This window comes from Melitaea cinxia, chromosome 27, assembly GCF_905220565.1.
Source record: "Melitaea cinxia chromosome 27, ilMelCinx1.1, whole genome shotgun sequence".
Taxonomy (NCBI): domain Eukaryota; kingdom Metazoa; phylum Arthropoda; class Insecta; order Lepidoptera; family Nymphalidae; genus Melitaea; species Melitaea cinxia.
The window spans coordinates 474063-538700 of record NC_059420.1 but is presented as its reverse complement, the minus strand read 5'-3'; the positions used below and the strand labels follow the sequence as shown (position 1 = coordinate 538700).

At 37.6% G+C, this 64638-nt stretch overlaps 2 protein-coding genes and 2 long non-coding RNA genes across 4 annotated transcripts; 2 read left to right on the top strand and 2 right to left on the bottom strand.

Moving 5' to 3' along the window:
* Nucleotides 1-16013: 16013 nt before the first annotated feature.
* LOC123667078 (zinc finger protein 91-like) lies at nucleotides 16014-23058 on the bottom strand. The gene is made up of 4 exons (XM_045601071.1): nucleotides 22735-23058; nucleotides 20761-22184; nucleotides 17894-18982; nucleotides 16014-17357 (listed from the first exon to the last, which is right to left on the bottom strand). Exons 1-4 carry the CDS (start codon nucleotides 22918-22920, stop codon nucleotides 16094-16096), a joined length of 3963 nt encoding a protein of 1320 aa, XP_045457027.1. The 5' UTR covers nucleotides 22921-23058; the 3' UTR covers nucleotides 16014-16093.
* A 309-nt stretch (nucleotides 23059-23367) lies between these two features.
* Nucleotides 23368-57289, top strand: LOC123667105 (T-complex protein 1 subunit eta). The gene is made up of 14 exons (XM_045601088.1): nucleotides 23368-23420; nucleotides 24496-24594; nucleotides 42906-43001; nucleotides 45094-45159; nucleotides 46025-46100; nucleotides 46677-46788; nucleotides 47642-47775; nucleotides 49312-49487; nucleotides 49911-50065; nucleotides 51346-51515; nucleotides 55183-55317; nucleotides 55741-55929; nucleotides 56426-56550; nucleotides 57197-57289. Exons 1-14 carry the CDS (start codon nucleotides 23415-23417, stop codon nucleotides 57287-57289), a joined length of 1632 nt encoding a protein of 543 aa, XP_045457044.1. The 5' UTR covers nucleotides 23368-23414.
* On the bottom strand, nucleotides 39770-40692 carry LOC123667106. Its single transcript, XR_006745390.1, has 3 exons — nucleotides 40328-40692; nucleotides 39988-40076; nucleotides 39770-39864 (listed from the first exon to the last, which is right to left on the bottom strand). It is a non-coding gene; the product is annotated as an uncharacterized LOC123667106 (long non-coding RNA).
* On the top strand, nucleotides 51907-53863 carry LOC123667108. The gene is made up of 2 exons (XR_006745391.1): nucleotides 51907-52001; nucleotides 53734-53863. It is a non-coding gene; the product is annotated as an uncharacterized LOC123667108 (long non-coding RNA).
* Nucleotides 57290-64638: the final 7349 nt, after the last annotated feature.

The following is a 64638-nucleotide window of genomic DNA, read 5'->3' as shown; positions in this document are numbered from 1 at the left end:
TCAAATTTCACCCTCTTCCTGTCAACCGATTAATCTGAAATTTTGTATACACTTTGTTGTTGTTGTTTTAAAATTTATCCCCAATAGGGAAAGGCAAAGGACTATAATCCATACAGCCTAGTCTGAATTTGTAAGTTTCGTTCTGATATATCAAAAGGCCGGAGCCAAGTCTGAAGTAACTTTATTGTTCTTCTGATTCGATGACTGGTAGAGTAAGGCCGAAACCAAGTCTGAAATTTCATATTTTCGTCTACTCTTCTTTGTCTATAAGTGATAGGCGAGGTCGAAACCAAGTCTGTAATAGGCCGAAGCCTGAAATATCAAAATAAAATTTCACATCCGATGAATGAAGGTCCTGATCCTGTTTCAAATATCATTGATAGTATTGCAAATAAATTCAAATATACTAGTATAGTTATCCAAATTAGTCAATAAATCTTGTGTATTGCGCGGGACATTTTTTGGTCCAGAAGTTGATAACAAGTTGGCTATAAATAAGAGGCGTTCCAGATTATAAGCGGAGCATTCAAAAAATATGTGATCTAAAGACTGTGTAGAGTTGTTGGTGCAATGTGGGCAAACGGGCGATGAGATGATACGCATACGATTCAAATGTGCATTAAATCTGCAATGTCCAAATCTCAAGCGGCATAGTATTGTATAATATTTTCTGCTTCTATGTTGATGCGATTTAGTAAACCAAGGACTTTTTCCAATATCTTGATTTATCTGAGCATACCAAGATCCTTTTCTTAACAAGGTTTGTCGCCAAAGATCACGCCAATCAGATAGGATTTTTGATTTAATAGCAACTAATAGATCAGTGTATGGTACGGCAACATTCTCATCAACAGGGCTGCCGCTGTCACTGTCAACAATTGAACGTGCCAGAAAGTCCACATGTTCATTTCCCCTTACTCCTATATGTGAAGGTGTCCACAATAATTTGATGTTGTAGTTTCTTCTGGATAGTTGATGAAGGAGATGTCTTATTTCTAAAATGATGAAGTTTGTATTAGCACTGAATTGATAATTATCTAAAGCCTTTAGAACGCTCATACTGTCAGTAATGATCAGCCAATATTGATTAGTTTGTTTTTTAATGAATTCTAGGGCAGCAGTAATTGCTAGAGCTTCAGCTGTAAATATTGATATCTCCTTTTTCAATCTGACGCCTTGGCCAAACTTCAGATGAGGTACATAATAGGCCATGGAGACATTTATATCATTTTTTGATCCATCTGTGTAAACTTGTTTGAACTTATCAGAGTATTGTGCTATGAGGTTGTAAACTTCCTGGCGCTCTTTTAGCTTATGGTCAATAATAATATCGATTTGATTAATAAGACAGTCAAACTCCTTTTCGTAACACATCCAATTGCTAGAACTGTGTATTTTGTGTTGGTTATTTAGATTTAACATGAATGAATATTCGAAGAGAATAAATGGGTTATTAGAAGTTAATGGAGCATTTACAGGATATTTACTATGTAAGTAATTAAGCTTTTTAATTAGAGGATGATTACTAATGGAAAACAGTTTTAGCAAAAAACAGTATTTCAAATATTTAAATCTAAGGTGTAAAGGGGAAATGTTGCACTCGACCTGTAACGAATTAATTGGGGTTGTTTTCATGGCGCCAGTGATAAGTCTCAGGCTGTGATTTTGAATAATATTTAATTTGTTAACCAACTTGTCATTAGCAGAAAAACATAGAAATCCATATTCAAAATGACTGCGTACAAGAGATTTATATAGGGTAAGAAGGATTTTTGGATCAGAACCCCAATATGTTTTTGCAAGAGACTTTAAAATATTAAGAGCCTTAAGAGCTCTATCAACTATGTGGTCTACATATTTGTTCCATGATAAGTTATTCATGAATATAACACCTAAAAATTTAACTTCATTTGTGGTAAGAAGAGATATATTATTATAGTTTATTTTAATTCTTTCAGACCCTACTTTATTAAAAACTATGACTTTAGACTTTTCAAAGCTAATGTCCAATGCAAGATAATTAAAATAAGAATTTAATTTAACTAAAGCTTCGTTTAACTTAAGATTTAGGGTAGTTATATTATTACTAGAACAATAGACTACCAAATCATCAGCAAACTGTAAATTGTATATATGAGAGCCTAGAATTAAGTTTAATCTATGTATATAAAGTGTGAAAATCAATGGACTCAAAATGCTACCTTGACATGTACCTTTATGAGAAAGCCTTGGACCAATAAGTCTATTATTATACTTAACAAATACCTTCCTACTGTGCAAAAAATTAAAAATCCATTGTATAACTTTTACAGGTAAACCAATCGCAGCTAATTCCGTGGATAGAATATGATGGTTAACATTATTAAAGGCTCCAACTACATCGAAGAAAACTCCAGCGAGAGCTTGCTTTGATTGTATAGCATTATAAATATCAAGATGTAAGTGAGCAATGCTCTCCCTTGAAGACCTGCCTCTTCTAAAACCAAACTGATTAGAAGGTAAAATATGATTAGACTCTATGAAATGTTCCAATCTTTGTTTTAAAAGTTGTTCAAATATTTTTCCCATGCAAGAAGTCAATGCTATAGGTCTATATGAATCAAAGTTAAACTTGTCCTTGTTGGGTTTTAAGATAGGTACTAAACAATCAACCTTCCAATCCATAGGAATAAGATTATGCTCCCAAAGAAGATTCAGGATATTTAATAAAATTAGTTTAGATTGAGAAGACAGGTGTTTAAGCATTTTATATGAAATGTAGTCAAGGCCAGGTGTAGAGTCTTTTCTGGATGAAATAGCAGAATTTAATTCGACAATGGTAAAAGATTTTATAATAAAATTTTGATTAGGAAGAATATGGCAGAAAGAATTAAGATTAAAGGCTGGCTCTACAGTATCTGGAGTATATTTTTTGAGAAAATCAAAGATCCAAGAATAGTCAGAGTTGTTATGGGAAGGTGGAGAATAGCTTTTGTTAAATTTTCGCATATACGTCCAAATGACTGATATAGGAGTCGATCTGTTAAATTGTTCACAAAGTTTTATCCAACTGTTTCTTCTCTCATTTCTGATAATATATTTTTTGGTGGCTTGTAGTCTTTTAAAATTAATGTAATTAGCCTCAGTGGGATCAGATTTAAAAGTCAAATAAGCGTTTTTGCTATTTAATACGGCTTTGGTGCAATTGAAATTCCACCAAGGAAGAAGTTTTTTTTTTTATTTAAGTTAGAAGGAGAGCATGAAGATAAAGCTGTATTAACCAAAGAGTGCTTAGAAATAGAAGATGATTTCCACAGTGCTGAGTGTAAAATATCTGTAAATTTTGTGTAGTTATGAAGGGGGTCTTGTGTATCAAGAGAAAATTCAGTGAGCAATAGTTGGACATTTAAATTATAAATGTTCCAATCAATGTTGTTCAGGTTAGGGAGGCAGGGTAGTGAGCTACTATTGGGAATAGGAGTGGCATTGTAATGATTGTTATTAAGTAAAATTTTTGTGATTACAGGAAAGTGGTAGCTGCCTAAGGGATCGTCATGTACTGACCAGTCACACTCTAGAGCCAATGAAGGTGATACTATGGTTAAGTCAAGAGCATTCTGTCTCCATATGTGCGAACCAACAGTGGTCATACTTCCGTCATTAAGTATAACCAAATTATTGTTATTGATAGACTCTAAAATGTCTTTGCCTCGACAATTAGAAGTAGAACAGCCCCAGGCTGAGTTTAGGCCATTAAAATCTCCTGCTAGGAAGATTGGTTCTGGTAAACTTTTAATTAACCTGTCTAGTTTAGATTTAGAAAAAGCAGGATTGCAATTAGTTGGACTGTAAAAGCTTATGATAGTAAGTTCTTTGTTGCTAGAGTATTTTATACGAACAACAACATTTTGAATGGAGTCATCATAAAAAGTATCAATTTTAGAATAAGAAATAGAGCTATGTATTAATATGGCTACGCCATTGTGGGTGTTTCCTGAATCAAGACGAATTACATTGTAATGACGTATCTTAAATTTTTGACAAGGCTTTAACCAAGTCTCACAAATTAACGCAATGTGAATATTTTTGTCCAAAAGGAAATAATTAAAAATATGTTGATTGTGTAGAATACTCTGAGCATTCCATTGCACAATATTTAAAGTATCCATAAAGTACAAATTATTTATTAGTAACCTTTTTTAATGTATCTTGCAGGACATTTTTAATATTTTGGGAAGAGATAGGTATTTCATTATTTTTGTTTAGTGTTATAAGTTTTACTAAAGCTTCTGTAATAGATTTGAGTATTATTTCGGAATTTAAAAGAGATAAGAACTGATCAGTTTTGTTTAATGATGGAAAGTGAGAGCTGTTTAAAACATCAACAAAGCTTTTTTTCTGAAATTTATCTCTGTTAAGCTGGATTTTTTCTTTTTTAACAGGGCATGCAGGGGATATGGCAATGTGATTGCCAGAGCAGTGACAGCAACTGGCTGCAGTATAAGGAGTCTGACAATCTTTAAAATTGTGACCTTCGCCACAAATGCTGCATCTTTGTGAATTTTTACAGAATTTTGCAATATGACCATATCTTAAACACTTTAGACACTGCTTTACTGGCGGGATGTACTGCCGTACTTCGAACCGCCAGCTGTTGAGGTCCACACTATCTGGTAAATTGGGACAGGAAAAGGTTATAGAAATTGTTTTTGTGGGGATTAATTTTATTTCTCCATTTTCTCTTACACGTCGCATAAATCTACGTATAGATATAATATTTTTCGTGCTAGTTAGAGCTGAATATATTTCTTTATTGGATAATTCTATAGGCACATGAGAAATTACCCCAGTGACCTCTGTAGCGGCAGCCGGAAGGGAAGCTTTAAGTTTGTACCCATCAAGATATTTTTTGTTGCCTAAGACCGCGTTAGCAAAAGCAGGTCTATCAAAGATAACTCCAACTTTACTTTTATTAATGCGTTTTAGTTGTTTCACGCCTTTATTATATTTTTTTATGCTATTAGCGAGTGTCATCATGTCTCTTGTTCCGATTGGCTTGTCAGCCTCTGTACTCTCCAGGAATACAATATAGTCAAAATTACCCCCGTTCTCAGGGTAGTGCCGCACGTAATCGGCTACCCGAAACGGGGCATACCTTTCGGCGTCTGTTAGCTCAACAGATTTTATGGACTCGGAGTCGGAGCTCAACGAGTCGTCCTCAGCGTTACCTTCCTCCTTCTTTTTCCTTTTCTTACTTCTCCCCATCTCTTGATTAATTTATAAGTATTTATTTATAAAAAACTCCAGTGAATGAATTATAAAATTAATAAAATATTTTTGAAAAAAAAAAGACCGCCTTTTCACTTCAAAGTTCCCGCGCTTTTTTTTTTGTATACACTTTGGATTTTGGTGACAATACAATTAATAAATTCAAGATGGCCGCCGCTACAAAATGGCGGATAATTTATGTTTTATTAATCCCATCAATATGGGTATCAAATGAAAGGGCTCAACAAGCAGAATACAATATACTATAAAAAATTGAAATCCAAGATGGCGGCCGCTACAAAATGGCGGATAACGTAGGTTTTATCAATCCCATCAATATGGGTATCAAATGAAAGGGCTCAGCAAGCAGAATACAATATACTATAAAAAATTGAAATACAAGATGGCGGCCGCTACAAAATGGCGGATAACGTAGGTTTTATCAATCCCATCAACATGGGTATCAAATGAAAGGTCTCAACAAGTAGAATACAATTTACTATGCAAAATTGAAATCTAAGCTGGCCGCCGCTACCAAATGTCTGATAACAATTTTTTATCAATCCCACCAATATGGGTATCAAATAAAAGGGCTTGACAAGAAGAATACAGTGCACTATACAACCTCAATATTTAAGATGGGCCTTGCAATAATGAAGCACTAAATGAATTAAACAGAATGCGAAATAAAAACTAAAAACTAGAAAATAAAAATAGGTAAAAAAACTTTTTAAGTTAAACGGTTTTATGTTAAACATACATTGCAATGTTTAAGATAAATGTACTAAAAACCAAAAAATAATAAAATAGATACAGTCGTGCGAATTATAAACATATGCATAGACTAGACTAAAATAAAACCGTGGGGCACGTCAATTGTCTACAAATTATCGACTTAATGTGCGATAGAAGAATCGTTTAATTCGTCGTTAAAATAGGCAGTTGGCCCGCAGACGGTGAGGAAATTACTTACTATTTTCTTGCTCATGGAAATTCCAATAGTTATACACTCCATGTAAATAAAAGAGATGTTTCAACTAGTTTATCGTTGGACATTCACACTGCTGGCTGGCGAGGAATCGTTTCACTGCTCGTAGTTTGTCTTTAATCGACAAAACATATGATAAAAGTACTACTCGCTCACCACTATGAAACCCTAAAACTCGCTTATAATCGAGCTTGCTAGCTTGTTTCCACATTCTAGCCCTACTTATCACACGTCCATCGTTGTCGGTTGAACAACTGCCTAATTATAGTGTAACATTACAAAACAAACATTTTAATCAACGATTGTAGACAATTGACGTGCCCCACGGTTTTATTTTAGTCTAGTCTATGCATATGTTTATAATTCCCACGACTGTATCTATTTTATTATTTTTTGGTTTTTAGTACATTTATCTTAAACATTGCAATGTATGTTTAACATAAAACCGTTTAACTTAAAAAGTTTTTTTACCTATTTTTATTATTAACAGCTACAATAAATGCCTACCATCAATCGCGGATTATCGAGTTGGTTTCAAGGGTTTCTTGCGACCATTAAATAGTTTCTAATAAGTTCTGATAGACTGTTCGGGTGGACTGTGACAAATTTTTTGGTTTCTCCAAGTAAATATTTTAGACAAGATGGTAATTCAGTGCACACTCACTTAAGCAGCTGTATATAGGTATATCTGCTTCTAAAAAATGTGAAACGAGAGTGTGATGTTTGTCACAAATATTACTATATAGCTCCATCAGTTTATATGGCGATGATACTCTAAAGATCAGCCTATTTCAGATAAAAAGCCTTTAAAAGATTATATACGGGGCAGTGGCTGTTACTTCTTGGTTCGTTCGTGGTAGTTGGAACTTTATAGCCTTATATGTTATTATAATCATAATAGAGCAATGAACATCCCTCCATGGCCACCATACATCCTCACAAACTTTCACATTTGCATAATATTACTCGTACATAACAAAAAAAGATCGTATAGGTAATTCAGTACTTACTTTTAAATTCCGGAAGTTTTACCCCTTCATCGCGATAATGCTTCACATATTTTGCGTGCTTTCCCATTTATTGATGCAAGTACACGCTACGATGATTTTAAATCAGACGACGAACTAAGATTGAATGACTAATTAAAGATGCACACTTTCACAGTAGAAGTTTTCCAAGTAACAATAATAACTGGAATTTTACCAAACTATTTAGTCGTTAAGTATAATACATATAATTAGAATAGTTATGGACAGCGAAGCGAATACTGTGTCTTGATTGCATCATAAATTTGGTTACGTTATAGCTAAGAGGTTATTCCCCGAAACTAACAAAGGTGTGGCCATCTTTTTCTCTTGATTTTTCCACACTTCATAGATTTTGCGTATGGGCAAAATTTTTTTGTTATGTTTATGGTTTAACAAACTGATATGCATCCAAAACTCAATGGTAATAAATTGAACTTAGTTAAACTCAACCGTTTTTCTAGGAATCACTATTGATTCAAAGTTGCAGTGGAGACCCCATATCTGTTAATTGACGGATATACTGAGTTCTGCAATGTACGTGGTTAAAAGAATAAGGTAAAGGTAAGAATAAGATTAGTTTACTTCAGCTACTTTCATAGTATAATGTCTTATGGCATTTTGCTGTGGGGCAATGCGGCTGATATTAATGTCATTTTTATTCTGCAGAAAAGGGCTATCCGTTATATTTATGAAATAGGATGTAAAGAATCTCTGAAAGAGAAATTTAAAGAGATCAACATCCTGACCTTTGCATCGCACTATATTTATGAAAATATAATGTACATACGGAAAAATAGGCATCTATTTGTTGGTCGTAGTGATCGACATGCCTTACATGATGTAAGTAAGTGTAACACTCAGGAACGACCACAAATTAATATTTCCTAAATGCCGGCTCAGGAAAAAAAGTAGTTCCTTTATAGGAATGTCTATCTTATTATACATTAAAATTCCGGCTGCGCTTTAATCTCTGCCTTTACTGAAGTTTAAAAAAATTATCAAGCGAACTTTATGTAGTAAAGCCTATCATAACATCAATGAATATCTTAATGGTGAAAAGGTATGGGATTGAATAAAGCTCGACCAGACTGTGTCTAGGATCTCAATGTGAGCAGGCGACATGTGGTGGTTTCGACACACACGATTGGCTGTCTCGTGTTTGTCCTGATCATTTCATGGTCATACTGCTACTTTTTGTCTCGTATATGACTTTAAATTTTTAAAAGAGTACCGAGAGTTTTTTTCCTCTAGCTTTTTTTCCTCTCAGCCTACACTAGGGACATTAGTTTATCTTATTTATTGTAATATTTAATGAAGCCGAGGACATAATAAGAATGTGATGTCTACCGAGACATTAGAAATTTAAAGTAACTTAATATTTTGATTATTTTGACTGTTAAGGTTGCATATAACACTGGGTATATTACCTAAGTTTGTAATGTACCCAATGTTAAGATATAAATTTTAATTTTATTGTTTGATTTTTTTTGCTACCTTAACATTCTTTTATTAATGGAGTTTTTTTTATTTATTTGTATTATTATTTTTGTAAATGACATTATTTGACTTTCATAAAGTGTGTATATCACCTTATGACGAAATAAATGTTTTCATTTCATTTGTGTTGTGATTTTTTCATGCAACTAAAAGAACTAATTTTTTTTTTTTTTTTGAAGTTGTAAAATATTTCCAGTCACCTTAAAAGGTGCCCAGACACTTTTTAGCTTTTACAGTAGTTAGTATGTGAATCAGAGCTCCTGAGTAGGTTGGAAGAAGAGTCGGTGACGTTGTAAATGCTCTTTTTGTTTCAGACATCTACCGAGTACCGTTTTTTGACTGACGGAGTTATATCAATTGAGTGAGGGCACAGCAGGAAATATCTTGCTTTAAATCTAGACTCTGGAGTAGCCTGACTAAAGAAATTTTTCAACTTTACAGACTATGACTTCTAAAATAGTATCAAGTAGTGTTGAGTTCACGTTGCGAGTTAGATATATTGGTAGAAGATCCGAACTTAAGTTGATCTTCATCGATCTGATGATAGAAGACAATATATTAAAAATGGGTTGCCTAAAAAATCCTGGACTGACTATTGTCAATTATTAAAAAAAAAATTAAAGGAAAATTGCAACATCAAGAAATTTTTAATCTGTCTTTATAGATTGGGTGCGTTCCACTAGAGGAACGCACCGATCACCATGCCCTTTGTATCGTTCCACATAGAAAAAAAGGGCCGTCAGGCTTTTTTAAGGCTCGTGGCCGTCGCGAGCGATCACCCGACGTCATAGATGACGTTACTGTTCACATGTCGTCCGCTTCGTCCACAAAATATAGGTGGGTCAGAGTTGGCTTTCATCAAACATTTAAAAAAATCAACTGTCAATGTCAAATTGTGAATTTTACTTCTCATTTGATCGGCAAAAACGCAACGATAAATTTCCGGGAATCCATGTTAAATTAAGTTTTACTCCAATCCATGCGAAGTATTTTCTCACAAACCCTAAAGCTGGATGTTTTCACTATGTTGCCATATTGCGAGCACACAGCATTCCACTTATAAAATTCACTTACAACGCCCGCGACGTTATTTATGTTAGTGGAGCGGCAATTTCATCGGTCGTGGTCGAAGACGTTGCGGGCCTTACTGGAAAGCACCTATTCTTTATATACGTCATACCTGGAGCGTCGTACTATCAAGACAAATTAAAAATTTCTTATTATTTTGATATTGCAATTTTCAATTAAAATAAAAAAAAATTTAAAATAGTCAGTCCAGGATTTTATTAGGCAATCCATTTTAATATATTATCTAATAAACTAAATTTATTACAAAGTATGTTTCATTCTATTATCAGCTTCAACTTCAACTTGAGCAATTATAAATGCAACTTGAGCAGTTCTTTAACACTTTGAGCAGTTTAAAATATTGTATACATCGAAAGATATAGGAGTTTGAAAATATTTGATTTTTTTTTTAAATTTTGATTTTTAATTATATAATTTGAGGTGAGCAATTTAAAAGGACAACGTAGTTGAATTGAGCTATTCAAAATCTATCAATTAGTATTTTTTTTATTACAAATAGCATTATTTTGCAGGCTGGGGTGGGGTAGGTTTAATAATTTGTATAAATGACGGATTTAGACTATAACTAGCGACCCGCTCCGGCTTCGCACGGGTATAAAATATAATTATAGCCTATGTCATTTACTGAAAAAATGATTAAAATCGATCCAGTAGTTTTGATTTATTCATTACTGCCCGTGGCCCGCACGCGTTAACTTAGAGTAAAAGCCGGCCGGAACCGCCGCAAACGCTACGTACCGCGATTTTTAAATCTGTAATATCTTCGAAAATATTCATTTAAATCATATGCTGTAAAGGGCCGTATAGATCTATATTAAATAAAAAATACATTTAAGGTATTTAACTGGATAAGGATTAATGATGTATTGGTTAAAATCGCTTCGAAAATTAGCCATTATTTGTCGTAAAAAGTAAATGACAAAAAAATGTTATTGTGGGATATCCATAAGAGATAGGTATATACCATCGCGGAGTTTTCTGTAGACCTTTTCAATGTGTACAATACTTAGTACATTATTTTGATAAATCTCGTAGGGTTCAGCCTGCGTTTGCAATTTAAGCGAAAAAAAAAAAAAATTATTTACGACATAACATTAGAAAACTCAAAAATAACAGTATTTCTCCACTATTTAATGGATGTTATTATACATATAAACCTTCCTCTTGAATCAATCTATCTATTAAAAAGAACCGCATCAAAATCTGTTTCGTAGTTTTAAAGATTTAAGCGTACATACATGTGCAGGGACAGAGAAAGCGACTTTGTTTTATACTATGTAGTGATTATGTCAATGGCGTTGTAAGCATCCATAGAGCAACATATTGCTCTTTGTAAGCATCCATAGATTACAATAACCACTGGAACGCGGAATAAAAAAAAGTATATAAATTAATGAATATAACGAAAAATAATTATATTTTGGATTTATTGATTCACTAGCTGCTGCCCGCGACGTCGTCTGCGTGAACGCTATACAGCACCAAAAATACCTACGATTATACCTTTTAAAATAACATTAATCTACCCATTTCTTCTTTACATTTCATATCTACAGAACAATCTCATAGATGGCGCTGCTTTATAATTGTCTTGTCTACATAAATTCATTTAATTGTTTATCGGCTTAGTTACTTATATTGCGTGATTTTTATAGTATGAAGCTAGCTTATAGCATGGTTATTAACATAATAACAACAACATTCAAATATGCGTCGTTAGATTACACGTTGTTACAGAATGCGTTGAGGAAATAAAGGTTCACTGCTCGTACCCGGTAGTTGATAGCATGATAATATGTAGCCTGTATGTTGACCAGACTTCATTAATAATATTCGTGCCAAATTTACATACATACAGACAAACAAACAAAAATTCTAAAAACTATATTTTTGGCTTCGGTATCGACTGTAGATCACACCCCGAGTATTCTTTTAAAATAATTTCCAATGTACAGTTTTGACTTTCCTACCAATTTATTATATGTATAGATTAAATATTCGTTCAGTCTTTTTTTTTTTTTTTTTTTTTTTTTTGTAATTTACAATCAGTCGCCAGACTATAAGTAAATTTGTTATAAGGAGAATGGCGATTAGAGTGGCTACAGGATTGGGCTGCAGCCCTCTTTTAGGTAGGAAGCACATGAGCTCTCTTCAGTCTTTTTACAGGCCTTGAGGTCGTCAGCTGGTAGGCTAGTGGGTTAGGATGTGCAGAAAGACGCTCCATGTAGTTTTTCCTGTAACGTTCAATTTCCGCCGTTACAGTGGGAATCCCAAGATAATCATGGATTTCTGAGTTTCGAGCAAACCACGGGGCGCCAGCAATGACACGCAGAATGTTGTTCTGTACTCTTTGGAGACACATTATATTAGATTTGCTGGCTGTAGACCAAATCTGGATTCCATATATCCAGATCGGTTTTAGGACAGTAGTGTAAACGAGCAGTTTGTTGTCAGTGGATAGAGTTGATTGTCTACCGAGTAACCAAAGCAAATTTCTGAATCGTTGGTTAGTTTCGTCTCTTTTGGCTTTAATGTGGTCTTTCCAGGTTAGGCGTCTATCCAGAAGGAAACCGAGATATTTGACGCAGTTTGTTTGTGGCAGAGTTGTGTTGTCAAGCCTGACCGGTGGGCAATCACCCTGCCGTAGTGAGAAAGTGATGTGAAAAGATTTGGGGGCACTAGCCTTCATTCGCCATTTGTTAAGCCAAGAGTGATGCTACGTGTTAGAAAATTGTTTGCTGGGTTAGAGAGTCACCCACAACTCCTAACACGAGACACAAAAGAGAGAGTAAAAAAAATCCTACCGAATCTTAATCTTCTTTTTTTTTTTTTTCAAAACACACAAAATCACCTTACACTAAAGCAAAGCTTATACCATAAGAAACTACGATGACTCACCCACAATAAATTGCACTCAGATCTTAAGACGGCGAGAGAATCCAATCCAAAAAAGAGGGCCGCAAACACTTGCCCTGAGGCTTATATACCCGAGTAAACCCCGCGCGTCGCGACACAACTACCCCCTAAGGTGAACCGCGACGTAATACAATACGAGGGTATTCCAAAATTAAATCAGTCGCCTAGAGAAAGTAAATAGCAACGCTAATGCATAACTGTGCTATTATACATCAGCAGGAACGAAACCAGGCGCTATTAAAAATATATGCTACAGTGAGTGTCATTTAGTTGCCTTTGCAGTTTTGCGGTTGCTCTTATTGGGTCCACAGAAGATGAAAGGAAGGCAGCATCATCGGCGTAAGTAGCAATAGTGACGTCCCCTGACTGTGGTAGATCGTGGGTGAAGATGTTATACAAGACCGGTCCGAGGACTGACCCCTGGGGCACTCCAGCAAGACACTTGAATAAGCCAGATCTAGCTTCGCCCTGCTTAACAAAGAAAACTCTATCTTCCAAGTAAGACCTTATAATGGAATATATAGGATGTGGTAGAAGCTTCTTGATTTTATAGAGCAATCCTTTGTGCCAAACCTTGTCGAAGGCTTGCTGAATGTCCAAAAATGCTGCAGAGCAATACTGTTTGGTTTCCAGGCAGTGGCGAATGGAATCATAGACTCTGTGAACCTGTTCCACGGTTGAATGATGTTTTCGGAAACCAAATTGATGTTGCGGTATGATATCACGTTCGTTAATACATTTGGAAAGTCTAGTGAGAAATATTTTCTCCCAAAGCTTTGACAGGACGGGAGTCAGACTGATGGGCCGGTATGAAGATGGTTCATGAGTTGGTTTTCCGGGCTTGTGGATCATAATTATTTGCGAGACCTTCCAGACGTTGGGAAAGTGAGAAAGTCTCAATGTGGCGTTGAAGAGATTAGTTAAAAACACCACGCATTTTTTTGGTAATTCCTTCAAGAGCCTTGGCGTTATGAGATCGAAGCCAGGCGCTTTTTTGGCATTCATGTTTTTTATTTCTCTCAATACTTCACTGGGTGATGTTGGTGAGGGTGGAACACTGAGTTGAAAATCTTGATTCAGAATTAAATCTATATGCGGATCATCATCGCCAAGTGCTTCATTGGGTTTAAATATTGCGGCTAAATGAGTGCCAAAAGCATCAGCTTTCTCTGCGTCTGTACGTGCCCAGGTTTTTCCGTTTCGGATGGGGGGAGTCGGAATTTGCATTTTGTTTAAATTTTTTGTTGCTTTCCACAGGGAACGTTCGCCCCGGCCCAAAGGTGACATAAGCTCTAATGTTTGTCGCACTGTCTCATTAGCAGAAGCTCTCAACAGACCCCTCAACTCCTTAATTGCTCGATTGAGAGCCGATTTGTCAGAGGGGTGACGCGAGTGTTGCCAGACTCTGCGCAATCTGCGTTTCTGTTCGATTTTGTGTCTTATATCCATTGGTAATGTTGGAGAAAAGTTCCCCGTACAAAGCTCTGGTGTGTTTTTCCACGCAGCCACCTGGACCAAGTTTGTGAAATAGAGGCTGGCGTCTTCCAATTCATCAACCGATGACATGGGAAAGTGAAGGTTGATTTCCTCATTCAAGAGGTCACGAAAGCCGTACCAATCGGTTTTGAAATTGTGGAGAGATTCACATCCACGATCAGAGGTTGGAATTATTGAGCTAATCGTCAGAATAATAGGCGAGTGGTCAGACGAACCATCAAGGCTTGACTCCACTGATGTGTATTGTGGACAGATGTTTTTGGTAATGAAAAAGTCTAGTAAGTCAGGCGTCTTCTCCGGATCACTAGGCCAGTAAGTAGGACTACCTGTCGATAGTGTAAGAAGATGGTTGGAATCCAGACATTCTTTAAGACTGCGGCCTCGAGATGTAGTCAATCTCGATCCCCAATAAATGTGCTTGGCGTTCCAATCACCGCCCGCAATGAAGCGATTGCCAAGCGTTTTGAAGAAGTCTGTGAAGTTGGCTTCGCTTATTTTGTGCTTTGGCGGACAGTAAACTGCTGAGAGGGTAATGAATCCAGTGCGAGTGTTCACCATGACGGACGCAGCCTGTAGGTATTCTTTATCGTAAGGAGCTAGCAGATTGTGTTTTAAACTTTTCCTAACAACGATAGCTGATCCGGAGTCATTTAAAAGAATAACTGTGTTTGCTGGCAAACGAAGAAAAACTGACTTCAATTATATCGACAAGTAATACAACGTAGGTAGACGAAAAAATAGTCAAGAAAATACGCATTATCAAAGATTACTCCAAAAGTTGTAATCAGATCTCGATGAAATTTAAATGTGACTACATGATAAACATCGGCTTTCGATTAAATTAAAAATCATCAAAATCGGTACACCCATAAAAGTTATGCGGATTTTCGAGTTTCCCTCGATTTCTCTGGGATCCCATCATCAGATACTGGTTTCCTTATTATGGTACCAAACTAGGGATAACTCGTTTCCGGAAGTCGGTTTTTTTTTCATTTTTCAGCAAACAAAATTATTACATAAATAAATTTTTAAAATTTAAAATAAATTTATATTTTGATAATTACTGGTTAAAAAGTATTAAATCTTTTATAATTATGTTATCTAAACGAAGAAGTAGTTATTCTTGAACGTATATTTATTTATTCTATGTATCGCTTCAGGACACAATGAAATAAAAATAAGAAACTGCAAAATCAAAGTTGTTTGTTACGTCGTCGCTACGAGTAAATGATCAGCATTGTTTACGTCTGGTATCTTCTTTCGTTGAACGTACTACAGCATTGCATCGAAGAAATCGCTTAAAAACTTAGATGTCTCTGGAGAAGTCCTGATATGAGAATACAGAACTTTGCCACAAACTGGTGAATAGTTTTATATTTGGAAAATATCACATGAAAATATGAATTATTATCTATTTAATACTTTATATACATACTTATCTGCACTCTGCGCGCGTTGCTACGCTTTTTTTTTTGGTCATACCAATTCAGGAACCTTTGTGGGCTCATTCACAACACATAGAGCAACACGGATGCTCTTTGTCATGACATGATCAACACACAGACCAAACATTCATTTTCTTATAAATATAGATTACATTACATAAGTTTCAAATTTTATATTCACATGTAAGCAACTGTTTTACAACGAATAAATAAGCAGACACATTAGGCAAGGATCGTAGATTTCGTATGCTTAAGATATTAAAATATAAAATGCCCTAAAATATTCTACATAATTAAAAAAAAAAATAAGCAAATAAATAATGTTTTTTTAATTATACAATAATCATGTCAACAAATTAAAAAAAAAACATCTACTTCATATAATGTCAAAGAATCGTCGTTTCAGCTATAGAATAACTTTTTTCTTTTTTTATTTTCACCATCAACTGATTATCAGGATTATGTACTTTGTCCACGTGCTTTTTTAGCTCATGCTTTCTTACAAAAGTGGCGTGACATTCTGGACATTGAAGACGGGAGCCTCTATTGTGTCTACGTTTTGCGTGTTCTGATCTCCTTGACGAGGAGATGAACTTTTCACCACAATCTTGGCACTCATACGGCCGCTCGCCCGTGTGCCTTCGTCTATGGTACACGGCGGCCATTTTAGATACCAATTTCGCGCCACAAATATCGCACTCGAAATTCCGTACACGCGTATGTACCACTGTGTGTTCGGCCAATCGAGCTGGTGTGTAAAAACGCTTACCGCACCACTGACACTGATGCGGCCGGATATCCATGTGTATCCAGAGGATATGGTTCTTCAATTGCGGACGGGAATGATAAGTCTTATTGCAGTAATCACATATAAACGTTGCTGGGTCGCGTACATTCGATCTCCTATTCCTTGGAATTGTCTTCAAATCTGGCTTAGCGTTGGGTTCACATTTTGACCTGTGTTCTCTGTAACAACCTCGATTTGAGAACTGCGAGCCACAAGCTCTACACGTTCTCACTGCGTGCATTTGCGAATGTACTTCAAACGAGCCCTTTCTCTGGAATGTTCTACCACAATCATTACACGTCAACGCGCCAGGACCGTGGCATTTCTTGACATGCCATTTCCTGTCCAGCTCGCTTTTAAACAGTAACGGGCATTCCGTGCATCGAAACATAGTAATCTTATGGATATTTGATAAATGCTCTTTTATCTCATCTCCTCTCGTGAACATAGCGCCACACAGCCAGCAAGACTCCCTCTGGCCACTGTTCCTCAAGTGCATATTCAAATAGTACGGGCTGATGAATTTTTTCCCACAATCCGTGCAACTGCACGCCGGTCCCGCCCTCGGGTGTCTCGGCTTCCTTTCTGTGATTATCTTCCTCTTCACGAACCTGTTTGTTAGGTGATCGAATAGATCTTTAGCATCTCCCTCAAAGTTATTAACAGTTTGAATTAATAAATTATCTTTTAGAATCACGTATAGTGACTTGTGCGTTAAGGTCACTGTTGGAAGAGTTTGTAGGGAGTTGATACAGTTCGACCATAGCTTCTGCGATTTACGAACTAACACTGCGAACTCGTACGACGCGACCGCCACACTCGTGCAGGATATGCACAACCCATTTGGGAACAAATTCTCGTCTGGTAGCTGGAACAATAGAAAAGATATTTTAATTACTTTATTCGGCGCACAACTATATATCTTTATGTCTTAAAATAGTATAAAATAAATCAATATAATCTATACTAATATTATAAAGCTGAAGAGTTTTTTTGTTTGTTTGAACGCGCTAATCTCAGGAGCTACCGGGCCGATTGGAAAAATTCTTTCAGTGTTAGATAGTCTACTTATCGAGAAAGGCTATAGGCTATATATCATTACGCTGAAACCAAAATCGGTTTTTTTTTTCCTTTTGAAAGCTGCCGCTGCGTAAACTGTTAAACTTTCGTAAAAATCATGTAAGTATGACAGAATTGTTACCCTTTAAAAGTTCCACGCGGACGAAGTCACGCACAGAAGCTAATGTGAAATAAGGGGCAAGAGAATAACATAATCAATTGAAAACTACACAATCACGTAATTTCTATAATTATATACCCACCAATCTTGTATTTGTCCATTTTTAACTAACTAGACATCATATGAACTGATTTAAAATGCTTTTTTAATTCGAACGGCCTTATGAATCTAGCATCACAGTGACTACAGCCGTGAGCGAATTCTTTACTTCTATGTTTCCTCTTGATATGATCTAACCTTCTCGAAGCTGACAAAAACCTGTCGCCGCACACATCACACTCGTACGGTTTCTCGCCAGAGTGTATCCTTTGATGCATGTTAAATCCTAATTCTGTCAACATTTTCGCCCCGCAAAAACATTGATAAACTTTCCTCTTAGCTTTATGGATTTGCTCGTGGGCCTTATGATGGTTTTTGGTCGAACTACGTTTGCCACAAACCTGGCAAACGTATGGCAAAACGTTCAAATGTTTCTGCACAATGTGAATCTTCAACGATGGCTTTTTCGTGTAGACGTTGCCGCAATCGTGACACTCGTAATGACCTTCCGCTGCCTGCTTCGAACCGTCACAACGCTGTGTATGGTACGTGTAGCACTTGCGATTCTCGAAGCTGGCGTTACATGACGTACAATTAAACAAAGTATGCGTATACATATGCGCACGGACAGATCTCTCGTTTTTAAAACCATTCTTACATATATTACACGAAAATGAATTCTTCCCGTGAAGCATCGCTTTATGGCGTTCCAACTGGAACTGTTCGTCGTACAGCTTATCACAAATATCACAATTGACGACCAGTTTGCCGTGACTCTTATACAAATGCTTAGCGAGGCGTTGCTTCGGTATAATTTTCCCGCACAGATTACAGACGCGCTTATTCGTACTCAGCAAATGGCGATTCAAAAAATAAGGGATAGAAAAGTCCTTCCCGCAGTCCTTACACTTATAAACATCACACTTTCGACTTCCTTGGTATTTCGTTCTTTTCGCTTTCTTTTGTCCCAGCAGTAAATTCAGCCTATCCAGAGCATCGCTTAGATGTTTATTCTCAATATTATCCCTTATCAATGTATTACAGCCTATGAAGAGAGTTTTGTCTGTACTAGTCGGCTGAAACTGTAATTTAGTCAGTAATAAGACAGTTTTCCTCCAGTGTTTGTCTGATTCGAGGCATAAGTTTTTGAACTGCCAGGCCGCTGTGGCGCTGTTCGTGCAGAGGATGCAAACTCCGGCCGGTAGCTCGGTTTCCAGCCCGACCTGAAATTATGGCACCAATCAGTCTTCCTTTCTTCTCTTTTCGACAAAATCTTCGTCTTGTTAAATTAATTATTGGAACTTGTTTATTAAGACTCTTACTATACTTTCGGAAAATGAATAGATCAAGTTTTCTTCTTAAATTTACAATAAACTAGAGAGTCAATCAAGAAAACGAGTAGCTATTGAATTCTTCTTTGAATTGTACCCAAATTTTAAATAAATGCGTCGACTTTTCTTTTATACTATTGATTATTACTTATTTATTGTATTATATGATGCAAACGTAATTTGTGTAAGTATAAGCTTACAAGTTGTTGAATTTAGTTTTTTTTTTTTTTTTGGTTCTGATGTACAACATTTATATGACAGGACGTGACATAACATAACATTTATATGCATTATTTAATTTGATTTAATATATATATTTTTTTACATCACTAGTTCGGCAACAAGCGTACGGCTCATCTGATGGTAAGAGATTACCGTAGCTTATAGACGCCTGCAACACCAGAAGCATCGCAAGCGCGTTGCCGACCCAATCCCCAATCACCCCAGGAGCTCTGGTCACCTTACTCACCAACAGGAACACAATACTGCTTGAAAACAGTATTATTTAGCTGTGGTCTTCTGTAAGGTCGAGGTACTACCCCAGTCGGGCTGCTCCATATTTTGAGCAGGAATTTCCTGCTGTGCCCTACCTCAGTTAATGTATTTTTTGTTAAAGTTTTAATTTACTTTATGCTTTTACTAAGGGCGACTGTGATTTTTGCATGCGGTGTTAGCCCATTAGTGGTTCTTGCATTTATGTGTGATGTATTATTTCTCAATGCTAAATATTTATGTATCGGCGTAAACAACTGTTAGCTAACCTAATAAATAAATATACATGTAATATAATAAGCGAGTAAGCTTACGCTTGCCTGTAATATCCCACTACTGGGCATAGGCCTCTTTCCCCATGTAGGGGAAGGATTAGAGCTTAATCCACCACGCTGCTCCAATGCGGGTTGGCGGATATATTTCCTACTATCTACTATACTACTATATACCACTATAGTAACGATCGCTATCAGATGTACATGATAACAACTGGGACCGACGGCTTAACGTGCTCTCCGAGGCACGGTGGGGAGACCCACAAGGACTGCACAAACACCCAGACCACGGCAATCACCTGTATGGCCAATACAAATGTTCGTCATGTGCGGGGATCGAACCCGCAACCGCCAGCGCAACAGGCACTATCCATAGCTGTGACCGTTGCGCCAACGCGGCGTCTATATAAGCGAGTATAGAGTGACTGTGAATTTCATTTCATACGAACTTAATTCAATGAAATTACTTATTTCAGACATAAGAGTGATCGCTTGAAAGATCGGATGAAAAGCGTATAATTAACGATTATATCTTTACGAATATTTAATATTTATTAAATACTAGTTCAACCTATACATTGTTATATCTATGTTGATCAATTTACAAGTTTAAAATAGTGAAAATACTTTTCTCTCCTCTGCTGGCTACAGACCTTATCTCTTCAACACTCTACTTCAGTATTGGTTAGAAGTTAAAGTAAGTAGGAGGTACGATGGGGAGACCTTTATGAGTAATGGGAATAAAATTAAAAACTACAGCCAGATTATACAGTACTTACAAACATAATATGTATTATAATTGTATTACTAAATTAATATTTCGTACACGTTAACATATTACAAAAACTCCAAATACCATTTTATAGTTTACACATTATTTCAAACAAATTACAATTCCTCCAAATCTTTGTTAGGTTTACTGTACACTTTGAACATAATTGACTGCTCTGTTTTCGATGCTAGCGTAATATTTTGATGTTTCCGGCTGTGATGCAGGAGTCCTCGACAGGAACCGAATCTCTCGTGACATACTTTACACTCAAACTGCGGAACAGACCCATCCCCATCATTATTGTGAACGGATTTTAAGTGCTTCTTCAATCTGTATGGCAAACGGAACCTAGCTGGGCACAAGTGACAAGCTTGCTTCAGAACTATGTCTGTGCTTTTATGCATTTTACGTATATGTTCTGATTTTCTTGATGAAGCCGAAAATGTTTCTCCACATATATCACATGCGTACGGTCTCTCGCCCGTGTGGAGTCGTAGATGTTGAATATAGCCTAACTTAGTCTTCAGAACAACATTGCAATGTTCACAAGTGAACGACAGGTCCAATTGGTGTTGTTTGACATGTTGAGTCATGTGTGCCGTTGCTAAAAACTTGCCGCAGTACACGCAGGGGCGATGAGTATTCTTCATGTGGACTATCTGTATATGAGCTGCTACAGACTTTTTACCAGCAAATTTTTTCCCGCAGTAATCACATATACATTCCTTATCAGCACTGCCTCGGAGACCTACCTTTATAGGTCTCTTACTGCTTTCATTTCTAACTTCCACCGTTACTTTGTTCTTCGTACGGTGGGTATCTTCTCTATTCTTGTCGAGATTACAACAATTTTTCACATGATGCACGTAGCACATTTGATTTTTAAATAGCTTGTCACAACTCGGACAGTTTTTCGGTCTGTGTATAGAGACATGAGCGTGATAACCATTCCAGGACTGGAAGCTCCGTCCACACTCAATACACGTGCACGCTCCCCGAGTATGCGCCTTCGTTAAGTGCCTTACATACTGACTATGAGAAGATAGCAACGCTGGACACTTTTTGCAATCATAAGGATTTCTTTTATGGACCTTTTTCATATGTCTAGCCAGATCATCACGGTACATTATCTTGGCACATATATGACAGGCTCGTTTATGATCCGTCGATTCTTTCAAATGATGACTTAGCTGCTGTGCATACTGAAACTCTTTCCCACAATTGGGACATTCGCACAACACATTACTCTCCTTTTTAATTTGGTCAGGATTTAAATGTTCTGTCAATCTCTGTGCAGCAGTATTGATACTAAATGAGTCAGATGTATTGTCATTTATAATTGTTATTTGACTTTTATCGATAATAGCAAACATGGTCTTATTTGAGTTGTTCCGTTGCAATGGTAGGTTCTGTAACAGCTGTATTGTTATCTCCCATTGGCTGACGGCATGGTGGCATAGCATTCTAAACTCCGCTGCATTCATGGCACATTTGGAGCATTCCGGGCATACTCCGGATGGCAGGTCTCCGTCTACCGGCATCTGTAACCACCATTCTAGTCAAAAAGCCACAATAGAATTTTGTTTATCTCTTGAGATTGTGTTTGGTACTCACATTTTTTTTTTCATGAGTATTTAATTTGTTTTGACTTGTGGATTTTTCTTTTTACGATTATCTGTTAATTTTTATATTTCCGTATTACTTTTTCAGTACTGTCCCGCAGTAAGACATGTTGATATTTTTTTTTTCGTAATTTACAACAATATTTTAAAAAATTATAAAATAACTCATTTTTAATGAGTTTTCTGTCTAGCGAAAATTAATCTAATTTTCACTAGATGGCGCTATTCATTCATACTACTTATTTGTCCTTATGATAATCGTAAGTTAGGTACATAAAAACTGATGGTATTTCAATAATATACTTATTTTAGTACAAAGGTTATTAATTTACAACGATTATTACATCGAGGATAAATAATAATAATGTGATTTTATAAAAATTAAGGCCGCCATTTTGTCGAAACGAAATAGCGTTCCGTTAACCGCAGAAATCAAAATTGTAAACATTACGATTTTATGTAAACATACCTTAATTCCTGTAACGGTTTCAAGAAGTTCAGAGAGAGGTACAGGTCTCTCGCCATCCATTACAACTGTATCACCTAAGTGCACTTGTCCTTCTGATGTATCTCCCATACATATTCGGCATCTATTTACACCGTCACCGCGTATTACATGCGATACAAGAGCCTTTACATCCACTTGCCGTGTCATTGTGGCTAGAACACGGTGTAAATTTTTTCTTTGATTTTCAGCGTTTCTATACACAATTTAAACATGCGGTAATCAATTCAGGATAACTGATCCAAAAATCCCTAACTTCCAATTGTCAAATTGTCAATTGTCAAACATTAGACCATAGACACAGAAAACTTTTTATTGATGTGTCAATGTGAAATTGACTTAGTAAATCGATTTTTAGTAATTTTTGTCATTAAATAAAAAGTTTTGATATGAATAAAAGTAAACTTATTTATGACGATAACATATTTATAATATGATTTTCGTATGAAATAGAAATATTTGTGCTAATTTGCTAATTTTAAATTTATTTGGAATCGATTGTGATTCGTCTAAGCCAATAAGGTATTATTTATTCGATAAGATTAGTCGAAAATATCAGAAACAGAAGTGATTTGACTTTAACAGTTCACAAATAATACTTTTAGTCTGTGGATTTGTTTTGGTTTAAAAGTAAAGAAATATTCATGATGGTAAATAAATTCATATTTTCTAATTTAATCCAATTATTTATTAATACCAAAATGTATTTGTCAGCTTTTAGCGTTTATAAACTTGCTTTTTATAATTATATTTTGTTTACTAGTTGTGTATTTATCGGTAAAATTTCAATAAAAAATAGGTTATTTCTCTAGAAGTTTCAAAATAAATTTTAAAATTAATATTCAATTCAATTGCTTTCTTATTAATAAATTAGCGACTAATAATTAGTACATTCTGACTTTTATTTATATTTATCATTTATCTTGACTTATATGTATAGTTCAATATACGATGACTAATTCGCACATAAAAGGTTCGTTTCTCAATAGTTATTTACGTTAAATGAATAAAAAATCACTTTAAAATATAGTTTTTCCTATTAAAAACTGTATATAAACTTATTTATTGATTGTAATTCAAAAATCTAACAGTAAAATAAAGTTCTAAAATCAGATGGTTTCAAGACTGGTGATTTAACTTTATATATAAAATACGCCGGAAATGAAACAAATTAAAATATAAAGTTATCCTAAAAAAACTGTAAATATGTTTTATTTGTTTTCATTTAGTGACGAAATACTAACAAACAATAAATCTAACATAACCTCAGTTTTGGATACATTGGTGTAACCGAGGAACCACTTTTGCTTTTCTTTATTCAGTTTTATAACTTACTAGCTGTACCCTGCGCCAATTGCTACGCTTTTTATTTTATTTTTTTGTCGTACCAACTTAGATACCTTTGTGGGCTCATGCATAACATTTTGCTGAAGATTATGACATGATCAAATGAATAGTTTACCATTCTATAAAAGACATACAGAAAAACATTTATATATATATCTATTCTTATTTAAATCGAAACCCTATATATATATATATCTATTTGATCTTACAAGACTTCAATTATCAATAAATTTATTATTAGTTACAAGTATATTTCACTGTCTCCCGAAAAAGTTTATCTAGCAAATAAGATTCTAATTTTGGCGGTACAGTAACCACAAATACCGTGGCATGATATTTTTATATATTAGATAAATATATAGATCTTTATGTTTCCAGCAACCACAGATCCTAGTGCTCAGAGAGGGGACAGATCAGTCTCAGGGCAAGCCCCAGCTGATCTCCAACATCAATGCCTGTCAGCTGGTGGTCGATGCTGTGAGTACTGTTATACATACATTGTCGTGATGCCAGATGTCAATCTAACCTTAAGGAGTTTGCTTTGTGTTGTGAATTGAGATTATAGCCATTCAAGTATAGTTGATCGCTTATTACACAATTATAGTGGAGAAAAAAGACACTCTCTAAATCAGTAAAGAACTCTTCCTATTTAGGTGGGTTATTAAGCTAAATTTCTGATGTGTTTTTGAATATTCATAGTCACTTAATCTATGTAAAACAGATATTTACCATTTATTTTGACGAACATAGTAATTATCTTATTAAAACTATTAAATATAAATTGGTTTAGCCTATAATAGGCATAGGCCTCTTTCCCACGTAGGAGAAGGATCAGAGCTTCATTCACTACGATGCTCCGATGAGTATTGTATTGTATTGTATTGTAGTGGGCTCGATTTTCCGCATTTAGACACAGAGGTGGTCCATTATGCGTGAAAAGTGGGATGACTAGTTCAGCCAGCCCAGCTCCTTCCAGAAGCTCAGAAGCCTCCTGGGGCGTTCACAGGCTTCTCGGAGCGTCCTTATTCCCTTAAGGATGGTAGCCCGGTGTGTGGCCACTCCCTCGCATTCCAGGATTACGTGGGCGGCTGTTTCTTCAGCAGCCAGACAGCCCCTGCAAAGAGGGCTGTCTGTTGCATTCATGATGAATAGTTGGTGATTAAGTGCCATATGGCCGGTAATCGTGCCAACAACTATTCGGATGTCTAAACGGTTAAGACTGAGCAGTCGGCACGCTAGTTGCGGTGATACCTCTGTGAGTATCAATTTAGACTGCCTACAGCCGGTTTGGTTTGCCCAAAGGGCATTGTGATTTGCACGTGTACGTTGCATTACCCACGAGCGCAGTTGTCCAAAAGGTAGCGGCATTAGGATAGTTGGGCCGGCAACCTTTGTATTGGACCCCTGTCTAGCAAGCTCATCGGCAGCGTCGTTACCGTGTGATCCACTATGTCCTTTTATCCACTGTAGTATTACCTCATTATGTGAGGCTAATACTTCCAGGGTTTGATGACATTCGTATATAAGACTAGAGTTAATCAAGTTGCTCTCTAGTGCTTTAAGTACAGCCATGCTGTCCGACAGAATACGGATTTTGTAATCCCTAATGCCTTTTGACAGGACGGCGGTGGCTGCATGGGTTATAGCAACACATTCACATTGAAAGATGGAACTGTGTTGGCCCAGCGTTAGTGATAAATTGATATTAAGGTCTTGTGAGTACACTCCAGCACCGGTACCAGACCCCATTTTGGAGCCGTCCGTGTAGATGCGGACCTCACGTATGCCGGACTGGTCTCTTACAGCCTCAAATGGTTGTATGTGGTATTTCCTTTCAAAAATATGTTGCTTGGGAATCCTATCACATGGAGCAGCAAGTAGTGGCTCATAGCTCACAAGGTTGCTCCAAAGTTTGTTGTGTGGACCCTCCTGGTTGCACCACAGGCCCAAGTGTTTCAGCCTGATAGCTGACATAGCCGCCTCCTGTTGTATAAACAGATCAAGCGGTGCCAGGTCAAGCATAACCTCAAGAGCTGCTGTGGGAGCGGTACGCATGCAGCCAGTGATTGCAGAGCACGCTATTCTCTGAAACCGCTGGAGCTTATTTTTAACGGTTATAAGTTCTGTTCTCTGCCACCAGATAACCGCACCGTAGGTAATAATAGGCCTGACAATGGTTTTGTAAAGCCATAGAGTAATTTTAGGTGATATGCCCCAGCTTTTGCCGAGGAGCCGTTTGCATTGGCAGAGGATTATGCTGGCTTTGTTGATTTTTGAGTCTAAATGCCTGTTCCAAAGAAGTTTACTATCCAGGATTACTCCAAGATATTTGACCTCCTTGGTTAGGGCAAGACTGGTGCCAAATAATTTAGGGAGTTTGAGGTTCCCTAAATTCCGTTTATTAGTGAACATCACAAGTTCCGTCTTTGCGGGGTTCACTGTTAGTTCGTGGTCTACACACCACTGTTCAACGACTTTTAGTGCGGCCCTCATTTGGTCGCAGACTGTCCTCTCAGATGGTCCACTGACGAGTACAGTTAAGTCGTCTACATAGCCAACTGTGAGAAATCTGCGGTCATTGAGCAAGGTGATCAGTTCGTCGATCACTATGTTCCACAGAAGTGGGGAAAGGACCCCCCCCTGCGGACACCCCCTCGCTACAATGCCTCTGGTTGTTTCATTCACAGTGAATTGAATGGCCCTGTACCTGAGCATGCTGTCAATCCACCCGGCAATTGTGTTATTGACCCCACGCTTAGTCAGGGCCCGGCTTATGCTGGTGAACTTAGTTTTATCAAAGGCCCCTTCAATATCGATAAAGGCGCCTAGGGTTGATATTTTGTGGTGGAGATTGCCCTCTATATAGGATATAACCTTATGTAGGGCAGAGTCCGTTGATTTGCCCATTGAATAGGCGTGCTGGTTGGGATTCAGAGGTTGCTCAACCAGAGTTGTGCTCCTCAGCTCCCGATCTATTAGCCTTTCCAGAACTTTCAATAGAAAGGAGGTAAGGCTAATAGGTCTGAATGATTTTGGTTGCGAGTAGTCTCCTTTGCCGGGTTTGGGTATGAAGACTACCTTAACCTCCCTCCATAACTTTGGAGTGTAGCAGTATGCTAAGCAACTCCTATATATAGAGACGAGGTGGTCGATTAGCTTCCTATCACTCCATCTTAGCAGACCTGGAAACACCTTATCCAGCCCTGCCGACTTATATGGAAGGAAACTGTTGATGGCCCAGATTACTTTGTCATGTGTGACAATTTTCTTGGCGGTGATCCAGTCCACCATTACAGGTGTCTTCTTTGGCTCTTCCTCCCATGCCACATTACTTTCGATTTGGCATCCTGGGAAGTGTGTAGTTATTAACAGTTCTGAGGTTTCCAGATCCGTTTTGGTATATGTTCCATCCGGTTTCTTCAGGCATCCCAGGCTGTGCACCAGCTCGCTGCACACTATATTCTTAACTCTGTTCGCCTGATTGTTCGTTTCAATATTGGTACAAAAGCGCCTCCAGCACTCCTTCTTCCTCATTCTGATGCGCCTTTTGTAGTGATATTGGGCTTGCTTGTAGGCGTCCCAATGGTGTTCGAGACGAGTATTCTTTGCTCTGTTGAACAACTTCCTCACCCTGCGTCGTAGCTTCTCGAGCTCCGGTCCCCACCAGTGCCCCCTACGAAACTGTCGCGCGCTGGGCGATGAAAGTGGGCATGTTTGTTCGAAGCTGGTGATTAGGCAGTCGGTTAGCTGGTTGATATGGTTATCTATGTCTTCCGTGCCTTCATGGTTATCGGGTAGTACGACGCCTTTGAGTTTCTCCGCTGTCAGAAGCTCATACCTGCCGCGGTCCATCTTCCGAGGGTTACGGCGGGGTTTAGGTGCCGTCATCGTGATTTCTAGGTTGTATTTGATCCACCGGTGATCGGAGCACGACACGTCATCAGACACATGCCAATCTGAAATATATTCGGACACATGCTCTGTCGCCAGAGTTAGATCAATGATGGTTTGGGATCTCGAAGTTACAAAAGTTGGTTCAGATCCTTTATTTATAATGTTAAGGTTAGTTGCGATTAAAAAAGAAACAAAGTCCTCACCTCGCTGGTTGTTGTCCTTGCTGCCCCATAGCGCATGGTGCGCATTGGAGTCAGCGGATACAATGAGCTCCAGACCCTGGCGCTCGCAGTGCTCAGCAAGCGCGGCTAGCTCTGGGGTGGGGATGTCAGCATCACCCGGCAGGTAGGCAGATGCTATCACCACATCAGGTAAGCCTGAAGAGGGTTCTTTTTGGAGCCTGACGGTTGTAAGATCTCTGCTACAGAACTCGGTTATTAAGGTGATGTTCACGTCCTTGTGTGCATAGATACAAGTGCGTGGGTGGTGTACGTTATTATTTAGAAGTAACTTACCTCCAATGTTGCTTAGACCGCAGATCCTCCCCTTCCTAATCCACGGCTCTTGGATCAGGGCCACGGTCTTCGTTTTGCCCTCCAGCAATCTGCGTAAGTTGGCCGTCGCAGTCTGGCTATGCTGGAGGTTAGCTTGGGTGATTGTTAGTAGGCATTTAGGAGGAGCTGGCACCGCCATCATCGCTGGATTCCAGGATGGCGTCGTCAGGATCCCCTGGCTCGTCCTTGGAGAGATCACCCAGATCTATTTGGGGACCCTCCTCAGACGAGCCGGTGTCGACGACAGGCTCCTTACTGGAGCCCGGCTGTCCCTCCACCATTTTGTTGTCTGCACTGCCTGGGTCACTAAGGACCTTCTCGTCCGCTCCGAGATTCGGCAGTGCGGTAGTGCGGTCATCGTGGAAGCGAGCGTAGATGTTACCAAACTTGTAGTAAACTCTACGCTCGCTTCCCCTCAGCTTTTCCGCGTCATCCTCTGGGATGCCAAGGAGGAGATACATGGATTTCTTCTCCTCCGTTGGCACCGCATTATATAGCGCCCAGTTGGAGACGCGGAACTGCGGGTTCTGGCACATGATCCGCAGGCGGATCTTATCCAGAGTATCCTCCGGGTCCACCTGCGGGATCAAGAGCCCCACTTTGACACGCCGCGGGATTTCAGACTGCCTTTTGACAACCAGCCTGGTTCCCGCGCGTGGTGATGTGATCCTCCCTATGGAGCGACGAAGCCACTGAAGGGCAAAATCGTCCCTGCACCACATCTTAAGGGTGCCCTCACTATGGAAGGCTTTCCCCCTAAACTGCGGTGCAGCAACGGGTGTTGCGGAAGTGCTGGGCGAGAATATTTCTTCGTCCATCACCCCCTGCAACCGCCTCTCAATGGCCTCAGCCTGCTCCTTCGAGAGGTCATGGTACGGCTCCATCATGATCGCGACGCAGTAGTCATTAGACTTTAACGCGTCCGCGTATCTGATGGAGTCGGTGGTGTGGGTAGGTTTACGACGTTTGCCACTACCCTGAGGTGTAAGGGAGTCATCCGGTCGGTCCCGCTTCGCGGGTTTTGGCCGACTCGGATGCTCCCCGTGGCTAACCTTCGTCGTATTCTTGTTGCGGCGTCTGGCTCGCTTGGTTCTGGAGGCGCTGGCAGCAGCAGTTGCCACAACTTCAGAGGGTGCCCCCACAGGTGCAGCTGGCCCGGCTACGCCAGGGACCTGCGCAACACTGACAGGGGCAGCGTGGGTCCTTTCGGTCCCTTCGGCAGCTTCAAGCGGCCTACTCCCGTCGTCAGTCGGGCGTCGCGTTCGCCGCGCCTCCGCACGGACTACAGCCCGCTTCCCCTTGCGAGCCGACACCTGGTCATGTTTTTTGACCTCTCTCCTCTTAACGGCCACCAGGTTCCAACAAGATTCTTCCTGCCAGGGTTGGGTGGCTGTCTGCATTGCTGCCTTCAGAGAAGTGAGGTCCATGGTACTAGTACCCGCTTCACTACTCAGGTGCTGCACCTGAGGTGCAGCCGGTAATTGGGTTGGCGCAACACTCAGGTTGTGAGCCCGAGGTGCAGCCGGTTTATCAGTTGGCGCAACACTCAGGTTAGAAACCTGAGGTGCAGCCGGTTGGTTGGTGGTAGGCGCTCCAGCAGGGTTGTTCGCCCCCGGTGCGGCCTTGGTGTTAGATTTTTTGAATTTATTTTTGTTTGCCATAATAGTGTTAGAAAAATTCATCCTGAGAGTGCTTCCACCCTCCTTCGAGCCCTCAAGTGGGGACGCTGTCAGCGCCAGAAGTCACCTCAGGATAAAGAGCCCCACCCCGCCAGGAAGCAGGCCGAGCTGGGCGAGATGATTTTCACCGTCCCACCCGTCGTCCACCCCCAACGGGACAGAGCTCCGATGAGTGTTGGCAGATATAAATATAAGGAATAGATAAGATTAGGTCATTGTTGGTGCGGTGTGCAGTGACTGTTCTTTCTGCTGTAGGTGTTGTAAGTTCGATTCCCGCCACGAATCTGGGTGTAACATATTATGTATTATTTTTATGTATTTTTCGAAAACAAAAAATATCAAATTATAACTTGACTCAAATTTCAATTTTGGCTTCAAAAGCACTTTCGGAATTGTAATTTTACAAATAAAATTTTTTAAAGTGATAATTATTTTTTAAAAGTAAAGCTATGTATACCAATTCGTAATGTAGATTCTGCAGAGAAGAATCGGCAACAAACTCCGCAGTTACTATTTTGAAAATAACATATAAAATTTGTTTTAATAATAGTAATCAACTCAAAATTAGTAATATATTGCATGAAATACAGCGGAGTTTAGTCCACACATCTTTAATAAAGTTTTAACTGAGGTAGGGCACAGCAGGAGTTTCCTGCTCAAAATATGGAGCAGAGCTTGGTGAGTAAGGTGACCAGAGCTCCTGGGGGGGATTGGGGATTGGGTCGGCAACGTGCTTTCGATGCTTCTGGTATTGTAGGTGTCTATAAGCTACGGTAATCTCTTACCACCAGATGAGCCGTACGCTTGTTTGCCGCCTAGTGATATAAAAAAAAAGAAAAAAGTAATCCTGCACTAAATAATATGCTTTATCTATTAATTTCTCTTTAATAAACACTTTTAATTTATATTGAGCCCATTGCAAAAAGGTTATTTGTCGATAGAATCTACTATTATCAATCTTCTTCTTCTTCTTTTACAAATGGACTCCCATAGGAATTGTCAAAGATAGAGTGCTTTCCCTCAATGACTTCTGAAGAGGACTGTGCTCTTTGGTCGAGTGACAATTACAAGTGTTTTTTGTTGTTGCATAAAGTTTTGCTTTTTTTTTCTAGTTTTTGTGTATAGTTTTTTTGAGTGTATAGTCTTATTTCGACGGTGAAGTGCGAATATCTTCTATCCAACAAAAACAAAATTTTACAGGAGGCGAAAAAAATGATTCATTATTTTAATATAGTTTATCAATAAATGTTAAATATTGGTATTGGTATAAAATTATATGACAATTTCAATGAAGTTAGTCACATTAGCCTATGATAGGTTATTTTTGAAATAATGTCAGTTAGAAGTTATTGGTATCAATATTATAAATACAACAGTTAGTGATTCGTACTTCGAAGATATTTATAAATAAAAGACATACAATAAGTAACGAAAAAAATGTTTATTAATGTCATCATCTAGTTATTCTTTTCTTTATTAATAATTAGTAATCACAATAAAAGTAACTGTTTTTTTAAGATCAACATAATATGCTAAACTAATCAATAATTTTTTTAAAATCTAACAGATAGACTCAATATAAAAACAATTTTAATTATTTAATTCAGCAGTACCTGGCTGCAGTTATTTCGTACTCCTATGTTATACCGGGTGATTTTGAAAGCGTTTTGGAAACGAAAATTTTGAATTATTTATCAATAACAGAACCTATATATAACGTTAATTTAATAATATATGTATTTGTTTTTTCATCAAAGTCGATATTCATATCGTTTACAGATAAAAAGTGAGAACCAGTAGTAGCGCTACACGGTAGGTACATTCTAAAAATAGAAATACTATACGTTTTAATAGCGAGTCACAAAATCGTATTAGCCAATAAAAACAAAGCTACCGAGTTGCGCAGGAGTAGGGATGTCGAAAGTGAAAAAAAATATCGATATTTCGATACATCGATATTTAAAAAAATATCAATATTGGCATTGATATATCGCGGAAAAATTATCGATATATCGATATATCGGTGTGATAGGAAAAAAAAATATGTGGCCTAATCTACTTCAATCATCTTACATTACTAGATAAATACTAATCAATAGACATCATTTTTAATTTTTTTAAATCAAGGACAACAATAAAAAATATTAATTATTTATTAATCAAACCAATATTTATCTGATACAGACATAAGAAAAACTCTTTGATTTACACGCTCGGCTGTAAGCCGACTTCTGTTATTGGGTACTGCGAGATTTACAGCAGATGCCACTCTCTCTGAGGAAACCGAGGACGCAGGCGATATCAAATACTTTAGAGCTATGTCGGAAAGGACTGGAGTAAAATGACGACAATCAAACCAGAATTTTGTAGGATTCTCTTTTATGGGTATTATAGGCTGATCTAGATATTGCTTTAGTTCGCTAGGCATACCATCACTGGTTGAAAGTAAACTGGAGGTTACTGCAGCTATATCTATCATAATTTTTTCATGTCCGGACCACAACGACGGCGCAGAATTTTCTGAATTTGGAATTCTGGTAGTGGTTGTGGGTCTGAGTTCAGGCGAAAGTTGTCCTCTACGTCTATGTTCTAAACGTATTTTGACAATACGGTTATTGCAGTGGAAACAGCTAGTGCTGAATTAAAATGAATACGCTTAAAGCGAGGGTCTAAAATTGTTGCTATAGCAAGATGTAAATGTCGCTCTAGTGGTTCTAGTTTGGCAATAACTAAGTTTAGCAAACTCTTCTGAACAGCAACACCAAATTCGGTGAAAGGTTTTACTTCTTCAAGTCCTTTCTGAAGTAAGTTTGCAATGGGAATCGCCAAACTAGAAGTCACGTACTGATCGCCGCTAATTTCTTCAGTAGCTTGCTTAAATGGGGTAAGCTATATTATCAGATCTCGTATGACACTTAACTCTGAAGAAGTTATCATATCAGGTGCATTCCGCCTAGTTGCTAAAATCTTAGCCACAATAGCTGATAATGTATTGAATCTTTCCAGCATATCAAGACAAGAATTCCACCTTGTGCTTACTGATTGTATAAGTGTTAACACTTCTCCCTCTTTCTTTTGTCCCTCTTGTTCTGCTCGCAAATCGTCCATTGCGTTCACAGATTGTTTAAAATATGTAACAATGGCTTTGACACGATTGGCAATTTGAAGAACTGGTGCATTATCTCTTGTTGCGCCATCCACTATTAAATTCAGCAAATGCGCCATGCAAGGAATTCTTTTTCCATCTTCCAAAAATTTCTTCACTGCAGCAACCATGTTAGCACCACCATCAGTGGTAATTGATAAGATGCAATCCTTTTCTATTGTAAACTCGTCGGTAATATTTTCAAAGCATTCTTTTATATAATCAGCTGTGTGCGCCTGCAGGAAAGAAGACCAATATTAGTCCACTTTATTAAATTTATTATAATTATTTATTTTATTTTTTATAATTTGATGCATTTATTTTATACTTTACTTACCTGATACATTCTTCGTGCTGTCAATGTCACCATCTCATGCTCAGGAGTGCAGTTATTAGCTGTGTTAAGAAAATGTGCTGTCACTACGAGGAAACTTCGTGTCGAGTTAGTAAGAGTTAATATATCACTTGTTAAAGCAATATTATTTATCTCACTTAATTTTTGTTTTAAAATGGCTTTGGTAGTGGCGTATCGTTGTTCCATGAGACCAGTTATCTGGAATGAGAAATGAATAATAAAATAACATTTAAAAATAAAAAGGATAGATAATAATTTAATATTATAGTTCGCTTACAGTAGTTCGTGATGGAATTTTATAGCGTGGACAAATGACGCTCATAAATCTTTTCAATCCTGATTTTTCTACACAAGATAGAGGCATGTTGTCTTTGCAAATCATGTAGATCAAAGCTTGATTTATTTGGCTAGTTTTATGACCCCCTGCTAAATTGAGAAAAATAATAAAATTAGTACATCCTCATAGAACTAAAATGTAAACAATACAGTAATCTGATATCAAAAAAAAAATACCTTCATAGCTTGAACTTCTTTCAAACATATCTATGAGTGTAGTCTGTTTCCACAAGTCTTTACTCTGACCATCTTTGGAGGATTCAATCTGAAAAAAATTATTGAATATTTTGTATATATTTCATTACACTTGTCGTCATAAATAGTATTAAGGTTAAGTGAAAACACCAAAATTTAAATTTATCGATATCGATACTTTTAGTAATTACACATCATTAGTTGACTGGTTATTGGTTATGAACAATTGATATTTAGATTCTAAAGCTACGTTTGATCTTGCACAAATAAAATACTTACACCAGTATCATCGTAAATCGCAATTTCAGACAATTCCATGAAGTTATTTTCTATCTCAGCAGGTTTATTAGTATTGGTAATAGTTGAATTAGTAGACGAAACAGGTGAACTAGTTCTTGTTCTTGGTGTAATATTCACTTCACTTGACCTTGAGTTTTTATTTTTAAGTTGCAAAAACGCATGGTGATGCTTATTTTTAAGATGTGTAGATAAATTCGTCGTATTGCCACTGCTTTTATATATTTTCCCACACACATTACATGAAACGTTTTGTCTGTCTATTTTTTTGAAAAAGTTCCATACAACACTAGACAAAGACATGACTGGAATGTTCGAATTATTTTGTTCACATACGTGAATTAATTATTGATTTAATTAGTTAGATTGTTTGAGAACTATAATCAACTCAAATGCAGGCAGAGGCAGAAATATGCTCGCGTTGAGGTTATAATACGGATAACAAACGGTTAGTTGAAGCACAGACACTGACACTGACACTGAAATGACATTGACAGACAGAGTTGCCAACTTAAAAGCCAACTTAAGTACCAAATTAAAACGCAGTAAATCGAGTCGACCAAAGACAAAAAAAAAATGTAATTTGTTAAAAAATGTTAGTATAAAAAAAGTATTCTTTTTTAGGATTTTTTAATTATAAGAAATATCGATTTTTATACCTTTTCGATACTTGTAATTTTATATCGATACCTCGATACATCGAAAAATTAAATATCGCTCAAAAATATCGATACATTGAAAAAATAATATCGATATATCGATGTATCGATATTTTTTCGACAAGCCTAGTCAGTAATACCATAACGGTTCATGCGTACACAAGGTCAAGGACGTTTAAATTATTATTCGCCGGAGTTTGAAGATGTTCTTGAGTACTTCGAGCGCGATCCCTGGCGGAGGACAAGGATGGCAGCAAGAGAATTCGATGTTAGCCAAAACTTCGTATGGAAGATATTACGTACACAAGGATTACACCCGTATCATTTTCGTAAGGCTCACGTAATAAACAACGCACCGGAAAGAATCGCCTTTTGCCAGTAACCACTGGCAAAAGGCGATTCTTTCCGGTTAAATAATACAAACGACACTGTTAAATAATACAAACGACAACATACTCTGGACGGACGAGTCACTGTTTACTCGAGTGGGACTATACAATGTGCACAATGAGCATTACTGGGCTCTAATTAACTCCCACTTGATACGAGAAAACCATCACCAGGTTTGTTTCAGTGTGAACGTGTAGGCCGGTATTATTAACGACCAACTAATAGGGCCTATTTTTATTGAAGGTCATCAAACCGGCAATTCGTACTTAGAGATGTTAAGGAGAGTAATATCTGAGTTAGTAGACGATGTACCTGGACAGTGAGTTTAGTGATAGGTGGATAGGTCGAGGAGGGCCTGTGTCTTGGCCACCTGGAAGTCCTGACTTAACGCCCCTGGATTTTTCTTGTGATCGGAAATAAAAAGTTATACACGTCAGTCAATATGAAAGCTGTGATGATTTACGCATTGCGATAGTGGACGCTTTTGATAAAGTGAAAAGTGATCAAGACACATTAAGAAAATTAAAAGAAAATTGTATTAAACGCGTACGTTTGTGTATTGAACGCAGCGGACTCCATTTTGAGCAGTTGCTTCGATACAGAGAAGTGTAAATAGTGTAAATAAACTGTTAATAGGTATGTAAGTTAATTATTCTGTAGAAAACTCTAATTTTTTAAATACGCCTGAAGTTTATACCTACAGTCCGTTTATAAATTGATTTGTTGTGAAAAGAACAATCGTGGTTAATAATCGAAAAGAAGTAAATAAAATAGGTATTTCTGACGGTCCTAAGCCCGTGTAAAGTATGAAGGACAAACGAGTCTATCTACGTAAGTACTCGCTAGCTCGCGCCTATAGGTATACTTTTATCAACCGAAACGCGCACGGACGTGTTTCATTCATATAAAATAATGAGTGAATGATCAGTGCCTTACTACTTTCCAAGTCGATCGAATAAAAATGAATATTAAAATTGAAACTTTTTTTTAGTCAACATTACAATTGATTTATCCATTTTTATATGTACTATAGATGATTCCAAAGTAAAATATTTCGTTTCCAAAACGGTTATAAAATCACCGTGTATAGTAATACCAGGTAAAAAATTTAGAAAAAAAAAAGACTCAAAAATTGTAAATTTTTTAAATTAGCTACCTAAAAAAATACCCTTATCAAATGTAGCAACACAATATTAATCATTTAGAAATAAAAGTATAAAGAATAAACAACTATTACCTACTCGTTCTCAAAAATCAAAAACAGTCTACCAGCTGTACACAGTCTATCAAATAAACTATGCAATTATAGGAACACAAGATTAAACATTTAGAAATTAAGAAAAGATGGACAAAAAAAAAAGGAACTACGAATTGGGTATTAAGCAATCATTTACTGTAAATTACTCAGAATATTCATGTATTTTTTGGTATATTATCGTAAAATAAGTGACAATCTTTAGGTATGACTAATTTAAGTTGTTGTAAATGTTCGTATTTAGTAGATGTTATTGGTAATCGATCGGAATGAAGCTGTTGGTTTGGTTCCTCATATTGAACTTTTGGCCTCTGAGTCAAGTCAATCCAGTCATTATTAAAGTCTAATTTAACTTGTATGGGAGAATCTGGTGCGTATTTAATTGCTCGAATGTCAACTACTTGCGGGTCACCCGCTTTACGCCCAGGCCTGATGCTCTTGTAAACCCAATGCTTGGGATCAGCATAGTTTTTGACAAAGTCGTAATCAATTTCCAACACCTCGTATGGATTTCTTTTACATGCCTCTTTTGTGATAGTACAATATTCACTCGGTAAATGTATTTCTCTGTTTTTGAGTTTTCTTTCAACAGCGCTATGCACGGAGTCACACTCCATCTGTCACTGGCCGGGCCCTAAAAACTTTTGGATTATAGTAATTCCATGCAATTTGCTTAATCTCAGTAAAGCATTTGCCAATGTCACATTTCTGTTTTGGTATGTGCAACCATCTGAAAATATTATTATGGGCAGTTTCAGCAGCAAGCAATGTCGCTCTATGTAGTCAATCAAAAATGACGCAAATGTATTGGAGGTCATATCAGCTGCTGTTTCATTGAACCAATAGCAAGTGCAATGGTGAGTAGTGACATTATAGACTGTGAAATTATGACACGTTAGTTTTGTTTTAAAGTAGAGTGAGCTTGCTGTCAGATACGGGCATACCTTCACAGCTTCTAAATCCATTGTAAGAAGAACACATTCCTTATTTGCGGCTTTCTGTTTATCAATGGATTTTTCTTCTCGTGCCCGGTTTTTCTTTATAACGTGTACTTGATAGTCTGCTTCGTCCATATTTCCTGCTATGTAAGACGAACACACGTCACACATGTCTTTTTTTAATGTCATTAAAGAAAGGTTTTTATCGTGGAATTGTTTTTCAAAAGTACATCTGCTTACTGAAGGCATGTTCTCAGAAGCACAATATTCCTGATAGACTTTGAACAGACAGGTGAGGTTTCTGTAAATTGGTTCAAGAAATAACTTATTTGTATCTTTACGTGCATAATGTGAGGGCAATTTCGGAAGTTTATTGAAAAAATCATCTAAGCTCCGCATCTTTGCTTTCACCTCTTTACTCAGCGTTAAAGTTCGAGAAGAATTTAATAATTCCTGGTGAGCGCTCATCCCAAATTCTGCTTTCTTAACCCAACTCTGGACAGTAAATGCTCCTAGAGACAAGGTATTTAAGAACACATCCCTACAAACTTGGACCTTTTCATCTCCGGTTACAGTGAGTGGTAAAAAATATTGTAATGTCCCTGTTCGTCTTGATTCATTCTTTACGGTTTTACGATTCGTAGTAGATCGAGTCACTAAGTTGGTGACAAAGATTTTTCGCTGATCCCAGTTTAACTTTTTCCAGAAATTACTATGAATTTAACTAACTACTACTAACTAACTAAAGTACTAAGGGGGCACTAAAGAATTTAGCCACCCCCTCTCTTCCCGTGGGTGTCGTAAGAGGCGACTAAGGGATAACAAGGTTCCACAACCACCTTGGAACTTAAGAAGCCGACCGATGGCGGGATGACCATCCAACTGCTGGCTTTGAAATACACAGGCCGAAGACGGGCAGCAGCGTCGTCGGTGCGACAAAGCCAGCCCTGCGGTCACCAACCCGCCTGCCCAGCGTGGTGACTATGGGCAACACACATGAGTTCACGCATTTTTGGCGCGAACTTGTGGAGGCCTATGTCCAGCAGTGGACTGTATAGGCTGTAATGACTATGAATTTGTTTTCGAGTGTCTTCAGTGAATTGAAAGCAACCCCTTAGTTTACTTTTCCTACAAAAATCGGAATTACACGCTGCCCCTAGTTCTCTTGCAGATCTGATATCATCATGTTTTACTGATTCTCCACGAGGTCTTCGGTATCCTAAATACTCTTCTCCTTTCATCCTCTTTTCCTTCGCTTTATTTTTAGCCCATTCACTAGGTTTAGCGTTTTTGCGTCGTTTTCTGCCTTCATCAAGATCTCCGTAGAATATTTCTTGGCTATCTTTATCAGTAAAAGAATCATCACTTGGGGGTACGTATTTAGAAACAGATTCTCTAACTGACCACTCATTTTCAAAGGAACTATGTGAAACTACAAGAGAGATAGACTCTGTCATTGATTTGCAACGGCGATTATAACCTAATAATGGAATATCCTTTGTTAAATCAGACATTGAGAGTGATTTAGGACGATCAACCTTGGATAAAAAAATGTTTGAGTCATTAGTAAATGTTGTTGCTTTAAAATCTGCAAAATATTGTTGATTTTCATAGGCATCTTTTAGGTCTGCACTGAACAGTATCAGAGTATGAAAAAAGTTGTTATGAAAGTAAGTAAGATCTGTAGAATTAATGCATGAGTCGGACTTGTGCATTTGTAATTTATGATAGAATTCATTGTCTTGTGTCAAGTCAGAAAGTGACAGAGACTTTACTTTAGACAACTTGGCACTCAAATTAAAAGTCTCGGAATGCGCAATTCTACAGTCAGAGGGAAGATATTTTTGTTTATCTTTTAAATCTACAATTCCGTGACGATTGCTTTGTAAATCAGGAGATTCATTATCTACTGCGACAACAAATGATTTTATCGACTCATTTTTTTTATGTTTCGCAATCAATGAGCTTTGAAATTCATCATCCTCTTCTTCAAGGTGACGATTTTCATTTTCCCTATTTTCCTTTTCGTCATCACTGTCGGGAGCTTTACCTTAAAATTAAAAATAAATTAAACAAGCATTCCAGATAGGTATGTACCTATTACTTACTGTAAACTTGCGCATAATATCAATTAAATATTATTATGTGTACCTAAAGAAATTTAACTACTCACGTTTTGTACCAGTAACATCTACATTCAGCATGTTGAACATCTGATCTGCTCTTAATCTTTGAATACGTTTTGCCCATCCTGACATTATTCTGAAATACAATAAAAGATGTACTACTTGTAATGTATCAATAACTTCTATTTTATAAAAGTATAGGTAAAAATTTAAATTAAAAACAGAAATACCTCCTATCTCAATCTCAATAATTAAGATAGGAGAAAATAGTTGCATTAAAAAACAAAAATTGATGGAAAAATCTTCTATCTTCACTTTAGTTGGATATCAAAGTTATACCAAATATGGTTATACCAAAGTTAATCAAAATTATATAAGTTTTCTTACCAGTTTTGCTAAGAATCTAGCTTATCCAAACAGCTGCAGCTGAATATTACTTTAAAATGTTAATTAACCAAACACAAAATTTATTTTTAAATCGTAAAGGTCACAAAATTGTCGTATGTCAAACTACTTGCCGGTAACTGAGCTACAGAACGACTGAACGACGCGACGCAACGCGCAGTGCGCACCAAACGAAACACATGTCCTGTCTCTTTCACGCGTAGGCCGCCTCATTCACTCCAGTCTTATTCAAAATAGTGCTTTCATCAAGTTAGAAAATGTTTCAATAAAGTTAGGAGGTATTCGCACAAAAAACTATACATAATTAACTTAGGAGATATTTCTAAGAGTAAGTTAGAATTAGTTAGCAGCAATTATTTGCGTCTTTTTCGTGATAATTTAGGAGGTATTACAATAATCATTTTAACACGTTATTTTTAATCCAATTACTTAGGAGTTTTGCCAGTACATGCAAAATTGAACTTTAAATCCAGTGGCATACAAAACTCATTTTCACTTAAAATGTTAGATAGAAGATATTCGCACTTCACCGTCGATTTGTTTGTTTTTGTCATGTATATTGTAAGCGTAAGTACATTTAAGGAAATTATGATGGATTCCGAACCCCCTGACTCTGGTGGAGATTCCTCTAATTTTTCCCAAACATCGAAATAGACGAAATTAATAATAGAAAGAGAAATAATAGTGTTTTTTTTCTTTGTGGAGAAAATCCATCATGAATACCCCAGATGGGTATGTCAGACTCCTACTGACTAAAAAACCACCACGCGTGAGCAGTCGTCCGCCTGGGTGGGGCGAGATGGGGTGGCGCGAGATGGGGTGGCGCTAGCATTCGCCACCTCGCCCAAATAATATTCCTATTCAACCTAATTCAACCCAATCTAAAAGACCCACTAATAATCTTCATCCAACACCATCCATTATCAATGAATTAATTGAAATCAATTGAATTATGTTACGCTGGAATTTCAAAATGGAAAAGAGCCTATACTCGGCCGAAGATAGTGCCCCTTTTGTTGTACATGTTGCCTAATCGGAAACAAATCTCAGTAGTGAAGCCATCCTGCGTCCTATTCAATTCGGACAGTTCTTACACAAAAATAAAATAACGAATATTGTGATCGATGGTAAAAATGATAAAGCGAATTTGGCGTAATCGCTTATCGATTATATTTAAACGTTCACAGCAGGCCAATTCCTTTTCAGATCTAACAGTTCTTTCTAGCTATGGTTACATTGCCTCTATTCCCAGTTACAGCGTATCTCGCATGGGCATCATCCGTGAGGTACCAGTCGAATGGTCCATGGCAGAATTAGTAACTAATTTACAAGTGCCCTCTGGTTATGGTGGAGTTGTCAAGGCCCGGAGACTGAGTCGGAAATCCATTAATGAACAAAATTATCCTGTTTCAGACACAGTCTGTAGTCTTCACATTTACTGGACAGAAACTCCCTCCCCATGTCTATTGTTATTTTACCTCTCTGCCTGTAGAAACCTATGTGTTATCAACTATCCAATGTAACAAATGTTGTAGATTTGTTACATTGAATAAAAACAAACACATAACAAATGTTAGTGTGTTTGAAAAAGCTTCACAATTTAAAATTGTTAGTTAAAATACTAAATGTAAAGGTATTTACATGCGATGGAATAGATGTAAAATCGATAGGTCGGGGAATAGATGGAGGGGATCCGGGAGATAGTCGAATAATGACCAGTTTTTTGGGCAAGAGATGAAAATGTTATCCAATGTGCCTTCATCCAAACCACACTCACAGATAGAACTGGCTCAGAATCTAATATTTGCTAAAAATACAGGAGAACAACAATGTCCAAGTCACATGCGGAAAATTGTTGAGCAGACGGTTTTGATTGCTTTCCTGTGATTAAAAAATCATGGTTTAGCGGGAATTCCAACCTGGATTAAGGCATAATGCTCGCCTCTATCCCTACTAGCATATTTAGCTTAGCATAAGCATCTATACTAGGGTTGCCAGATTCAAGGATGAAATTTCCGGGACAGTTCGAGGATCACGAGTTCGGTCGCCAAAATTGATAATATTTTTGCAAATCGCTAGAAAACTAGTAGTATTCGAAATCCGGGACAAACAACTATAATTCCTGGACACGGGACAAGTCACGTAATTCCGGGGCAATTCCAGATTTCCCGGCCATCTGTCAACCCTAATCTGAACTATAAGCATCTGCACTCTCATTACCCTATAATCAATGATTCCGCTGTTACCAATAACACAAGTATTAAGTTGCCAACCCTAAGAACAGACAACTGCGTGACTGTTAAAGGTATTCATATATCTATTTATTATAGATGTCCTCAAAACCTGCATCCATGTTTTAGAAGATACATTTAAGTCAAAATCTTACAGTTGAAAGGCTAAGCATACTCTGGCATTTGGCACCAATAATGTTTCATTAATATGATTATATTCGTTCCAATTTCTGACGATGTGATTATAATCGAATGGTATTATGAAAGCATTCGTACTATATAGAATAAGTCGTGTATTTAATATATTTATTTACATTTGCCCCGGTTAGGTGCGTACCACGCTCGGTCCGCGGGGTATGGACAAGTTGATTGTGGATCACAATGGGAAGGCAGTTATATCAAACGATGGTGCTACTATTATGAAGGTATGGTTTTTGTTTTAATTTTAGACCTGTTGTTGTTTTATATGGATGCGAGTATTTTTTATTTTTTTATTTTTTACTTTATTTTGGAAACAAACGGTATTACATAAATATACAGGAAAACACAACACAATAGTATCACTTAACCAAAAATAGTTTCCGATATTAAAAAAGAACATATGACAAAGTTCAGAAGAGATGCTTCACAACAATAGTTCAATATCAAAAAACTTAATAATAATACTAAAAACATTACTATAAATTGATTAACAATCATTGAGAGAAAAAAAAGTAATCAATAAAGAAATTCAAAAATCATTACGGGCATTATGGAACAAATAAATTAAAAAAAAAAACAGTTTAAAAAAATCACAAATCAAATAATTAAGTATCAAGCTACAATTAAAATCATAATTAAATTAAAATCAAAAAATAAAATCAAATTAAGAAGAACATCACGAATATCATAACATCTGTCAAAGATACATTAAATCAAAGCATTCATCACATGCAATTTAAATTGATTGAGAGAGAGATGAAAAATGTCAATATTTATAAACAAATTATTGTACTGGGCACAACTTCTGTTAATAAACGCGTTTTTATAAAATTTTATTCTTGTAGCTGGGATGTCAAATGTAATTTTATGTCTAGAATTTAAACGTGGACACTTAAAATATAATTTTGAAACCAAATATGACGAGTCAATTACTTGGTTCACAATATTATACAACAGAACTTGATCCCGCTGAACACGCCGGTCAACGGCCGACATAGGTTGTATCAGAACGTTCAAATTTTCCGAAGAGATTGCTGTTATAGTCTTTAGGTACCTGTTGTGTATACGGTCGATTTTATAAATATGACACCCGTACTGAGGACTCCAAACAGTAGAAGCATACTCTAGAATAGGTCTAACAAATGCATTATACAAAAGTGTGTGGGTGGAAGCATGCTTGAACTCCTTGGATATCCTGAGCACAAATCCCACATACGATAGGCTTTGCTAGCTACATAATCGACGTGCTCATCAAAGAGTAATTTGGAGTCAATAATAACTCCAAGATCTCTTACCACATCAACCCTCGATATCACTTCGCCATTCAGTTTATAGCAATAATTTATACAAAAACGCTTCCTACTAAAAGTTATTACATTGCATTTTTTCAAATTTATAAACAAAGAGTTCACTGAACAATAATTACTAAACCGAACTAGGTCATTCTGAAGGTCTATACAGTCATTGTTGTCTTTAATAATTTTGAAAATTTTACTGTCATCCGCGTATAATAAGAAATTGGAGCACTTAAAAGCTGAAGTAATGTCATTTATATATATGTTGAATAATAAAGGCCCGAGATGGGATCCTTGAGGTACCCCGGATGGCACTGGAATAAAAGATGAAGTAAATCCTTTTATAGTAACTGCTTGACTACGATTAGCAAGGTACGACTCAATCCAACGCAGAAGGTCACCGTGCACACCGATGTATTTCAATTTATCAAGAAGAATCGAATGAGATATTTTATCGAAAGCCTTAGAAAAATCTGTGTAGTATGCATTAAATTATGTCATCCCATTCTAATCCATATATATTATTCATTGATACTGTTTAACTGAAGTTGGGTACAGTAGGATATATCCTTCTAGAAATCTGGAGCAGCTGGACTGGGGAAGTACCTCGATCTTACAGATCACAGCCAAATAATACGGCATTCAAACTATGTTATGTTCCATTTATTGCTAGTAAACGAAAAAAACCGACTTCAATTACATCGACAAGTAATACAACGTAAGTTGACGAAAAAAATTAACAAAGGCACTAGTCGTCACTACGATTTTCGAGGGTTTCCAGGGATCCTATCATCAGATCATGGTTTCCTTATCATGGTACCACCCTTGGAATATCTCCTTTCCAACAAAAAAAAAAAATGATCAAAATCGGTTACATAAACAACGAAGTTATCCCCGAACATACATAAAAAGATCGTCCTTCTTTTATGAAATCGGTTAACAAATACTAAAATATAAACTAGCAAGTAATATCTATTATAATATACACAAGAAATCCTAACATTTTTATTTGTTTTTGTAGCTTTTGGACATTGTTCACCCAGCTGCTAAAACATTGGTCGACATCGCTAAGTCACAGGATGCTGAGGTAACTAATACAATTATATTGTACGTGTACTTTTAGCCAGTGCTCTTTGCCAACGTGGCAGGAAAAACTAGTTCCACTGTACTTGTTAAAAAAATTGTGGACTACATTTTTGGATGTCATATATTAACAACTAGTCGACCCGTGCCCACTTCGTTGGGTGTTAATTATTTTTGGGATGCAAATATTATAGTAAAGTTTTCATCTCGCTCGTATTTCTCCGACTTGATTTACATATACTATTATTTTTCACGAGAATTTTTTGTTCAATCACAATAAAATATAGCCTATATCACTCCTAAATAGTGTAGCTTTATGTTAGTGAAAGAATTTTCATGATCGGATCAGTATTTGCGAAGATTACCCCCTACATACAAACAAAGTTATATATTAGTATTAAAGAAGGTACACTACTACCCGACAATTAAGGTTGCAACGGTTAAATTAAAGGCACCGTGTCGTAGATGTAAGTTGCAGTCAATTGAGTCGGTCACCAACCCGCCTGCCCAGCGTGGTGACTATGGGCAAAACACATGAGTTCACGTTATTTTTGGCGTAAACTTGTGGAGGCCTATGTCCAGCAGTGGACTGTATAGGCTGTAATAATGAGTCGATTGATTTGGAGTGTGATGAACTCAAAACGATTTTAAAAATTTTTTCAAGACCTTGAACTAATATTGTAATGGAAAAAATGGAATAGACAAAATCATGCAAAGCTTAACGTGGAAGATTATTAAAATAAAAATGATTAAAAACAACGGATCCAATTACCGAATACTTTTGTGGACATAACCTACTATGATATATAATCTACTAAAAATAATACAATGTAAAATATAAACGTATTAACACTGTTTTTATTTCTCAGGTCGGAGATGGCACCACGTCCGTGGTAATCCTTGCTGGTGAACTTTTGAAGAGGTTAAAGCCATTTGTTGAGGAAGGCAAGTAATGTTTATTTTTTAAAACTGTATATTTCGGGTATATGTTTATGATAGTGTTATTCTGTTGTCATACATGTGGGATAATGGAGCAAAGACATCATTTTTTTTTTAATTTTTAATGATTTGAGCCACTGGGAGGCTCACTGATTTGGCGGATAATTTACCCACTATGATCAACAATGGCCATCTAATATCTATGATAACGACTGGAACTGATGGATGGAATCTATGTTCCGAATAGGTGGTAGCTTCACTTTTAAAAATAATAATCACATTGAAATTTTAATTTGTAAAATCACAATTCGAAAGTGCTTTTGAAACCTATTTGAATAAAGTTGTATATTATTTTGATGCCTATACATTCACTCCAGTCCAGCGAGGAGCCCCACAAGAACATAATACATATACTGACTGTCGCCTTTATGAACAGAAAGTAAAAATTTACCAATGATTAAAACAATGGATACAATCACTGAACACAACCGTGTTGGCTATGATAGTAGACATGAGGCCATATTATCTATAAATGTAAACCCACGACCACATGACACGTCCTAACATGATGATATATTTCAGGAGTGCACCCCAGGATCATTGTCCGGGCTGTCAGGACAGCGGGCAAGTTGGCGGTCGATAGGGTTAAGGAGCTCGCCGTTAAGATTGAGAGCAAATCTCCGGAAGAGCAAAGGTGATGGTTTATTCTGTTATATTATTTCTCCTTTCTGGGTTATGGTATTCGCATGTACAATAAAATCCCACAAACAATTTTGGAATTGTCTCAACATAAAAAAGTAAAAATTAATAGATAAAGCTTATTACTCGGTGCAGGATTACATAGTTGATAAAGATGTGTGGACTTAGTGACGCTGTATCTCATGCAACATGTTACTAATTTTGTACTAAAACACAGTTTATATATTATTTTTCAAAAGAGTTACTGCGGAGTTTCTTGCCGGATTCCGAATCGGTGGTACCTTCACTTCTACAAAAATAATAATTTATTTTTAAAGTTTTAATTTGTAAATGACGATTCAAAAGTGCTCTTAGGGCCTATTTGAATAAAGCTGTTTTTGATTTTGAATGTTTTTTGACTGTAACGTGTAATATAGAGTCTAAAAATATAGGTTATAAGGCCGGATCAATTCCCCTAAGTTTTTCTAATACTTTGTAGGTGAGTCTTCTTCATCTCGCATGACATTGGCAAAGTTATTTATGTCTAACTGACACATTCAAAAGTCACAAACAATTGGTTTGATTTGAATACTTTGTGGAAGGTTCATATCAAACAAAAATAAGGCAGCAAAGAGTTGTACACATGACTTTAGACAACGCATTGACGCAGTGGTCACAGCACTAGCTGCTGGTGCTCGTGTATTGTGTTTCCTGACCCCCCTTATAAATTACGAAAATTACATCAATGATTAGAACAATCGGATCCAATTACCGAAAGCGATGTGGATAAAAATTGTCTGAGACACAATTTTTACCTACAATTATACTTTAAACTCCTTGAAATAGCTACAAATATCATGATATTCCAGGGAACTCCTCCGCAAGTGTGCAGCGACGGCCATGTCCTCAAAACTGATCCATCAGCAGAAGGATCTCTTCTCCAAGATGGTGGTTGACGCTGTTCTGTCATTGGACACTCCACTGCTGCCCTTGGATATGATAGGTGAGTTGTGGTTGACCTGATTATGACACTGTACAAAAAATACAGTCATTACAGCCTATACAGTCCACTGCTGGACATAGACCCCCACAAGTTTAAGCCAAAAATAACGTGAACTCATGTGTTTTGCCCATAGTCATCACGCTGGGCAGGCGGGCGGGCGAGAAGCCAACTTCTTAAGTTCCGGGGTGGTTGTGGAACCTTGTTATCCCTTAGTCGCCTCTTACGACACCCACGGGAAGAGAGGGGGTGACTAAATTCTTTAGTGCCGTAGCCACACAGCAAAAAATACAAATATTAAATTAATAACTTAATCATCATACGAAAATCAAAAATAATTCAATTTGTATAAATACCTACACTGAACTATATTCCATTTTTTTAGAAGTATCCTAATTAGTAAACAAACCCTGTCAATACGTAATTCACCATTTTTCCGTATTTATCATACACTTTCAAACACATGAGCCTACAGACATTTATAAAACTTCATTTACTATTTATTTTACTAAAAACAAATATGAATTTATGTATATGATATCGAGTGTACAGATAATTAATATTTTTTAATATGTCATTTCAATGTCTTTTTATAAGGCAAATACGTTGTTATTATATTTTTAGAGATGGATGAACAAAATGAACGATAAAATAGGCCGTGTTATAAATTTATATTTAATAAGTTATAAAAAAGTGTTAAAGCGATATGTTATTAAGTTTTGTATAGTATTTTGTTTTCTTTATGTTGAGCGCAAAAAATGTTTATCAAAATATTATAAATATCAATCCCTTATATTAAAGTATTTATTCTGAATATCGATATCACACTGAACATTTTTTATCACTACCCCATATAATATAAAAGTATAGCACATAACACTGGCATAAAATTTTGCAGACTAAAAGGATAAGAATTCGGATTACCTAACAAGAGCTTCGTGGAAACAATGTTATTAGTTCTTTTGTTTAGATAATAGAGCGAGTGCGCCGCCGGCAAAAGAACTTTTCATCATTACAGCCTATAAAGTCCACTGCTGGACATAGGCCTCCACAAGTTTACGCCAAAAATAACGTGAACTCATGTGTTTTGCCCATAGTCACCACGCTGGGCAGGCGGGTTGGTGACCGCAGGGCTGGCTTTGTCGCACCGAAGACGCTGCTGCCCGTCTTCGGCCTGTGTATTTCAAAGCCAGCAGTTGGATGGTTATCCCGCCACCGGTCGGCTTTTTAAGTTCCAAGGTGGTAGCGGAATTGTGTTATCTTAGTCGTCTCTTACGACACCCACGGGAAGAGAGGGGGTGGCTATATTCTTTAGTACCGTAGCCACACAGTACAAAGAACTTTTATTCATAGTAAATACAAAAAAAAATTTTTAGACCTCACGATTCAGCCTGTTACATCCCACTTTTGAGCATGGATCTCTTTCTCCATATAGAAGAAAGATTGGAGCTTAGTCCGCCACACTGCTAGCGGGTTGGCGAAGAAAAAACAGTAACTAAAACTAAAATATTTATCATAACGCCCTATCTTTGGTACCAGGAATCAAGAAAGTGTCAGGAGGTGCGCTAGAAGATTCCTTCCTGGTCGCCGGAGTGGCTTTCAAGAAGACCTTCTCGTACGCTGGCTTCGAGATGCAACCGAAGACGTACAAGGACTGCAAGATTGCGTTGCTCAATATCGAGTTGGAGCTTAAAGCTGAGAGGGATAACGCTGAAGTGAGCCTTACTCTTAATATTCTTTGATATGTTTTGGTATTATGTAGATGCATTTGTGCTTCGGTCACAGAAGTGGCCTTGATGGGTTCTATGCGACCAGAAAATATAACAGATGCTAAGGCAATGACAAACATTGATAACTTCGATAGCTTTATAGTACAGTTTTAGCAATACTTTCCGAAGCATGGTTGAGATAACAAAAAGGATAGTAGAACCCGCGACCTCTGATATTTGGGACGACAACAAGTAGCGCTACACCAGAGCTGGTATCAATAAATATATATCTTTACGTCAATGATTAAAACAATCGGATCCAATTACTGAAAGCAATGTGGATATAAACTGGATGAGACAATAATAACCAAAAAATAACATCTCTCATAGTAATAAACTAAATTAATAACCCATTGTCTGTGATTCCAGGTCCGTGTAGACAATGTCAAGGAGTACCAGAAGGTGGTAGACGCCGAGTGGACGATTCTGTACGACAAGCTGGCTGCGTTGCATGCCAGCGGGGCTCAGGTCGTGCTCAGTAAATTGCCAATTGGCGACGTTGCTACGCAGTACTTTGCTGACCGGTGAGTTGGTAATTTGAGTTTTTAATAAATATTTATCAAACAACTCAACGGCTCTTACTAGGGTTTACCTCTCAGTCTGGAGAGTAACTTGTCTGTATGTTGAATTTAGATCTGATCTGACCTGATTGGGAACAAGTGTATTAAGCAGTGTTCCCCTGAAGAACGCTGAGGCTCTCTCAGGTGTTCAATGCATTCAGATCATTAACTGAGGTAGGGCACAGCAGGAATTTCCTGCTCACAATATGAAGCAGCCCGACTGGGGTAGTACCGAGGTACCTTACAGAAGACCACAGCTAAATAATACTGTTTTCAAGCAGTATTGTGTTCCTGTTGGTGAGTAAGGTGACCAGAGCTCCTGGAGGGGATTGGGGATTGGGTCGGCAACGCGCTTTCGATGCTTTTGGTATTGTAGGCGTCTATAAGCTACGGTAATCTCTTACCATCAGGTGAGCTGTACGCTTGTTTGCCGACCTAGTGATATAAAAAAAAGATCAATATCAAAACTGCTTGTTTAATAAGTAAGGCGTCATAGGTAAGGGTCGATACCTCTTCATTCAAACTCACCTGACTCAGCTTGTAAGACCTGCTAGTTGCACTTCTAGTAACGTACTGTAACATCTATTAGAGTCTGCTTGCACTCAAAACTCATCTGAGTCAGTTTGCAGGACTCGCCAATTATCTATTAACATCCTCTGACCTCTCTTAGATAGTAATTCCACTCGCAATTTATCTGAGTCTGGTAGTAGGACTCGCCAGTTACGTTTCTAACAATATACTCTGACACCTTTAACTCAGCTTCCAACTTAACAACTCACTTGAGTTGAGTCATTAGTACAAACGACGAACTCTAAAACTGCTAACTCACGTGAGTCAATCTCCCACAAACGACTAACTCACGTGAGTCAATCTCCCACAAACGACTAACTCACGTGAGTCGGTCTCTTAAAAACGACTAACTCACGTGAGTCAATCTCCCACAAACGACTCACGTAAGTCAATCTCCCACAAACGATTAACTCACGTGAGTCAGTCTATCAGAAACGACTAACTCACGAGAGTCAGTCTATCAGAAACGACTTAACTCGCGTGAGTCAATCTCCCACTAACGACTAACTCACGCGAGTCAGTCTATCAGAAACGACTAACTCACGTGAGTCAGTCTATCAGAAACGAATAACTCACGTGAGTCAGTCTTTCAAAAACGACTAACTCACGCGAGTCAGTCTCACAAACGACTGCCCCGCGCGAGTCGGTCGCTCACAAGGCACGTATACCCGCAGCGACATGTTCTGCGCGGGCCGCGTGACCGAAGAAGACCTGCGGCGCACGCAGCGCGCCTGCGGCGGCGCCGTGCTGAGCTCCGTGCGCGACCTGGCGCCCGCCGCGCTCGGCGCCTGCGCGCACTTCGAGGAGCGCCAGGTGGGCGGCGAGCGCTACAACTTCTTTACCGGTGAGTGTGTCCGCGTGACCGAGGAAGACCTGCGGCGCACGCAGCGCGCCTGCGGCGGCGCCGTGCTGAGCTCCGTGCGCGACCTGGCGCCCGCCGCGCTCGGCGCCTGCGCGCACTTCGAGGAGCGCCAGGTGGGCGGCGAGCGCTACAACTTCTTTACCGGTGAGTGTGTCCGCGTGACCGAGGAAGACCTGCGGCGCACGCAGCGCGCCTGCGGCGGCGCCGTGCTGAGCTCCGTGCGCGACCTGGCGCCCGCCGCGCTCGGCGCCTGCGCGCACTTCGAGGAGCGCCAGGTGGGCGGCGAGCGCTACAACTTCTTTACCGGTGAGTGTGTCCGCGTGACCGAGGAAGACCTGCGGCGCACGCAGCGCGCCTGCGGCGGCGCCGTGCTGAGCTCCGTGCGCGACCTGGCGCCCGCCGCGCTCGGCGCCTGCGCGCACTTCGAGGAGCGCCAGGTGGGCGGCGAGCGCTACAACTTCTTCACCGGTCAGTGTCTCCACCCCCCCTCACCCGGTTAATCTACCGACCGATCCCTAAGCCTTGCTCCTTGCTCTTAACTTTATAACAGGGTTATGATATATTCGACTCATTTGAATACAAATATTCGTTGTATTTATTGATTTGTTTTTTTAAATCCAAAATTTCAATACTTTACTCGTCTTCTTCATTACTCAACAACACCCTCCTGTTGACCCTCCCCATCACATAGTATCAAACTGTTGATCCTCCCTGTCACAAATTATTTAGTATCACACTTTGTCAACCCTGTCTATCACACAGTATAACACTTTTGACCCTCCCTGTCACAGTATCACACATCGTTGACCCTGCCTGTTACACAATACCACACTGTTGACCTTGCCTGTCACACAGTATCACACTTTTGACTGCCTGTCACACAGTGTCATACTCTGTTGACCCTCCCTGTCACACAGTATCATACTTTTGACCCTCCCTGTGACACATTATCATACTCTGTTGACCTTAGCTGTCACACAGTATCACACTCTGTTGACCCTAGCTGTCACACAGTATCACACTCTGTTAACCTTAGCTGTCACACAGTATCACACTCTATTGACCCTAGCTGTCATACAGTATCACACCTTTGACCCTACCTGTCACACAGTATCATACTCTGTTGACCCTAGCTGTCACGCAGTATCACACTTTGTTGACCCTAGCTGTCACACAGTATCACACTGTTGACACTACCTGTCACACAGTATCAAACTCTGTTGACCCTGTTTGTTACACAATGTTATTGTTAAGGGGCACACCTATTGTGATTACCTAGAAACACCTAAATTTTTGGAATAAAAAAAACTAATGCATAGAATGTATCCTTTGCTGCATGTATTAAAACAAAAAGAATAATTTATTAGATTTTCAGCGAGTTATTCGCTATTTACCAAGAGGTACAAAAAAAAGTTCATTCACTACTGCAGTAATTGCGCCCTTTCACTGTGGCTGAAAAATGAAATATAATAATACGGTTATAAAAAAATTAAATTTCGCAATATGGCAGAGCTTTAAAAACACAATATCGAATTTGTCTCGAAAATGACATGGCTTTTGACCCACCAAAACTGCAAAAATCGAATATGTAAAGCAGAAATCGAATATGTGGATACTATTGTATCTATATACTATTATTTAATTGAGGGCGCAGCGGGAAATGTCATGCTCAAAATCTGGAGCATCCCGACTGGGGAAGTACCTCGACCTTACAGAAGATCACAGCTAAATAATACTGCTTTCAAGCAGTGTTGTGTTCCTGTTGGTAAGTAAGGTGACCTGAGTGCCTAGTGCGAGTTTTATTCACAGAAAGATGACAGAAACGCGTTTATACGTGAACATTATTTTGCATGGAAATTTAAACAGTGCAGCCTAGACGATAATATACAAGAATAATCTACGACACAATCGATACAGAGTCATCTAGCGGCAAACGCGAGAACCAGGTTGAAATCCCGAATTTCCCATACAAAATGTAGTTAAAATTTACGCCCGTTATTGCGAGACGGATTAAACAAAACTCGCACTGGGCACTCAGACCTCCTGGGTTGAATTGGGTAGGGTCAGCAACGCTTGCGATGCTTCTGATTTCGCAGACGTCTATAAGCTACGGTAATCGCTTACCATCATGTGAGCCGTACGCTTGTTTGCCGACCTAGTTGTATAAAAATATATTATAGTCAAACTTCTCCTCGATCAGGTTACGTGAAAGAAAACGCTCCTGACGGTGAGAAATAAAACATTTGTGCTACAGAAATAGTAACTTGAAAAGTATCTCAGTATTAAACTGTAGATTAGAGTAATTTTTTAGTAATAAAGTTGAGCTAAGTCTATACGATTTTATTTTTGTGCTACCCACACATTAGGAATTCTAAACATTTTTTGAATATCATATCAAAAATTGACCGCTCCAGCGGGGTTCGAACCCGCGTCTCTGACTGACCGTGTCGGCGTTCTAGCCAATTAAGCTATGGAACGATGTACCCGCCAGAGCGAAATTTTCGATATGATGATTTTTATATTTTTTATTGTCAAAGATTTTCATTGTAATATGAAACTTTGAATAGTTACGGGTTCCTGTAAAGAACTCACTATAGACGGTGCCACGGTTCGCTTAAACCGAATATAAAAATCATCATATCAAAAATTTTGATCTAGCGGGTGTATCGTTCCATAGCTTAATTGGCTAGAGCGCCGACACGGTCAGTCGGAGACGCGGGTTTGATCCCCGCTGGAGCGGTTGATTTTTGATATGATATTGATAAAAAAAAATGTTTAGAATTCCTAAATAAGTCTGTAGTCAAAGGTATTTGTTTCACAAAATCTTATAAAATCCATATTTCGAGCTTATAGTTGAACTGCGCTCATAAGTAGTCTACATAAATTTATTCTACCCTTTGTTTGACATTACATCGCGTATAATAATCACTGTCTCAAATTAGTGGTAACATCACTACATTGTATAAAACAAAGTCGCTTCCCGCTGTCTGTCCCTATGTATGCTTAGATCTTTAAAACTACGCAACTGATTTTGATGCGGTTTTCTTTAGTAAATAGAGTGATTCAAGAGGAAGGTTTATATGTATAATACATGCATAATATAGTAGAGAAATGATAGTTTTAGAGGTGTCTAACGTATCTTTTGTTGTTGATAGTATCAGCATTGTACCCGTGCGAAGCCGGGGCGGGTTGCTAGTTAAAGATAAAATGCATTTGTTAGGGCTAAGAGTATTTATTTTTAACCTGTAGATAGAGGGCCTTTTTGCCAGTTGGTGATTAACCTGACATATATAATAGACTAATGGCTGGCCGCTGGTTCAATGTCCACCAGAGTCTGTGTGTAATATTTGTATTTATTTTTATATGTATTATTGCCATGTATATTTATCAAAAAAGCTGGTTAAAACATTACCTTTACCATGTTTTTTATTCTCATTTTGCGGAGCTCGATATTTCAACATTAGCTACGAATGTCTTGTTTACGAGACACTTTCACGAGAGTTCGCTATATCGAAATATCGAGATCCTCAAAATGAGAATAAAATCATGGTAAATATCCAGTTTTAGAATAATTTTTGCCATATATAGTCTCACAAAACACAAACACAAACGTAACTATATTTTCTATATCTTATACATTGCTGTACAGGATGTCCCGCTGCCAAAACCTGCACGTTGATCCTCCGTGGTGGTGCGGAACAGTTCCTCGAGGAGACGGAGCGGTCCCTCCACGATGCGATCATGATCGTCAGGCGTACCATCAAGAACGATGCTGTCGTTGCTGGTGAATACCTTTCTCGATTATGATTAATGGTTTATCATGTGGTATATAATGGGGAATGTCCTATTTAAAGTCTGGAGTATAGTTGTCATATATTTCTAACGACTATCCGCGAGAGAACGAAAGTAACCGACACAGCCCGCAGAATTAGCAAGTTGAAGTGGCAGTGGGCTGGTCATCTGTGTCGCAGGACCGATGGCCGTTGGAGTAGACGGGTCCTAGAGTGGAGACCGCGTCTTGGCAAACGCAGTGTGGGACGTCCTCCGGCCCGTTGGACCGACGATCTACGTAAGATTGCCAGTGTAGGCTGGATGAGGATTGCGGAAGACCGGGATGTGTGGCGCGAACTTGGGGAGGCCTATGTCCAGCAGTGGACTGCGATAGGCTGAAGTGATATTTCTAACAACTTATGTTCGCAAATTGCAGGCGGTGGCGCCATCGACATGGAGATATCGAAGCACCTGAGAGACCACTCCAAGAGTATCGCCGGCAAGGAGCAGTTGCTACTGGGCGCGGTGGCGCGCGCCTTCGAGGCCATTCCGCGCCAGCTGTGCGACAACGCGGGCTTCGACGCCACCAACCTGCTCAACAAGCTGCGCCAGAAGCACCACCAGGGTCAGTCCAGGCTCCGGCTTCTAAGTGCTGTAGACGTAGAGCATGTTGATCGTTTGAGTCTTGTGGATTACTGTCAGTGTTGACGTGGAGCTCTGCAATGGAGTTTGTCAGAGTTGCTGTAACAGATGTTTGGGATGTTACACTAAAGATGTTATATAAATTAATGAATAACAAAGTACCAAAAAGTTTCACAATCAACTGTCCCCATAGTTATGGTACCTGGTGATGAGGATCCAATCACAAAATACAAACATCCAGATCACGACAATCATCTGGTCATGCGCAGGAATCAAATATGTAACTGCTAGGGTCTTACCCCGTTGCTGTGGTTACTTTGCTAATACACCCTCGAATATTTCCAAGTTGTCAATGATTAAAACAAACGGATCCAATTACCGAAAGCGATGTGGACACAAACCGAATGAGACATTACTTACAAAACACACGACAACCCATCCTAACTTCATCATAATACCCACCCGCCCTCAATTTCCAGGTGAAACGTGGTACGGTGTGGACATCCAGAAGGAAGATATAGCTGATAACTTCGTGTCCTGTGTCTGGGAACCGGCGGTGGTCAAGATCAATGCTATCACGGCTGCCTGTGAAGCCGCTGGACAGGTGAGCTTCTTTTTTGATATACCAGGGTTTTTTATTAAAAACAGTTCTGTTTATTGACTTAGGGAACATACCCATACTAAGTGACTTGTTTTTAGAATTTTTTAAACCCCAAAACCCCTTGGTGATCTTCGTAGTCTTTGCTAAGACTCCTCTTGTAACTTACTTACTACTACTACTGTACTTACTACTAACTTCGTTTTAAGTTTTTAGTCTACTTAACAAGTGGACTGTGTCTCAAATAAAAAGATTATTATTACTGTAATATTAGTATAGATAATAAATTTTATCTTCTCCAAGCGTTACCAACTGACAGTAGAGCATCGGGATGGGAATCAAGAGAAATCTTTGCCCCGATTGATGATTTTTTTATTTTTATTTTATATATTGGTTGGCAAACAAGTGTACAGCTCACCTGATGGTAAACAAATACCGTAGCCTATAGACGTCTGCAAAACCAGAAGCATCGCAAGTGCGTTGCCGACCCCCAATCCCTTACACCTTACTCACACAGGAACACAACAGTGCTTGAGAGAAGTTCTTCTGTACTTCGTGTGTATGTATATGTGTGTATATGTGTACTACCCCAGTCGGGCTGCTCCATATTTTGAGCGGGAAATTTCCTGACATATATTTATTACTGTTTCAGATCCTCTCAATCGATGAAACAATCAAGAATGTCAAAGGAGGTGGTGACATGCCAGCTCCGGGACGTGGCATGGGTCGACCTCGCATGGGATAGAAACACCATCACTATATTAAGACTTGCTAAACGCCTCACTCAAATACTGTGGTATCTAATAAGATAAAGCTGTATCTTTCCTAAGTGTCTGTTTCACGGGTTGCAGATGTTAATCCAGCATATAAGTTACGAATAGAATTTAACAGCAGGCGGTCGAATAGGACCTCAGGACCTGTTCCCTCTCAATAAACTACAATTTTTAGGTTTACAATTACATAAATATAGTCGAATTTGATGCTGTTTCACCTGTTAACTATTTGACATATGATGGTTACCGACAAATACAATCTTGATTGATTGATTGATTGGTTTAATGGCTTTCAGTTGTGCCAGAGAAGCACGGTTGATTCCGCCAATGCCACGTAGAGTGGAGAACACACGTAGGAGATTGATTGATCGGTGCAGTTGAGATAACAGTCTCAATTTAATTTCGAAATCAGGCAAAATAGTAGGACTTTCATTGTTACACCTCAACCTAAAACAACACAAACATTTAATGTTAAACTAAGACTACAATAAAAGCTGTTAGTAACTAAACTATTACAAACTAATTACACTAGGACAGACACATGGTTTATTTACAACTTAATTTTATTTATTTCAAAATATTTACACAAAAATCTACAATAGGGACTAAACACCAACATTAACAAACATTGAACATTTATAGGGCGGGGAATATCATAGGGAAGGATGTCGTATATAGGACGGGGGAGTTTGGGACAGGTAAAAAGGATGTGGGAAACCGTGTCTTCATCAAGGCCACATTCACACAATGAGTGGTCACGAACTCTGATTTTGGCCAGATGAACAGGTGTACACGCATGGCCAAGACGTAAGCGACATAAAATAAAATCCGCGATGGACTCCTAAACTACTTAACCGATTTTAATCAAATTTGCACACCGTGTGCAGTTTGATCCAACTTGAAAGATATGCTATATTTTATTTCGATTATTATTATTACACGCTGGCCCTTCCCCATCTACATGGAACCAACAACAGAGCAGGCTTAGCTAGTATTTTTATATATAGATGTATATGTATTCGCTACTTCGAGTCTGGAATATGTATTTTTTTAAGCACGTGTCAATGTCGATATAAATAAATAAATTTTATTTTGATATTTATAATTATTATTATTATATCCAAGAAAAAAAAGGTGGTTCGAAGCCAGGTCGGCCAGTCTTATGATAAATTATTTATTATCACCATCAGATTCCACTATAATAATCATATATTTCGATTTGCAAATGTCAAACTATAAGTTTCATATTAATTGAGGAGGAGTTAGATCCTCTAATGGCCTATTGTCTCTGTTAAAATCTATTCGTAACTTATGTGCATGATAAACTATCAACAACCGTTGAAACTATAGATAGGACAAGAAATGTTTTGAGTGTGAAATTAAAACTAATCCACTATTAGTTTAATACCAAATTGTATAACCATTTTAACGTGTCGTTATCCGTGAGATAAATAATTTATATTTTTTGTTTTAAACGGATCGCTTGACAAATTTTTATCATAAAACGTTTATTATTACGATTGTAATACAGTGCCTAAAACTAAAAATCTGGATTAGTATAAGTCTGGGTAGTCTACCTGGGTTTATTCTGGGTATTGTTATTAGTCTTTCAATATAATATTTGCTAAATTGTTATTAATATCGATACTAATAAATGGAATGCCGGTCGTTTTGTTCGGTTATTCTGTGAACTACTGAACCGATCGGAATGATACTTATACCATAAGATAAAGCGTGCTTCGGAGAAGGTTTTAGTATGTGATATGTTGGTGATCACTTATCGCGCAAAACAAAATAGGCGGATAGAGGTCGCTAGTAATATTAAAATCGAAATACTTTTAACGATTTATTCTTATTTATATATTTAATAATAACTCAAGTATATGATGATCGATTTAGGCTGTAACGTCCCACTGCTGGGCATGTGTGTATCCATGTAAAGGGTAATTAAACTTTTGTTGTAAAGATTTTGTCAAGTGACCCGGAGCCTAGTTCGCGCTAGTTGAGTTCATCGCATTTCTCGCTTCACAAACCTTAGCTAGTAAGTTATTATAGATACGATTTTAATAAATTGAAAAGTATTAACTGATTCGCTTGTTTTATTTATTTTTTATAATGCCTATAATAATCATTCAGTAGAATAATTTATCGAGTTCTAATTTGTTCTCAACTCACTATAGATGGTGCCACGATCGCTTAGAACCGAATATAATATCATATCATCATATCAAAACTTTCGATGTAGCGGGTACATCGTTCCATAGCTTAATTGGCTAGAGCACCGACACGGTCAGTCGGAGACGTGGGTTCTATCCCCGCTGGAGCAATCGATTTTTGATATGATAAGGACAATGGTTAGAGAATATTTATTAGTTGTAGGATATATTTGAGGTAAAACTTCTTTACGCGCGCTTGAATTGAGTAAGCTGGTGAATGCGTGACGAGAGCGTTACCAAAAGTGTGACCGGGCGAGGCGAACGGAAGTTGAGAGATCTAAGTTAGATGGAAGCTAAAGAGGTTTTACTTCAGTCGTTTGGTCTAAAGCTCACTCGTTTTTATATACATATTGTTTATTTTTTGTATTATCTGAAAGATTTATAAATAAATATCTGCAACATACGCGCATGTTACGAAACGCTCTATGGATTTGCTGACCGGAGTTTGCTTCGAAACATTCCCACGTCTCGAATCGGTAGCCGGAGCTTGTTACGAAACTTTCCCACCATGGCATCGCAGCTGAGCATCGCACCTGGGCACCGTGTGAGGCGACCCAACACGAAGAACCCAAAACAACCAACGACTGAGCGATCTTTAATTTTAAGTCACTCTTGTTTCTCACATCGAACAATTGTCACGTGTAATTAATTATAATTTAGTAATAATAAATTTAATTTTAAATAAAACTGCTTTTTTTTGCAACCTTCGGCTGTCGCTTTTATAATTCGCACGGGCGTCTGTTCCTGCGGTAAGCAACTTAATGTCCCAGAGTACATTGAATATATTTAAGTTATAATTAATGCTTGTGTTGTAGGTAACAGTCGACTGCTACATATTATATTTTGTTTCGATCAAATACAAATAATAATACTGTTTTCAAGCAGTATTGTGTTCCTGTTGGTGAGTAAGGTGACCAGAGCTCCTGGGAGGATTGGGGATTGGGTCGGCAACGCGCTTGCGATGCTTCTGGTGTTGAAGGCGTCTATAAGCTACGGTAATCGCTTACCATCAGGTGAGCCGTACGCTTGTTTGCCGACCTAGTGACATAAAAAAAAATAATACATCTATACTCTATACAAATAAATAAAATTGGAGTGTCTGTTTGTAATATTATAATAACTAAATACGGCTGGACCGATTTTAACGGGACATTCACTGGCAGAGCTGATGTAATAAGTAACTAAGGTCACTTTTATTTTAGAAATTTATTTATTTTATAGCTATGCGAACTGAACAATAACTTTTTTGTTAAATTCCACGAGGCCGAAGTCGCGACACAGATAGTTTTTTTTAACCGATTTCCAAAAAAGGAGGAGCGAATTTTCGAGAGTTTCCCTCGATTTCTCTAGGATCCCATCGTCAGATCCTCGTTTCCTTATCATGGTACTAAACTAGGGGAAGGGAATATCCCTTTCCAACAAAAAAAGAATTATTAAAATCGGTACATCCAGTAGAAAGTTATTCGGTATAATAGAACGTAGGTCGACGAAAAAATAGTCAAGTAACTATGCTTACTAAGCACAAAATGTTTGATATTGTTTCTATTTATTTCGCTGACTTTGTGTGCATATTGAATTTTTATCTTGTTCCAGCTTTTTCAGTTGATTTTCTATTAGTTGTTCTTCACGCAGGCGGGTTTTTTGTTTTTTTTTTAATTATTATTTTATTTATTTTTTTATTTTATTTGTTCAGAAATACAAAAAACACATACTTATCACTTATACAAAGCCTGCCACGAAAACTCACAAGAGCTTATCCGGACAAGCCGCCGCGTCGCATATCATATTATCATTTAATAGGTATCTATACCGTACCGTACCATGTTATAGCCATTAAATCTAAACCAAGGTAACTAATTACCAAAATTTTGTAACTATTAAACGCTTAAAGACTTCAACAAATGTTCTTTTAGTGATCTTCTATATTTGCGTTTGTCCAGGTATAACTTTTGTAGGTCTTCGGGAAGTTCATTAACAAATGCGGGCATAATGGTGTTTAACATTCTAGCTCCGTAAAAATTTCTAGCATTCGGCATTACAAATTTTTTTGAGTTTTGAATATTTCTTAGGGTATTGGGTCTACATTTTTCGATTAATAAAGAAGGATCATTAACTTCATTTAGGATATTGAATTTCACCAAAGTAAATACATCCATGTCATTACAATATTTAAAAATATCACTTTCATTCAAGATACGTTTATTGTTAAATCTTTGGATAATGGTTTTTAATAAACGTAACTGTAAAGCATAAATATTATTTAAATGTGTTTTACATGTCCTACCGTAGCTACTCAGTCCATAACCGATAACAGATTGAGCCAGGGCTAGATACAGTATTCTACAAATTTTATATGGGAGCTTATGTTTCAATATACACAATCTACTAAGTAGAGATCTTAATTTAGAGCAGACGAGATCTATGTGAGGCTTCCAGCTAAATCCGTTATCAATAACGATGCCGAGATAAGTATGTTGATTTACTTTTTCTAACAGTGGACATTGACAATTCAAACTAATACGACTACTATGGAAACATTCATGAGTGTGGGCCATGATAGCAGGGGAGGTGATAGGTACGTTATGGGAAGAATGTATATGTATAAATTTAGTTTTTTGAGCGTTAATCACCAGCCCAACATCATGGGCCCATTTACAAATAAGATTATAGTTGTTTTGCATAATATTTTCAGCTTCAGATACTGATCTATGTGCCGCAATCAAACAAGTGTCGTCGGCAAATTGATAAATGGAGCCTTGTTTTATCAAATTACACATTTCATTAACATAAAGGAGATATTCAATCGGCCCAATTACAGATCCCTGTGCCATTTGTGGTTGGATACATATTACTATAGCAATTGGCAACTTTAACGGTGGTAAAGCGATTCGCATGATAATCTTTTATTAAATTTAGTAGAGAATTCCATTCTGTGATAATTTACTGTATAAAGTATTAAAATCTAGCATATCAAAGGCTTTTGAAAAGTCTATAAATAAAGTAATTACATGATATTTTTCATTAAGATAGAAGTTTATTTCATCTATAAATTCCCTTAACAAGTCAGTAGTGCTTCTGTTTTTCTGAAAGCCATACTGTTTGTGGTTAATGATATGATTGTTTCTTAGAAAAGATGTTATTTGATCCCCTAGAAATCTTTCAATAATTTTATCGATGCAAGTCAGTATAGTGATGGGTCGGTAGTTACTGTAATCATTATGCTTGCCCTTTTTGATTATGGGTCTTATGAATCCGACCTTGAGACTGCGAGGATATAATCCTGTATCCAGACAGCGGTTTATTAGGTGACATATAATAGGTAGCTATAGCTATAGAGATTATATATATATATATATATATATATAATACCTATAGCACATCAGATAAATATTTAATTTCACGCGCACGGATTCCGTCATAACCTGGACTTTTATTTAAGTTAATACGTTTTAAGATTTGAGCGACAGCCTCGTGACTAGCGCGTTTTACTCTTAAGGTCATAGTGGTTTTTATTTCGTACAAATTTTGATCTAAAAGCTTAGTGTCACAGTTAATTAACCGACTTCCAAAAAAGGAGGAGGTTCTCAATTCGACTGTATTTTTTTTTATGTATGTTACATCAGAACTTTTGACCGTGTGGACCGATTTCGACAATTTTTTTTTAATTGAAAGGTGGTGTGTGTCAATTGGTTCCATTTAAATTTATTTGAGATCTAACATCTACTTTTCGAGTTATATCTAATAATGCGTTTTTACTTGACGCTTTTTTCGTCGACCTACGTTGTATTATACCGCATAACTTTCTACTGGATATACCGATTTAGATAATTCTTTTTTCGTTAGAAAGTAGATATCCCAAGCTTAGTACCATGATAAGGAAACCAGGATCTGATGATGGGATCCCGGAGAAATCGAGAGAAACTCTTGAAAATCCGTAATAACTTTTTACTGGGTGTACCGATTTTGATAATTCTTTTTTTTTGGAAAGCAGATATTTCTAGTTTAGTACCATGATAAGGAAACCAGGATCTGATGATGGGATCCCAGAGAAATCGAAGGAAACACTTGAAAATCCGAAATAACTTTTTACTGGGTGTACCGATTTTAATAATTTTTAATTTAATCGTAAGCTGATGTTTGTCATGTATATAAATTTTATCGAGATCTGATAACTACTTTTTGAGTAATCTTTGATAACGCGTAGTTACTTGACTATTTTTTCGTCGATCTACGTTGTATTACTCGTCGATGTAATTGAAGTCGGTTTTTTTTTCGTTTGCGAGCAAACACAATTATTTTTATTTTATTTACTGAAAGGTTGAATTCTTTCGCAAAGTTGTTCGCTAATATTAAAGGGGTTAATTTAAAGAACTTTAATAAGGTATCATCAATGCATCTAGTGATTTTTCCGGATATCCTATTAATTATTCCCCACATTATTTTTGGATTTTTAAAATTACTACACACCTCTGACATAATATATTTATTTTTTAACTTTTTTTTATTACGATAAATATTATAATATAACCTTTTAGCAGAATTATTTTCATCTTTCCGCCACACATTATACAATTGGTCCCGCTTATAGCACATATATTTTAATCGCTGGTTAACCCACTTGCACGAGTTGCGCCTATTATTTAAACTAATATTTTTTGATGTTGTACATATGTTATATGCACTTTTAAATTTATTTTCTATTGAAGAAATGCTTTCATTTGGATTCTGAATATTTAAACATTCACGCCAATCAATATTACGAAGTTCATTTTTCAATTTATTGTTATCTAATACATTTAAAGAATGCTAACTAATTAACAACTAAGTTACCTTTTATCAATTTTTTATTATTTTTTGTTAGGTTCACTCAATTTTTTTACCTATTTGTTCATTCAATGGTCAAATCGTTGTCTAAAAACGTCGACACTACATTCGTCCATCGTGTTGTGAATGTCGGTCACACTTCACCTCTCATTCACGTGTAAGGTTGCGTTTCCACTGGCGCGGAGCTGGGCGGAGCGGGGAGTAAAAAATGGCGTTCCCGTTAAAGCGAAGTGAGAGTAAAGCAAGAGTTTATCAGTCGTAATTCGTATATCCCATGAACA

What these genes read in the sequence shown, in the direction of transcription:
- LOC123667078 (XM_045601071.1), bottom strand. Translation starts at nt 22,920, where the DNA reads ATGACACGGCAAGTGGATGTAAAGGCTCTTGTATCGCATGTAATACGC. An exon ending in AAACCGTTACAGGAATTAAG is followed by an intron (nt 22,185 to 22,734) that starts GTATGTTTACAT and finishes TGGTGGTTACAG; the next exon opens with ATGCCGGTAGACGGAGACCT. An exon ending in TGTGATGCTAGATTCATAAG is followed by an intron (nt 17,358 to 17,893) that starts GCCGTTCGAATT and finishes GTTCCAGCTACC; the next exon opens with AGACGAGAATTTGTTCCCAA.
- LOC123667105 (XM_045601088.1), top strand. An exon ending in CTGAGAGGGATAACGCTGAA is followed by an intron (nt 49,488 to 49,910) that starts GTGAGCCTTACT and finishes CTGTGATTCCAG; the next exon opens with GTCCGTGTAGACAATGTCAA. An exon ending in GCGCCAGAAGCACCACCAGG is followed by an intron (nt 55,930 to 56,425) that starts GTCAGTCCAGGC and finishes CTCAATTTCCAG; the next exon opens with GTGAAACGTGGTACGGTGTG.